Source organism: Streptopelia decaocto (genome assembly GCF_964273445.1).
Source record: "Streptopelia decaocto genome assembly, chromosome: 12".
Lineage (NCBI taxonomy): Eukaryota > Metazoa > Chordata > Aves > Columbiformes > Columbidae > Streptopelia > Streptopelia decaocto.
The window spans coordinates 12,423,089-12,495,177 of record NC_138667.1 but is presented as its reverse complement, the minus strand read 5'-3'; the positions used below and the strand labels follow the sequence as shown (position 1 = coordinate 12,495,177).

General features: G+C 36.9%; 1 protein-coding gene across 1 annotated transcript; it reads right to left on the bottom strand.

Annotated features, from left to right (window-relative positions):
- Positions 1-28,808: 28,808 nt before the first annotated feature.
- On the bottom strand, positions 28,809-67,954 carry GABRA1 (gamma-aminobutyric acid type A receptor subunit alpha1). Its single transcript, XM_082063425.1, has 10 exons — positions 67,926-67,954; positions 65,683-65,770; positions 61,863-61,975; positions 52,226-52,293; positions 46,303-46,523; positions 44,621-44,703; positions 39,833-39,976; positions 35,463-35,615; positions 32,744-32,946; positions 28,809-29,317 (listed from the first exon to the last, which is right to left on the bottom strand). Exons 2-10 carry the CDS (start codon positions 65,754-65,756, stop codon positions 29,009-29,011), a joined length of 1,368 nt encoding a protein of 455 aa, XP_081919551.1. The 5' UTR covers positions 65,757-65,770; positions 67,926-67,954; the 3' UTR covers positions 28,809-29,008.
- Between the last annotated feature and the right edge of the window lie 4,135 nt (positions 67,955-72,089).

Below are 72,089 nucleotides of genomic sequence, written 5' to 3'. Positions count from 1 at the left end.
CTGTACTTGGATACCTGGGAAAAAGTGTCCTAATGCTCTTGAAGTGTGTGCAAAAGCTGTTGCAATTTCCCTTAGAGTGGGTGTCTGAGTGGAAAGACATACTATGCTGACCACAAATGCATCCTCTTTCTGACTACATTAGCATGCAGTAATTGAAGTGCAAAGCTACACGTTTTGCAGAGTCAAATCTGTATGCAGTGACCATTTACACAATGAAAAGAAGGCTGGGCTAAATTCAATATTTAGCGTATAATAAAGTCTTCCAGATTGCAGTCCTATAGATCCAGTCCTGTTTCACCTCTTCAGCTGAATGCATGCCTCTACTCACTGGTCTGTGTAAGAATGACAAAACAGAATCTTAATCTAAGCTGACAAAATGTTCTCAACAAACAGATGAATGTGTTTTAATTTGAGCTGTCACCAATAAAATAATGGGTTGGCTGGGTACAGCAGCCTGTAGCAGGTTGATAGGGAGAGACTGTTAGGCTTGTATTCTATTTTTTGTTTTCTTTCTTTTTAATATAGAGCAAAATCACCTTGAAACAGATTTGAAATAATCACAGCTTGTTAAAATAAATAGTTATTGTAATCTAATGAATTATCATTTAGTGATTTCTACAAGCTGTGATTAAAGACTTTCATATTTTGTACAAAAGAATTATGGTAAGTTTTAGGGGGCGTTTGAATCAGTGGAACTACACTTGGCAAACAAACAGATGGTGGTTATGGCAAAAGCAGTTTTCTATCACAATGTTACTGCTGGGCACTTCAATCACAGGTGTAAATAAAAGCTCCCTGGGGACTGCTGTTTCCCATCCAGCTGTGAGCGTCTCTGAGGGGCTATTTTAACAGATGGACATCATCACAAAGCTGCTCATACTGATGTCTCTGTGCTGAAGGCTGTCAAAAAGTGTGTATGACTTTATATTGATATACTCCACGCCTTTTAGAATTCTGTGATGTATACTGTTATTTAGATAATCACTAACTAATATGCATAGTGAGAGCTGTGCAATGTAAAAAGCAGATTTAACACAAGCCAAATCTGTTCACTAACTTCTTTCATAGATGTTTTTAACTCCCTGGCCAAAATGTGTACATATGTTTAGTTCTTGCATATTCCAGAAGGGTGGCTGTGATAAATAAAAATGGCATATGTTGCTAACGTCAGAGTTTGAAGACAGCTGGTGATTTTCGGCTAAGACATGGCAGTCCCAATTCTATTTTCACTTTCTTTGAAATCCAGAGAGCTGAGTGAGTTACAGCAGTATACCAGCGCCCAGCTGGCTCCCTAATGGTCTGATATTTTAATAAGTAAATTGGAGGACAAGGTGAAGGAAGGACTAAATCCAGACAAGGCAGATTACGCTGTTCCATCAGCATGTGGCTTTTCAGCAACCACAACTCTGGGTCTTTGACAAGTACTGATAATAGATTCTTTGCTATCCGAGTCAGAAATGCAGTCAAGGATAGTCATGAAGTATAATTTTTTCTAGCATTGAACCAGGGTGTGGTACAACTAACATGCATTTCCTTAGTGTTTTTTCATAGCAAGTCTTAGGCTTTACAACTTACTAGATCTCTCAAAGAGGAAGGCTCTCTGTTCTTCAATCTCCATTCATGGAGGAAATGATTTACAGTAGAATTTATTTGATTTTAATCATCCTAATTTGAAAGGCACATAAGCTTCTTCTTGAGTCATTTTAGGAGAAGTCTACTTCCAACAGAATTAGGTTACATTTGTGTCATTCTCTCTACAGAGTCAATATGTCTAGGGTGTGTTTAGGTGATGAACTTAAACATTTACCTTTTATTCAGTGTAATTATGGTACATAAAGCATTAGTTAAATAATTTCTAATGAGCAAATTTATATAGCCTAGATGTAAGTTCAATTAATTCATCTATTAATTTAAAAGAAAGAATTAAACTAATATTTGCTACAATTAGTATGTCCAGTTCAAGTACTGAAATGGTCACTTCAACCAACTCTAGAATAAAGCAATAGATGAGTTTAATTTAAAAAACTAATATCGAGTGGACCTATTACTTACAAACTATCATTGGTACTTAATTACCATGTACCATTTGAAAGTTCATGCTACAGCAATCTTTGTATCTTCTACTGAGCAGCATGAAAAGGAATATTGTTTTATGATTACTTATTAGTGTAGTTTTCTTTGTGCTATTCTGTTCTCCATTTGGCCAAAGTCCTTTTTGTAGTCTGCACTTTTGACTTGATAGTCTGTCTTTCTTCTCCCTTTGTCACCTCTTCACCAAGCATCAGTTACTAATATTTCTCCTAATTTTCAAAGCACTTGTAGAACTGATTCTTAGAAGCTTGCAGCGTAGTTTTTGGGGAAAAAAGATTTATTTTCCACAGATGTCACTGCAGGCTTTGCGTTTAGAACTGTGCAATCACGAGAAAACATGGATGTTGATGACTGTTCCAACAACAGTTAACATTCTTTAAATAAAATATTATCTTTTCCATTGTACCCTGTAGGTAATGGTGTCTTTCCTCAACTAGCACCCTGACTGCAGACAGGCTGGCTCTAGGCTTTTCTGTTCTATAAAGAACAGAATTACATTGGAAAGGGGCTGAGACAAGCAAAATCTTCCAATTCCCACAAGCGGTGTCAGGACAACATATTTGCTGTATAATCACTTCCTGCGTGACAATAAACAACATTTAATGTCACTGCTGTATCATTTTATAAATAGTGGCTGGAATCAGGCTGGCCATTGTTTCAGTTTTCAATATAGTGGAAATAAAACTTTGACTCCAAGTATGTTAGACAAAATCTTTTGCCAAAATATTTTGTGCAGTGTGATTTCTACTGAACTTGTCTTCTTTCTCATTTAGTATGCTAGAAATGTGAGCAAGAGAAGGATGAGGTGGGCTTGGGTTGTAAAAGGCAGTACAATACACTGTTTTAAACATAGGAACACAGATCAAATGATCCAAGTGATTCTCAAAAAAAAAAAAAAAAAGCTGATAGAAGAAATTGCAAGTTTCATAACTATAGAAACAGTTTTACTTGAAATAATTGTACCATTAACTTGGTAAAAGCACTGAACCTTTTAAAGACTCCAAGTCTGTGTTAGCTCTTTTCACAAGTATGCAGCTTACCATTTACTCCTGTTGTGATTAGATTTGCACTTTTGTTTCATGTCATTTTTGTTCTACTTCTATCCATTTTGCAGATGACTCCCCCTTGTACCCCACTCCTCTTTAAAGGAGCCCTGAGTTACCCACAACCTCTGAATGTGAGCCGTGAGGACAGAAATTTTTTACATAACTGTCAGCTGATTATTTTGGTTTCTGCCATAGTGGATAGTGCCACAAAAAGAGGACTGAAAGCATACTGGAAAGTTGCTGAACTTGTTGCTTGAGTCAGCCTGTCAGACTTCTTGGTTTTATTGCTAGGTTTCGTCCGCAGTGTAAAAGACTATCTAGTTTGTAGAGCAGTGAATGAGGATGAAGGCACCATGCACTGAATACTTACATTTCGCTTGATCTGTTGAGACCTGTCCTAATCACTCAGTTTTCTGTTCATCTGTTCACACACTACCCTTTTCTTCCACTTATTTAGACAGTCTAAAGCTGGAACTCTTTAACTGTGTGTTGGCCTAGAAAGCAACACAACATCATTCTAGTTTGCCTTAGTTTTTAGGAGTTCATTTATTCTCTAAATATTTGTGGTGGACTTTCATGAGCATGCCTCGTCTTCATATTTCCAGATACATATACATCTACCAGTTATTCCACAGCACAACATCTTGTCAATCCTCAATTTTATAAGACTGATGTGTTTTAGTGGCAAAGTGTTTTTGCTAAGACTCTATTTAGGCAGAGCTCTAAGTGGGGGTCCCAAGATTTCATCTTTTGCAGTGAGCAACTTGGGATGACCAAAAAGGTGTGTAGGCTTCCAAACTGAGTTTTATCTGATTCCTAAACGAAACTTTTAGAAATGGAGAACTTGGAATGAGACAGAATACATATAAGGCATACACCCATCCAATACATCTTTGTCTTCCGACTCACATTCAGACTGCTAAGTCAGTGGCTTTCTCAGTTAAAGCAAGTTCTGTCAGTCTCCTCTTGAGCCCCCAGGGAAATTATAACCCTCTGAAGACAAACTGCATGTCTATTCTTCTCGTGGCACATTGTGGGCTTTTTGCTTGCTGACTGTCTTGAAAGCTCAAACGAGCATCAGGGAGTTGGCTGACAGAAAGCCAGTTCCGCACACATCCAGCAGCTTGGCTGGGAACAGAGAGCATGATGCTTCCAGTTTTTCATAAATGAAGCAGGAATTTGTGACTGAAGAACAAGTACAGCTGGTGTAACGCAAGATGTAGGCTACTCAGGCTGTGCACAAAGCTCAGGGCTAGGTCATACCAAGTTCTGTTCTATTTGTTTAGATGTTGGGAAGATTTTCTTTTAAATAAGTAGGAAGAAAAGCTATACATTGCAAAGCAAAGTTTTACATTAAGTATGATGGAACATTAGGTTAAAATATGAAATGTTGTCATTTTGAAATATGTCACACTTGTTTGTGTCTTGACCCTGTTCTTGGGCATTCCCAACAGCTCTGCATGGTGCCACTGGCCTGGGCAAACCTGTTTCTGATGCTGATGTCAGTTAGCAGCTCACATGTGATTTAGCAGATACTTCTGTTTGTATAATAAAAGCAGCTATTGTCAAATTATATTGATTTACCCCTTCTCAAACCAGCTTCCTTAGTTTTAGAAACAACAGGCTTACAAAAGAACGAGGCATACATAAACAAAAGTGTGTCTCAAAAAAGTCTTTCGCAAACTCTATCAATAGCTCCTTCTGGAGTGCTACACTGTAAAGTTCCTGGTTTAATCTGGGGGCTTTGGGGAATATGATGCAAAAAGACTGGTATTTTAGAAGCTCATCTGTTCTTTGGCAGTTTGTTACAATGCCAGAGAATATATGTATAATATATATATATATATTATTTTTATTTTTTCCCTGAAGTAAAAACTTCCTCTTCCTGCCAAATTTGGGGGTTTTTTGGTCAGATCCTGCTTCCATTTTGTTAAGCTAAAGGAGGTTAGCCAGTTTTATTTTAAAAATTAAGTTCAAGACTGCATTCGGCAAAACAAACATGGTTTTTGGCATTTCAAATATAATACTTTGAGCTGACAAATTAGGAGTACAGCAAGGGTGGTGTCCTAATGTCTGAAGACGGTGATAGTTACTAGTCCAATTGCAGTGGTGTTTTTGGGAGACTAGAAATTACTGAGGGGCAATTCTGCAACAAGCAGAGCTCAAGCCAGGAGGCAACCGTTCCACAGGCCCGCTCTGGCTGTGGGAGCAGGTGCCGTGTCTGTGCAGAGCGCTGAAACGCTCTCGTACAGCGGTGACTATCACATCAGCTAAAACCCACAAAATGAGGATTAGTCATTTTTTTTCAGCGCAGCTCACTCTTTTCTCAGTCCATGCGATGACAGCCCTTTTTATTTTTTTAGAGACAAGTCATGTTTCTGGTGGATGCCAGAGAAGATCGTGTTCTAAGAATAACTATTTTTCATCATGAACAACATGCCAGCATCTCTCTCTAAGTGGGGGAGATCCAGCTCAGATAACTTTCTGGTTTTATCGTGACCCTCAAAGTGAGGAAATATCACAGTCACTTGAAGCTGGAAGCTGAAAGATCAGTGGACTGATTGATATAAAAGAATCCTAAAGATATACTCAGTGTCATGAGTAGGCAGAAGCGTTTGGCATTGATTTGGTGCTAAGTGGAGTTAGACAGCTTATATTGAGCTAGAAAAAATACAGTCATGGTAACTAGGTTTATATCAGCTAGAAAAGGGTTTCTACCAAGAAGGATGGTTAAAAAAAAAATACAAGAGAAAAAATAGTGTTAATTTTTTTAACAAGTTAATTTTTTTGACAGGTAAACAACATACTGCCTCCTGAAAGATGCTTTCAGTATTTATTCTTCTTGTTAAATCATGTTCAACAAGCCTTTTTTTTCCTTTTTTTTTTTTTTTTTTTACAGTATGAAGCTCAATTAATCTAGTCAATAGATCTAGTATTTTTAGTGAGAGAATTAAAAGGAGTTAGGAAACCTATGCATCACTTCTGAAAGGAAAAGCTAGATGGAAATATTCATGGTAGAAACATTAAGCATATGTATAAAAATCTGAATACTAGGGGAGTAAGCCACCAGGACTGTAATATATGGAAAATGTAACTGCATAAATGTAGAATGAAAATCAGGGATAACATTTTAATAGGGCAGATAAGTTAACATTTAGGGACCTGACTTGGGAAGAAAAAGTGGTTCTCCATATCTTTCAATTTCTGGGCTTTTTAAAAATCACATGTCAATACCTGAAGATTCTGAAGAAAAATCACTGTTTCCAAACAAATTATTGTATGTTTGAGGCAAAAATAAGTCAGGCCCTCTGGCTTCCATTTTACATAAAGTCAGACTTGAAGGTTGCAGTGGTCCCATTGCACTCTGTGAAATAATCCAGCAGCATTCATTCATATAGCTTTTCTACAATTACAGTATGAAGGATTTTTAAGAGGAATAATTTGCTAACCACACATCATCATTTAAATTTGCTCGGTACATGGATCAACAGAAAGCAGCCACCAAACTGTGCAGTACTAAAATCCTTTTATCACACACACCTATGATGATGTCTAGAATTTTTTGAGTGGTCCAGGATGAGAATAGTAAACTGTATGCCTGACCCAAGCATCTCTGATTTCTGACATAATATATGACTGTGCCAAATAGGGTTGTTACTGTTGGTTGCTTTCTCCTTCCAAATGGCAATAATTTCCCATTACAAGCTGCAAAGCTTTGAAAAGTACACATATAAACTGAAGGCTGGATTTCTTTCTTGTTTTTAACACTAACAGCTGGCTGCTATTTGTTCGAGTGCTTGACCTGTTTCTTTAAAAATGTGATTTATTTGGAAGAGATTTTTCTGTGGCACTTTGTTTCCCCTCAGGCTATCTCTGAGTCCACAGCACTGGAGATGGTGGTTAATGAAGACAGATGACGTTCCCAGCCCCTAGGCTGCTGTTTTCATTTTTCAATACCAGCCTTTGCATCCAGGAGTGAAGAGCAGCAGAGACATTCTCTGCCAGCAGCAGGGACTTGATTTTGTTTCCCAAGGTCCTTTCTTAATGCTAATAGAAAAAATGTGTTTCTATAATTATATATCTTACAGGAACTTTAAAGGACAGTGTTGGTTGTAAATGCAATGTTGGAAACAGCCATGTTCAGCCTAACTAATGGATATTACTATGCCATTTTTCTCCTTTCTTATACTGGTCCCAGCACCATTTGATATGCAGAGGTGAAGTAGAGACTTGAGTGGGTAACTAAGTTCAACTTCTTTGAAAGTAGTGAAACTACACAAATGGATTTTTATTTTTTTTTCTCTTATATGAAGGTTGGTATTTTATAATTTTTTGAGAGAGGCAGAAAATATGTTTGTACAGCAAACATCATGAGGCACTGGGGCTTAAGTGAACGGCTGGAATTTGGCTTGTGGATTAATCTTTGATTTTTCAGGATCTTGCTGTTGTCCACTTAGCTGGGTCATTTGCGTCTCTCACAGAGTTTTATCTGAGCCCAATTGAAGTACTAGTGATAGAATTTATTTTAAAAGAAAAAATGACATAAGCATGCTAAAGTCACTTGAGCTCTCCTTACTTTCTAATCTAACTGATCTAACCCCAAATACTTAAATATAGATGTGCTTCTCTTTGGATTGGGGAAATACGAAGAATTTTTTAAAGAGATACTCATATATATGACTTTGTTTTCATGACCACATTTTAATTAATATTCTGTAATATTCGTATTGGCATTGCAGCTTCTGCATTTTTTCCCCTGTTACACTATTTATTGGAATATTCATGAAAAGCAAACCCAAAGTTGTAAGTTAATGAATTTAAAGTGTACATGTATATTCATTTATATTTGTTTGGCAATGTTAAATTATCTAGTTGTTTTATACAATGCAGGGTTTAAAAAAATCAAGACTGAAAGATGGAACTCTGTATTTAAAACATTTTGTAGCTTCCTATCAGCTTATTTTTTTTTTCTGAGTCTTCTGCTGCGTTCTAATTGCATATAATTAGTTTACTGCTATAAATAGAGCACTTCAAAAAAAATTTAGAATGGTTAACGTCTTGCAGAGATTCGTATTTGCTCCCTTGAATCTAGACACTTCAAAGTTAAGAATTCAAAGATATAAGAATCTTTGAAGAAGGACCATTGAGAAATGTGAAGATCAGTCTACCTGTTTATGCTTGCTTCCTGTTCCTACAGAGATACAGGAAATTCAGGAATAACATTACACATATATGCATATAGTATCTTTGAAGCACGAAATCCTCTCAAAGTCAATGAAAATTTATAGCGGACTTCAACAGAATCACAATTTTATCCACTTTATGAATTTTCTAGTTGAAATAAGTCTGTGAAATGGGGAGAGTAAGGAAAAGTCCACCTCAGTTCTTTGTGGGGTGAGTAAAAGTACTCACATTTTCTTCCTAAAGATACTGAATTATATAAGTAATAATTTAAATCCCAGAAATGAAACCAACATGGTTTAGAGTCTTGGTTGCTTTGGTCTTTTTGTCATATTGAGCTGTCAAATGATGAACTAGCTACATTTCTTCAAAATAACTAAGTCTAAAAAGCCATTTTGCTGGTGAATTTTATAAGCTGCTGAATTTCTTAGGATTGTCATGCTGAAATAGTGGATCTCTTCTCTAGTGTATAGCTGTTTAAGGACTGTAGCAGAGTGAACTAGGATTAATGAACAATGAGCTGCTTTCTGCTTTGTATCTGTAGTATCACAAGATAAAATCAATGCTGAAAAGACCTTCTTTGGAAAAGGCTATTATATGTTTGCACAGTGGTAAGAGCAGTAAAATCTACAGTCATGTCTTAAAGGATTTTTCTCTACTTCTGAGAGGGAGCTCAAATTTAACATGGTGACCTACTCAAATGGCTTATTAAACATTGGCAAACATATTTGTAAAATATTTTTTTTCCTTCCTTCTTACATACTCCATAATCACTCTTTCAAAATGTGGGAAGGAAACCATTTTGACAGCTAAAATCAGGAATCCAGTGAGAGTTTTGTCCTGTTCTTTCAGAGATCACTGATATTTGGAAAGGTTGTTTATAATTCAGAAAATTCTTTGCAAAGGAAATAGTTGGCAAATAGTAAACAGTTATACATCACAATCTTAGGTAAGTTGTCTTTAAGGAGACCTGCACAGATAAACTTACCATTTTATAAGATGTACTGTATTCTTTCTGAAAGTTCCTTACATAAACTTCTCACAGACTGTTTCCCCCTATGTTTTCCAGTTCATCTGCCCCCAACATGTGTTAAGTCTCTTCTCTTCCCCTATTCTTTTCATCAGAGGAGAGCATGGGGATAGTAATTGTGAAGTTTGACATGACCTTTGCAAGCCAGTGTGCTTGAGCAAGCTGGAAATGAGACACAATGAGGTCCCTCCATCCTGAATAGAGCTGACAGTAAATCGTGGTTCCAAAAATTCTCTTTCATTGAAAAATCAGAGTTCAGCTCCATTAGTTCAGGAGATAAGGTTGAGAAAGGTTGTCAAGTCAATGGAGTTTTCCCTGCATTGGATTTGAAATGAGCAAACCCAGTACCAGCAGAGAATAATAGCAGTTTTTAAAAGGGTCACTGATTGCTCAGCTTTGTCCAATGTATTCTACCTCAGGTGATAAATAGAAAAATTACACATTAAACTTGTGGAACTCTGAGCTCAATTACATATTTGGGGGCTTTTGGACAGGGGAAGATCAGGAGAGAGAGCTTTGCATATGTCACAAGGTTTTCCAAATACACTGAATTATTTTTTCTGCATTCTGATTTCCCTTCCTCCCCCAAAACAGAAGTACTGAAATAGCATATTTCTTTGGGATCCAAGCAATAAAAAAATACAGATATATTTAAGCCTATGCATATACAGTGCTGTCCTCACAAAAAATATGGCCAAGCTAATAGAGGTGTTAGAGTTCTTTATTTTTCTTCATTTTGTTTCCTGTGTAACTATTTCACACTCATATGGGTTTCACATATTGATCAAGGTTTCTTCCTTTTGGTCACTATGACTTTGACCCACTCAGCCTCAGACCTTTTAGTCTTCAGTTTCCACAGTGGAATTTCTAACCTTTTCAGTACAGTGTTGGCTCCTGGGCACACAGGCCTTAGTCAAGTGCAAACCAAAGCACTGCAGCTAAGTACAAGTGGAAGGAAAGCAATTCCTTTCCCAGAGAAAATAAACTGTCTAGAATAAAACCAAATCAGGTAAAAAAGGAAAAAGACCAGAAAGAATATCTAATAGCTTCGCCCAGAGGAGAGCTCTTTATATTACAGGAAAAGGGAAACTGAGGATACTCCTTGATGATGCTTCCAAATCCTCACCTTTTCACAGAGACTCACTGGTTCCAAATAGGAGGCTGGTGCTTTATGTCCTCTTCAGTCAATTGTGGTTTTGTTTGTTTTTTTTTTTTTTCCCCTCCCTTTCTCTCCTTACAGGGAAAATGATATTTTAAATTAGTTAAACTGTTCAGAAGTTGACTGCAGAGGAGACACAGGCTCTGGTTCATTCTTGTCTGGTATTTTCTGTAATCTTTTTCTGTAATCTTTGCATTCAGCTCGTATTGGTGTGACCAATGATTGTGGAGTGAAATTGAACTATAAATCAGACTCAGTGTCTACAAAAATAGTCACTTTAATGCATTGCTAACGCTCCAATTTCTTGTCTTTCTGGCTATGCCATATGCTGGAAGCCTTTTCCTCACTAACTGTTACAGTAGCCTGACCAGTTGTTTGTGTTGTGGGTTGTATTTTTTTCAGTTCTGTTTAAATCCTTTGAATTAAATTATTTTGACCAGAACTTTTGCATCTTTTATTTTCTTGTAAACGAAAGTAGCAGTCTTTTAAAATTGATAGCACTTAAGTTAAAATGCAGAAGGTAGGTAGGAATAAAAACAGTTGCAAAGAAGTCTGTGTATAAGGAGAATATAAACTGCTTTTAAGTTGTTGGATATTAATTTATTTATATATTGTAACAGCGAGGGGGAAAAGACAAGTCAAATGGAGTGCTGAATGACACCTTTCCAATCAAACATCCAAGGAAATTGGAAGTCAGTTGATATGTTTGCAAACATCTGTCAGATAAACAACCTCTTTCATATCATAATGCATTTTATCTTCTCCTAGAACCTGCATCACCTAGATCAGTAAGATAAAAAGATTGTGTTATAGAGAAAATGCAACTTAAAAATCTAGTGTGTTTTGCAGCAACCCTGGTCATGAATCTCAAAATAAGATTTGAACACGTGAACAGCCTAAGAAATAGTTGCTGAATTATGATTTCTATACTAAGTCAATAGATGCCCCCATATATAGACTGAAAATATCAGAGAAATCAGATTAATCGGTTTTAGTTCACTGACTTGTAAAATGGCACAACTGTGTAATTCTTTGCCCAATATTCAGCTACAGTATTTTGTGTTAACAAAAGGACCACAGTTAATTGTCGTTGCTCCTACAAAATTATCTGAAGATCGTCTTCTTTAGATGAAGGTTACAAAAGAGCATTAAGCATTTTATGATTAGTTTAGACACTTAGTAATACAAGATTGTCCCATTCTACAAGAATGGGGTACTGTGTCTGGGAATCTGGTAAATTACTAATTGAAAAGGGTAATGTAGCCAAAATCCAATATAGTCCCTTAAGGTATCTTCCCTATGGTAATGAGATTGTACTATACCTCTTTATTGGTCATTTGTGTTGGCAAATATGATGCCCTAGTAACAAAACAAGGTGTATGGGTATAAACACTGCGTTTTTCTGAGTAGCTGCAGTTAACTCTGAGAAAAGATTATTGAAGCTTTAGGGCAAAGAAGCAGCAGACAACTGTAAAATAATGGTTGTTGAAATGAAATTTCGTGGTAGGGGAGCCATAGCTCACCGTAAGATAAATGTTTTTGTCTTGCAGAAAAGGAATAATATATTTTTAGAAAAAATATTGTTGCAGTTGGATACAGCCAAATATTACTAGAATATGCTAACTGATTTAAGCTAAATAACTAATGACATGATTTATGTTTGCCTGTGGAAAGGAAGGTAGCGATGTGAAAACAGATTGGAGTCAATCGTTTGCCACTGTGGTGTTGACTGCTTGCCCAGTAGTTTGTCTAATGCAGACATGGCATGTCTGACATCCAGTTTTTTGCCGTCTCCTGAAAGAATCAAACATACTGACAACTTGGGTAATTGTTTTCAAGCACCTTGCACCTATATGTATCGACCAAAACAAACAAGGATGATTAAACCCAGAGAAGCATTAGAGACAAGGTATGAAAACATCGGAGAGAAGCAGCGTGTAGATGTTATGATCATTTAGATACTGAGGTTTCAGTTGAAAATGTGCAAGTCAAATGCATCTTCTATCTTTGCGCCAGTTGTGGCTAATGGTTTTTGACCATTTTTGTCACACCCAGTTGGTTGATTTGTTGTCAGCAACATGGAGTTTGAGGAAAAATATCAGAAGGGAAAGAATCTGAAGTTAAAAACCTAAAAATTAAAGAAAACACCTGGAGTAAAATTGCAGTCTTCCTGAATGTCAAAAGGTAGTAGACTTGTCCTTTCTACAATGGTTATTGTGGGTATTAAAAGGGTGGATAGTATTGCAGCTCCTCAAAATCTAATGGTACAAGGCACTGGGAACAGTGTGACCTTCCCCACCTTCCTGTCACGGGTAGACTGAAACCTGCGATCTATTTAGAGAGTGTATGCAAATTATGAGGTGTTCTAATTTACATGATCAATCATTATTTATGTACTTATTTTCCAAAATGACAGCTAACAGCTTGATTACAAATGTAAATGCTATCTCAGTAGCACAAAATGAGTTTTAGGAGGATACGAACTTGTGTTATTCGCTGGTTATAGACGTGCCTGCGCTGCCTGGTCCCTCCGGCTCTGTGGCAGGAGCAAAGTGGGAGCTGCTTAGGATGCTGATGCTTTTCCTGTTTGCTTTAAGTCCTGAAGTATGGTTGGAGCGTTGCTCAATGGCTCCAACTGTATAGCTACTAATGGAGTGGTATATGTATAGCTGCTAGTGGAGCCTCCTTCTCTGGAGACATTCAAGACCTGCCTGGACACATTCCTGTGCCATCTGCTCTAGGTGAACCTGTTTTAGCAGGTGGGTTGGACTAGGTGATCTCCAGAGGTCCCTTCCAACCCCAGCCAGTCTGTGATTCTGTAGTGATGTTATGAAGTAGGCCTTAAACTGTGGGTCTGTTTCAGTTCAAATGAAACCAAACTGAAAAATTCCCAATTTTTATTAACATCGTTTGGTGTTTGCCCCATGGCGCAATAGTTTCTGTATTCCAGCCATAGATATGTAGCTTAAAAACAAGCTGAATATGGGTGATCCACACAAAAGAGCTTTCATTCATCTGAAACATTGCATGAAACTTGAGACATAAAAATCCCAGCAAGAAAACCATAGAAAAAAACCCCAGAATTTATGCCAACGTTTTCTAGCTTTGTGATGGGATACTGAATGGTCATGCATAATGATATGGGAGTCTTACGAGTGTCTTTGAACAATTATGCAATCTGTATTAACTGTCCTTCTGTGATTGTATAGATATAGCCAGTTTATACTTATTTATCTTTTAAAAAAACCCTAACATAAGTAATGGAATAGATATAAACGACTATAATTTTGTCTTCTTATGGTTCTGAAAATAGTTGGGCCACTTCAGCTCAAATGTTTCTGAACTCAGAATAGAAAGCCTGCTTTTTATGTAAATACCATGAAAACTTACAGTATTTTTTGTACCCACTCATTTTCTATCTCCTCTTCTTGTATCTTGTATCTCCTCTCCTCTTGTATCTTCTCCTCTTTCTAAATGCCCTTAAATTTTGGTTTATAAACTAACATGCTGGAACTCAGGAATGCTGGAGAAAATGTACCCTACAGTGTCTTGATAACACAACCCATCTTACCTGATGCTATAAGTTAGATCTTAATTATAGAAAAATAAATTACTTATTTACTAATCCACACAGTGTATGCTAATCTGTTACGTTATCTCACTAAAAATAATTAAATTCCACCCACACATCCTATTGGTTAATCCTCCCTAGAAAATGAGCTCATTGAATATATGTGAGAAGGGTATTTTCTCTCAGAAATCCTTCTTCTGGTTGAATAAACAGAGCTTTATTTGTGTTGCTGAGTAGGAACATTTTTAATTTCTTGGTGACATTTTAATTATGACTATTGATGCTACAATTAGGAGCACGGTGAAATCAGCACAGTAAGACAAGGCCATTACCAACGGTGTCACCTTTCAGAATATTTATTTTTTTCTTTTTCTCCACACGAGAACGCATGGAAGGAGGTGGCTGACACAGAGATACTTTTTAAGCAAAGAAAGTGATAGTTAGGGCCATTGTTCTCAGCCCAGAATGAGGTGATCCCAACTGTACTTGTTACTCCATGACAGCTTTTCTCTTTCCTGTGAGGACTGAGCTGGTTGTTGGTGGCCAAATTCGGGGTACAGAATTTCTGAAGTACAGCAATTTAAACACTAACACCTGTTCTAGTGAACCAGGTGTTGCAGGCAGGAAATTAGAGACAGTGTGAAAGTGCATTTGGTTATTTGCAGCTGCACTGATGGTTACATGTATAGTGCTTTTTTGTTTCAAAACATCTGGCACTAGTTTTGAACTGTGGCTGGAAAACTCAGATCACACTCCTTCAGCTTGTGTTTGGGCAGTACCTGGCACAATGTGGCACGGGCTCTGGTTATGATATGAATAATAAAGGGAAGAAGAATGAATAATCTCAGGGATGATCTATGAGGTGTTCAGGAAGAACAGGTGGCAGTTCCTGCTAACTCCCCTTTATTTGAATACACATATAAAACATTGTGTTGTCAGAAGTCTGACAAAGTACAGTACTCTTAATTTAGAAATTAATTTCCAATATTAAGATACCTTTTTTTTTTTTGTAAAATTATAGTACACTTGTCTTTTAAGTATTTGTGTATGTTTGCTTTCTTTGCATATGCTGTTTTCAGTATTTCAAGCTATTTTACATATGCTTTCTGAAGTATGTAGTTCTGTTGGGTAAACTCATTTAATTTTTCATTCCCAGATGACGTCATGTATAGACTTCACTAGATGTCTCTGGTATGGAAAAGCTGATTACTTTGGATGTTTGTCTTAGAAATCAATGAAGAAACATATGCCACAAAAAAGTCTCAAAGAACTAACAGTAGCCTGATTACTTACCAAAACTCATTTTTCTATGGCTTTTTTATTCTTTAGTTTCTTTAAATATCACTTATACAGAATCCTGATGATGAACTGGTCTGACAGCTGTCAATCACAAACTAATTGGAGTGTGACTGTGCAAAGAACTTGGATTCTCTTATATGTTGAAGCAAATGCCTTAGAACTAACCTTGACTTCTGGTATATTGAAGTCAAAATTAGGAAAGAGAATCAAGAAATCAGTATTTTTTTATTTTAGATAGTATCTGGTTTTTAGGAGTGTCCCTGTTCTGTAAAAGAAATAAGATCTGGAGAAAGAAAAAGAGAAAAAGGAACTCCCTGAGGTACAGATTTTCCTTTTATGAATAAGTGTTAATAGAAATAACTACTTCAAGAAGTCTCTACTCTATAACAACACTGAAGCTGTTGTGGGTTAACATCATTTTCCAGGCCATTTATGATAATCCCTTTGTGATAGCAAGATTATCTAGTAGAGTGATGCAACAAGTGAGCTGAGATCACTTAAATCTATTTATAACAAGGGCTATAGCAATTTCATTATTATGGGGATTCAGGAGAGACTTTATTTTGTATTTCAGAGTGGTAAGGGACTGTTGGGGGCAGGAAGATTAATTTTATATAGAGGTTATATGCAATCCCTTTCAAATACTTGGATGATGGTTTCAGCAAATCTGGAAAGTGAGCTTCCAGTCTGGTGTCTGGCCATTTTCCAGTGTCTGAAAGGACAAGGGAAAAAGCAATGACTGGGACAGTGAGACAAGAAAAAAAGGAGAGCCTAACAGATAAATTTTCTATTCTGAGTATATATGTCTGATGGAGATACATAGAGGAGACACTGGGCAAAACTCAAGCAGCTTTGCCTTACTAATGGTAGTTTCCTCAAGACCTCTCATTTCTATAGTGTCTGTTTCAATTGAAGCCACAATGTTGTCTGGGGCTCTGGACTATCTGTTGTGCCAATTGAAACCTCTGTTTCACACAGGGCAGACCAAATAAACATTTATATCTAAATAAGCATTTACAAATACCTCTTTAAACTGGAATTCACTGGTTGACGATCAAGATGACATACAATGAGGACTCCCAGATCGGTTTGCTTGTATGCTTCTCAGCAGTCCGCAAAATGAACAACAATTAGCCCTTAGAGGTTTACACTTTGCATGTCAGCAGGATCTGGTGATGAAGCAGATTAATTTCCTCCATTTTGGATTAGAAATGTGGCTTTTCTTATAAACAATAATTCTACCTTTACAAAAAATATCCCAATACGCCAATTAATTTGAATTTGCTGCATAATATTAACTGGTCTAGTTAACTTGCTTGATTACTGTGTCATAATGAAACAGGTAATATATAATTTTATGTTTAGTTGTCTGAATAACTGCACAGATTTCCTTGTTCTTGCCACACATTAATCTTTCCTTTTCTATCAGAGACACTTTTAAATTCTTTTTTTACTTACTGTATTGTAAAAATGATTACTATTAATTAATGTGGTGTATTTAGTTATGCTACTCGATCGCTGCTGGGTAACCTCTTCTCATTCCTTGTCTCAGTTTTCTCATCCAGAGATGAACAGAATTTCTGTATTTACATCCTCAGGCTGTAGGTGAGACTAAAACAGACAACATCACCATTTATTTTTCTTATTTATATTCCATATCTGTTTCTTTGGAGCTTTGATTCTGATTTTGATTTTCCTCCTTCATGACAGCAGTGCGCTGGAGTGAAGTTTGTAAATTTCCAGCAGTAGCTCCCAAATCCATACCCTGCTCAGTGTGCAGCAGCATAAGCCTAGACATCGCGTCAGTAATTTTCTTGCTTGCTTTTCAGTTTTATCTTCCCAGTTTTGGCTTGTAGGTTTTCCTTTTATTCCTAAATAAAAGTATCCTACTTGGATGTGCACTCATCTGCTATTTCCATCATCTGAGCCCAGGAAGTAAAATGATACTCTAATCCACTACAAATCATATTATAACAATCCTCATTAATTGAGGCTTTGTCTTTAATCACCTCATAAGGTTATGCAGATAGTTTTAGCCTTAAAAACTGCCACCTAAGTTATGAATGTGGCCACTGAATCTCCCTCAAATCCCGTTTCTCTAGGGTTGAAAATGCTATGTCAGTAAAACCTTTTCACTTGTATTCCAGTCTAATTCCAGCATGCACTTTTTTCACACATGACTCGGCGTCATACTTGCAACCCGCAAGCTGTATCAAATTATTTAAATCTCCGTTCAGAGCTGAAGTGCAAAAAGCTGACAGCTATAACCCACGTAATTTCCAACTCTGAGTGCAGGTCCAAAATGGGAGGGTTTAAACTGATTTTCCTAATTAAGGATGCAGTTTCTTATCAGATCTTTTGACCAGGTAGGAGGTGATAGTGGCAATTACCTTGATTAAGGCGGAGGAATGTTTTTTGTGTTTGCTTTTTGTTGTTTTTTTCAGATGTCTTTCCTACAGATAAATCAGGAATTAAATCCAAGTTCAATTATATATATGTTGGCTCAATTACTGCAATAACAAAGGTTCTGTGAGGTAGCTGGAGAGGGCCCTGACTTCTTAGATGAAATCACTACTTGGATCTTAGTTTGTCAACACGAATCAAAAATGGAGCCGTACAAATACGGCTAAATAGTAAAGTCCTGGAATGTACATGAGCATCCTCAGATCTCTTTATTGGGGGATGGGAGTTTGTTCCCTGGCTGGATGCTTGTAGAAGGAGCAATACTTACAGAATGACTATCATCTGTTAAACCTGGGGTAATTTCCCAGTATAATCAAAGTTAAAGCCATGACCTTCCCATCCCTTCTCTTCCAAGTAAAATTTACCATATGAAGTAAAACTATCCTACTAAAAAAAAAAAAAAAAAAAAAAAAAAAAAGAAAAGGGGGGAGAAGAGTACTCATGGTATTCATGCCACAGATCCAGTTTGGTGACGCCACAACATCTTACAGAGAGTAACAAAACACTTTTGCTCTAGAAGTTATATTTTTTGTCAAATCCAAAGGCAGTGTTAGTTCAGGATAAGGTGCTTAAAATGAGCAGGAGGGCAGCAGCTACTTGGTTATTCCTTTTTATGTTTTACTGCCTCCTTTGACTTGATCAGAGATGACTAAATGGAGGTTTTTTTGGCATTTAGGCCATGTCTACTTGTTATAAGTCACAGCTCTGGGGCACTGCTGTCCCAGGACTATTGCTCTCTAATCCTGATGTAGGTTGCCTGCAGCCGTTAAATCTTTCCATGAATTCTTTGGTTTTTAATCCCATGGTCCCTTATGGCATGAAACAATCTGTCATCTCACTTTTGTCCTGAGACTCTTCCCTATATCTAGCCCTGACAAGTCATGGCAAAGAGTGAAACAAAAGCAGGTAATTGAAGGTTTAGCAAAATAAAGGGAATCTGCAAGGAAATTCTAGTTCACATGTTGTGCTAATATCACACAGAAATAATTTCCATTATTCATTATTTTAACAGGATACATTGAGAGTGAAAGATGAAAAATGCATTTCAGCCTATATGGTCCAAGACCCAAACTCATTTAGGCACCTGCACTTCAGCAGTTAAGCACAGTTAAGGAAGCATTATCTGGCCATCATGTGCCCAGTCATCAGCTTTGGCCACCTTAGTTTTCCTAGTTCAAGTGCTGACTCTGTCTATGTAAACACAGCTTGAAAAACAATTATGCCTATATAATAATACATTTACTTTGGTGAGAAAGGAGGAAGAAAAGATGGCAAATGAGTGTAACAGAGCAGAATGAAGAGCTCTACATGTAGCACAAGTTGAAATATCCATTAACAATCAGACTTCCAAGTTAGGTACATCATTGCCATTCACGCATTTGAATAGCTCACCATTTATCTGCATGGGAAATTGAAACAAAGTTTTGGAGGTCACTGAGATGTGCATCACTCATGGGGTGCTCACTCTGGCTTATTTAAAATTGTGCTTATCGCTCATGCGACAAATATAGAGACAGATACACCTCAGCTCTGCTGAAGCTCACAGCTTACTCAACCAAATGTGTTCACAGCAAATCTGAGGTGTGATCCAGATGAAATGGGGTTGGAAGGTACGTTGGTGACAATGGTTGTCATGCCTGTGTCTCAGCAGCACTGAGCAGTCATACACATGGGTTTTGCGTAGTGAAGATATTTAAATGTACTAAGCAAGAATAAACACCATATCAGAAGAAAATACTTCTAGAGGATCTTGTACTTTGTTATCAAAATGCTATTAATAATAATTACAGTGAGGCAAATAAGGGAGTTTTTCAAATTATGTCATCTGGTTCACCATTGAAGTCTATGAAAATAATTTAAGAAATCAAAACTCACCATCTTTGCAGATGGTGCAACCATTGAGTGGTGGGATATTGTACCTGAGCTTCTAATACACTTCACTGCTTAGAGAAAAAAGGTGAGTTTGAAGTGGGTGCCAAACTCAAAACTTTCCACTGATTTCCACAAAGTTTAGGAGAAATTACGGCACTGTTCACACTTCTCAGGAAATTACGTAACACTGCATCCTCTACACGAATTCTGTTGTGTTATTATGTGACTAGGTGAAAAAGTTTAAATGCAAATCAACACTGAAGCTATGGTAGAAAGAAGAACCACTTGAAGTTGGGGAGAAAATTCATATGTATATATATGTATAAATATGTCTCAGTTAAAAAAAAAATATATATATATGTATTAACAGCATTCTAATAATTTGATTAGAGGTTTAGGACTCTTTCTTTAGGGTTGAGAGACTTCCCCTTATTATCCCACAGTTTAAGCTCTATATATACATATTTAAGAGAGGGTTATTTTTCCCCAAGGACATTCTGCCCTTGGCAGAGTCCCGGAGCTGATGCAAATTTATCTAAGGGTCAGCAGGTTTTGCACTCTTCCTGTAATGTTAGCCATAGCAATATTTTAATGTGTTTTATACAGATATACACTCTACCAATCTTTCCCCCAAGCAAATAGTAATTAGGAGCAATGAAAAAAAATCTTGTTATTTCTGACTTGCCATAAGACCTTATTTCATATTTACTGAACAGCAGCCTCACAGTGTCCTCCTTGGAAGACTCAAGTGCCATAAGGCAACTGGTAGTATTTAGTAATCTTCTGCATCACTAGTTTTGCCTTTTGGGCTCCAAAATTGATTTTCCTCATCTTGGCATATCTTTACAGCTATGCCCCTTGACCTATTGCACCGCACTGGCCAGCGGTGGCATGAATGGCAGAAAAAATGTAAGTCAGACTGGTGATTTCTGGGACATCAGAAGTGACAGCTTCATGAACACAGAGAGTTGAGACTGTTCTTTGAAATATACAGCTGGGAATCAATCACCACATGAAGAAATCCCCTGAAAGACAGGGAATGTGTGTACCCTGTAAGTACACAACCTAAGGTTGTTTTGAACATATTTTAGACTTCTGCTAAGAATTTAATATACTGTGTGAGAACTAATTATCTTAAAAATCTTAGATGCTGGTGGTTGTTGTTGTTGTTGTTATAAACATGCTGGGATGAAAAGTGTCTCCGTAAAATGTATTCTTGTTTTATTTAAAATTCTCTTACAACTGCCTTAGGCACAATACAGATGCACATGATGGTCACTGCTAGCTGGCTTCTCCTAGCCTGTGTTAAGCTGCTTCACCTCTGACTTCACAGCCTTCTTGCCTTCATTTCCTTCTGGTGTTGTATAGGCAAAGCTCCCTTGTGTCCATCTTTTTCTCCATGTACACTGATGAGAACAGTGTGTTCATTCTAGCTGTGCAAAGTGCTGGCACTCCATGTAATGGCTCAAGTGGCAGAGTTGAAACCTCAGGCGAGTTGTTCTCTGTTGCTACAGGGAAACTAGTAATAGTAGAAATAAGATATATTTTTGACCTGGGATTGGTGCATTACAATTCAGTTTCTGCTGGGTTGGTCTCTGCTCAAGATCCTTCTCTATGCTGACCTTGAAGCCAGTTCACTGATGTGCACTGGCCAGCCACAGTTATGATGTGAAGAGAAATGGATGATTATTTGCCATTTGGCCAGACAATATCTTCCCATGTCATTAGTCTTCTTATCTTTTAAACATGCATTCCCAGCTATTAAATACTAGATATAATAAAACTAAATAATAGGTAATAACCTCTATAGGTTGCTTGCAATACAGAGGTGTAATAGCTTGTCTGACATTTTTTAGAGCCAATATTATCTTTATCACTGGTAAATGCCTCCTGAGACTCATTATTCATGTAATTCCCATTAAGAAGCAGTAGTAAAACAGTCTGTTGTCTTACAACTCTTGTTGTTAAGTACACTGTGTTTAGTAATAAATATATCAGCTTGTGCCACACCAGAGAATTATTATTATTTCTTATCTCTAGACATTTATAAATAAATGGATCATGTTTATTTACAGATTCTTTTCCATTTACTTCTTGCAGTAACTAGATAAATCTGCTTTTCTTTATGTATACAGTTATATTTCTTGAAGCTTGCTTATTCCCTTTGAACCTGAGGCTGTAACAAAATTAATATTCTTGCTTTTTATATCTTTACAATTAACCAAGGATGATATTTAGGAAAATAAAAAGTTAAATTATGTCAGTTCTAGAATAATGTGATAGAAATACTTCACAGAATCGAGTTACTTGAACTTGTTTTTTTCTACTGCCATTGCATGGCTTGATACAGGATGATAATAATTAACTTGTCTCTAATTTGTCTGAAAAATGGTTCCATGCAGATCTATGAGAACCTTCAATATAAATTTCAAGTTCTGTTATATAATTAAGAAAATATTTTGCAGCGGTATGGATATAACCAGGAACTCTTTTTCTCTTTCAAAGCCTTGAAGCTCATGCTTGTGTGACTTACCACTTAAGTATTTATGGCACTGGTCATGTGTCTGCAAGCGTAAGATTTTTAGCCTCATGTTCTGGCAAAATCCAGCCTCAAAAAATTTTGTTAGCAGAACTTGCTGCAAAATCTAATGATATTTTTCTTGCTTTCTGTTATACTGGTGATGCTAAAAAAATAATTATACTTTTTAAAGTCATTCTATACCTGGTTTGAAATATTGGGTGAGATTTTCAAAAGCATTAAGCACTCATTTAATTCTGCCGGTATCCACCTGAAAGGGTTTTTGCTGTTTGTTGAGTCATTTGCTAGGAGGAGGCCAATGCTGTCTCGGGCGGGGAGGTGAATGACGGATGTCATTAATCATCAGGACTAAGCTATGGTAAGCATCTGAAAGTAAACTTTCCAGTTTACCAGTTCTCCATATTATCCTTAGTGGTCTTTCTCTTCTGTCTCAGTGTTCCTAAACCTAATTTTTGCATTTTTTGTACTTTTTGGGAGTTGCAGGCAAAAAAATCTTTCTATTCATAAACTGTTAAATGGAAGCAGACATTTTCAGCCCTGCCACCTTCGTTGGAAAACAAGGCGTAGGTTAAAGTCACTTACAAATTAATATAACCTTTGAGTTATATAGTAACTCAATGACCAGAATATAACTCCTGTGCATTCTTGGAAAGCTGCTAGTGAAATCATGGCTGAGTTCTCTGGAAGTATCATGTGGAACTGCAAAAAGATTCGCCTTCTCTGGGAATCCGAATATCATTTTGGGGAGGAGATGGATGTAAAAGAAGTGCATTCAGGTATGAAAATTCTGTATTTGCAGCCAGCTTAACTTTTTATCAGCACATATATTGTTCTCATAATACTGTGTCCTTTTAAACTGGTGAAATGGGATGTGTTGGTCTAGTTACTTCATTTGTGTTTTCTTCATCTTCCCATAGACAATATAGTTAGGAGAGAGGGTAGTCACAAACAAGAGGGTAAAGGCCCTAATGACCCAAGGTCCCATTTTGCTTGGTCTAAATTAGCCCAATTCCTTATGAATCAGGCTTTGGTGAGGCAAGCTAGGGAGGAGATGACAGAAATGTGCAGAAATCAGCAAGACTGGCAATAGGTACTTTCTTCCGAATAGCTGTGTGTAGCAGTTTTCTTTCAAGTTTGACTTAGCTGTGTCACATAAATGAAGAAACAAAATCCTATCAAGCCCACAAAATTTTACATTACACTGCATATTATTTTGTCATGTCCATGAGGCTTAACTGAGCATTATGTTTAGTTACAAAAATATTGTACATCGCCATATTAAAACTAAAGTTTGATCTAAGGCTCCCACACAGTAGTTTCCTGAGATACGCACTATCACCTTTGAGGAGTGTGCCCCTCACCTCTTCATGCCTGCACAGCTCTCAGACAAGAGGAAGATGAAAACTGAAGTTGAATTTCATGAGTTTTTGTAGGAAAACAAAATCAAAGCAAAACCCTGTCTGAAATGTCTCCTGGAGCTATAGAAATCAACAATTTAGTCCAAAAAGGAGATGACCTCTTAATTTAGTTGATTGTTTAAATTGAAAAAATGTTATTTTTCTTCCTTAAATTTATGTCCTTCGGGTCCTAACAATTGGCAGAGATTTTTACTGTGTTCTCTATGGGCTTTTTCCTTTATTCAAAGAGTGCATTCATTTAAAGGATTCTTGGCTGAAATCCACTTTTCTGCTTTTGTAAGGTATTTAATAAAAAAGGAATTTAAGAGAAAAATATCTTTCTATTGTAGCGTCACTAGGTTTTATTTTTGGTTTCAGATGACCATAAAAGGTTTTCTTGTGTTTATTTTTTCTGGAATTTTTCAGATCCTTGTGGTATATATGTTGCATCAATAAACACCACTACAACAGAGAGCAAGCCTAGAAGCTTACAAACCACTTGTTCAGAAGTGCGGTTCTGCTGCTATGGGCAGTAATGAAATAGGAGCTCTAAGTATGTAGGGTTTTTTAAAGAAATTTGCATTAATCCCATAGCAGCTAAATTATTTTCTCCTGTGAGTCGCTTTAGTCAGCTAGTATTAAGCACGTGATGCATACATGTAGAACTACTATGTAGCAAAGATGCACACTCTGGGCAGCCATTAATAGGACACTTCTAAACAAATTTAGCATCTTAGACTTGGTTCAGATCCTTGGGCATGTACAACTTCAGGCTAATTAAATACTTCATACATGAGGACATTTGGAAATAAATTAATAATACCCGTTTGCATTCAAATGTCCTTGACTGGAGGAAGAGTACAGCAAATACATCTTTCCTCCTTTGACAACACATTCAGAAAAGCGGTGCCTGTTGTTGGTTGATTTGTCTGTCTGCAGGTTTTTGAGGGGAAATGTCTCCAGTCTTTGGGTGAAAGGCGTGTAACAGCTGCGCTGCAAGTGCAAAATCTACTCAGAGCATTTTCAAACGCCCTGAAGGAGTTTAATCAAATAAGTTTATCAGCAGCTGTGAAGTCACCCTGCCCATTTGGATGGGCCTACAGCCAGAGAGAATGAGCCTATAGAAACTTGTCGTTTCAAAGCTTTTACCTCTCCTGTTGTATTTTGCGTAGTTTGTAATCAGATGTAACATGACAGCAACAGCTTGACAAGCTGATAATATACTTCACTTCCAAAATTCGTGTGCTAAGACTGCAAACACATTTTTAAGCTGTGTCATGTTTATGCGGAACAGAAGGATTTTTTTTCTACTTTTCTGAATCTGCTATAGAAAGTCTGAGAAGATTTTGAGTTTTTGTCTTTTAAATTAAGACTGATATTTTTGCAGCCTCTAAGAGAAAGTTTTACTTTCCCTGGTCACAGTAATTTATTGGGACAGGTATTCAGATACAAAGCACAGGCTAAAAGAAGTTCTCTTATTATTTGCTTCCTGAAGCGTGTGTGCCCCATTTTCTAGCCATTAGGTTGTTTCATAAGCTTTTATTATTTATTTTATTGGTGAAAAATAGAAGAGGATAGAGAAGGAAATCAGTCTTTTTCAAGTCTCACATAGTCTAAGTGAAAGAATATAATTAATAAAGTTGCTGATGTTGTAAAAAAAGTTCTTGGTCATTAAGAAAATCCTACAGTAACTTCTAGGGATGATCCAAGAAAAACATGAGAAGCTTCCCCTGCTGATGGAACATCAGAGCGAACACAGAGATGTGTGTTCTGCCCAGATTTCTGCCTAAGAATGTTGGAGCAGTAGCAAAGGAGATGTGAGAATCCCCATGTATGCTCTGCATCTGGTATGGGAACATAGGAGGTGGGTGTTCAAACAGTGTCACTCGCCACTTTCTTTATCATATTCCTCCAGAAAATGCTGTGGGTTTCCATAGGGATTTCATCTCTGTGGAGTTAGTAGTAGGAGGCAAGGAACAGGGTTTGAGACTGCACTATTCTCATTCAAAATAGAGGAATAGAATCTGAGTCTGTTTTAACACAATCTTTCCTTCCATTTTGAAGAATCCTTCTTTAGGACTCATGCTTAAGAACGCTATGAATGTTGTTAGAGATGTACATACATTTATATCGGCCTCTCCTGCTTTGGATCCTCCAAAACTGTATGTCTGCAATTGGTGGTTTCCCCCTGTATAAGAGCATGAGCCTTGGTTTCCAGGAACTTTTCCAAAACACTCTGTGGGCTGGATGCACTGGAATGACTTTCCCTCTCTGTGTTTTTCTATGTGGTGAAAAATGAAGAGTTGAGAATTAAAATTTTCAAGCTATACATCTGTTTGTTTGAATGCTATCCTCATGATTCATTAAGTGAATTAATATTATTTTATACAGCCAGAGGTTCTCTTCTATCAGTCTTTCTTAGATATCAGTCTTTCTTAGATCTGTGCATTTATTTAATCAGTGAAATCTATAACGTAAATACACACATATTTACTCGCTTGTTTATCTGCCATTTTATCGGGGATACAGTGTATTTTATTCTCTTCCTACCCTGTGTCATATTCATTGTTGTGGAACTAGAACTTAACAATTTTTCATCTGATTCAATTAATAGCTTTACTGGATATACATTCTACAGACGGAACTATCTTTTTTGAATGTCAAATCAGATTTTGGAAGCATTCCTGTTGTATTTGCCCCTGGAAAACACTGGACAGAAAATTACATCTATTAAAACTGCATTCATTACCAAATCCTCAGCAACTGAGTTTTTGAATGAATAGCAGTTTATTGAAATATGTATAATAGAAGGCAGTAACTAAAGAAAACCAAAGTAAAACATTCACTTTCATTATTGAACATTTTTAGCTTTATTATTATAATAGAATTACAGTCTGACATAAAATAAAGAGCTTTTGCTAAACTCTGTAAAGCAATACATGCTTCTGCCATAAACAACCTCTATTAGATTTAGGTTTTATTGCCACATCACTGCACTGAAGTGCAATAAACATTCAATGTCATCTTTTTAAAATTATCCCAGGAGTAAACGGAAACTGTCCTCTATAAGAGTGTATCATTATTTTCAAGGAAGACTTACTATTATTACATGGTTTAGCAAAGCATTGTAAAAAAGCTACATAGAGAATACCTTGTCTTTGATAAACTGTGCAATCAAGTTTATACAGTATAATACTATTGGCATAGACTAACTAAGAGGTGGTATAATGCAATCATTGCATAGCAAAAAGCAGACTAGTTAAGTAATTCACATCTAATGTGCAAAATGCAGACCAAAAGGTAGCTATGAAGTGCTAGAAAGAGAAAATGCCCTAAATTAACACACTAGTTTAACGCCAAAAATAACAAGATAAACAAGTACACAGAAGTTAAAGAGCCATAGTTTATTTTTTTTCTATACATATATCTACACATGATACCAGAAGATGGAACATCCCCTTTTAAATAAAATCCAATCAGATAACTTATCAAGTTTAGACAGGACTAAATGTTAGACAATGAAGCATTATTTAAAAAAAATAAGTCTCTAAATAAAACATTAACTATTCCCTTTTGTAGATAATGTCAACTTTTTGTTTTATTTGAGAAAGTTTAGAAAACATTAGCTATGATATTTGACTCTCAGAAGCTCTTTCTCTAGAGGCTCGAGTAGGATCATTTTGAAATTCAGTGCCATTTACTATGTTTTTTTAATTGTTGCTTGCAAATATCCACAATTCTTCCCATCTCTTTGAAAAATCTTTATTTGAAATTTTATTTCTAAGAATCAGCAGTAATGATACTGACTAGGATTTTTTTTAAAGGGATCACAATACCTGCAAAATGGACATCTCGTATTTAAAGCCCTTACATATTGTTCCTACAAATATATTGCTACAGTAAAAATGAAATGTAGTAAGTTTACTCAATAAAATCTATTTTCCTGTACATTCTTTTATGTATGACTTTTTTTGTATTTAATGCTACATATATTACATCACTTATTGTAACAGTTATGTATCAGCAAATATAGCAGTAATATACAGATGAACTTCTGTCTTCACAAATATTTCACCATTTTTACCTACCAAATATAATCCCATACTTTAGTATTTATGCATGACCTGAGCAGACCAGTCATTAATCTAATAGTATACATTGGATGACATTGTCAGATTGCAAGCTGCTGTACACTTATCCACTTTACAAATGGAAGTAATTACAAGTACTTTGTGTGTATTTACTTTTTTAGGCTTTCCAGTACCACTGTTTTTGTTTGTTTTTTTTATTCAGGCTCTAAATATGTTTTATTGAGCATTTAACAACATATTAAGAGCTAAGAGGTGAATCCTACACAATGTTTTAAGAACACAACTTTAAAAAAGTAAAAAAATGTACAATCTCATGCTGCATATTTACATATATTATTTAAATACTATATTTTATCTTTCTGCTATCCATAAATCTCAGTCTAAAGCTTCTTTTTAATGTATCATTTTATAAAAGAATACATTCAACGTATCTAGAGCTTGCAAAAATTGTTGGTTTGTTGTGGTTTCGGTCTTTCTGTTTGTTTTTGTTTTATTAATTATTTAAAACATAATGATGAGTAACGGCTCTCTGTAAAAGCATCCAGGAATCGTTTGGATTACACAGCTGATAGAGAGAACTTGGAATCTGCACTTGATTGTGCAACTGCTTTTGAATCTATTCTAGTGACAACTTAATGCTCAGAATGAGAGTGCAGTAAAACAGCAGATTAAAGCATTTGTTACTATTACATCTTATGTGCTCTACAGTGACACTGTACCTAGAGTGAGTAGGTTTCCTTTTTCTGTAAAGATGATTTAATATTATAAGTCAGGTGGTTTGGAATATAGAAGAGAAAAGGGATTAGTAAAATAGTATATCTTATGGCATTCAGCAAATGGAAAGCTTTACATCCTTGAAAATATTATAACAGTGGTTGAATAAATGGTATGGTGTAGTATGTGCATCAGGAACATCATAAAGAATATTTTCCCACTCCCCGCAATTCTTTGAATAAAAATATCTTTTTCACTTACATATACAATGCCTTTTAGGGACATTCAGTACTAAGCTATCTACAAATGGTTTCCCTTTCCCTTTTAATTACTCTACAACTCTTTCTTTCCCATTTTCAGAACGACTTTTCCAAAGTATATAGCTTTTTCACACAGCTTTTTAAAATATACAGTTATATTTTAACTTTTGTTAAATAAAGAAACCAGTGTTTTCTTTAAGACAGAGGCAATGAAGCAAATGGGAATTACTGTATGTGAAAACGGGAAGCAATTCCCAGAGCAAAAGACAAAACAGAACTACATGAATAAATGAAGTTATTGATGTGGGGTTGGAGCTTTTAACTGGGGCTCCCGGTTTAAATAGGTAGCCCAGTAGACTAAGTTAAAGATTCCAAAAAGCAAAGGGAAGGCTATTCTTGATAGTCGATCAATTTTACTGACGCTGTTAAAAGTTTTCTTGGGTTCTGCAGGTTTTGTTTCTGGCTTAACTTCTTTGGGCTCAATTGTTGCACTTTTAGCAATGGTTGCCAGCCCAGGGTCCCTTGCAATATTAGGGGTATAGCTCGTAGCAGCAGCTGTGTACGTGTTGTTTTTCTTAATGAGAGGATCCTTTATTTTCTTTGGCTGAAGAAAGAAGAAAATGTTTTATTTGCACTACCATCTCAACAGATAAGGTTATGAAAAAACACTATAAAACTTTGCAATTAATCCAATTTATGCCACAAATTGTAATAAGCTGTAAGAAAGATGTTAGTGTCAGGTTACGTACCTCATGCAAAATATTTGGGTGAAGACAAAAAAAATCATCCATCTACATTTCTTGTAGTAGTCGAACCAAATTAGATGATGGATAAACTGTAATGAGGACTTATACTGATAGGTAGTCTCACAGATCAACAAAGTTGTCTTTAATGGTAATCAACATTGACAAACCAATCAACTGTGCTTCTTGACCAGGATAAAACCTTCAGAAGACACTGAATTTCTTAATGTAGCTTTCCAATATTAAGACAAATAATGCTGTAGGATGCATTCTAAGATCCTTCATACATAAAAACACACAATTAAAAAATCATGTGATCATGCACTAAGAGAGTAGATTATTTAATAAAATGCAAAGCTGCCAGTATGCTGTTCACTAATGGTTTACACCAAATGTATATGCTTTTTATGGAATAGAAATTTCATGTTAATTGGATCAATAATGGCTGAAATGTCATTGCACATACTTCAATAGCTGTATGATTTTTGCATCCACCTGCCTATATTGCTGAAGCAAGGATGGACTGAAAATCTTTCAGTGAAGAAGAATTTATTGATCTGAAAGAATATCTAGATTTTTCCTGTAGGTTCTTATGTTTTCTAGTATCCTACTTCTGCAATCTACGTGTAGGAAAAAATTTGATCTTAGACATCTGAAATTACGAGTTGGAATTCAACAGTCCCTGTTGCAGGCAGTCTGAACCCTTCCTCCAGCCACTGCACTAGGGTTAACATAAAAGAGAGATGATGTGCGTCATTGGGGAGGCATAAAGAAAAGCAGCTCTTTGCTCCAAGTTCCTCTGATTACAAGAAAAAAAAAAAAAAAAAACGGATAACAAAAAAATCCCAAGAGCTTAGAAAATCTTTAGGCAGTACTTGCCACAAAAAGAATAGAAAAATGTTATCTGTTTCATCCTCTTAGATGGGGGAAAAAATGGCTAAAACAAAAATATCAGCAAAATGTGATCTGTTCTGTCATTTCCCAAGATAGCAAATAGAATTCTCTGTTTTCAAGAAGCAGCTGTCCCACAGAGGCAATATTTTTTTTAAGTAGTCGTGGTACTTTTTGTGGCAGATCAACTACAGATCAATAGCTATATAGACCACCCAGTGGGCAGGGTTTGGTATAAACTTGCTCAAGAGGTGAGTGTTTCAGGGAGCAGAGAGGCTGCTGCGGGACCCTGGGGAATGTGAATGGAATCTGCAAAAGCATCAGTGCACCTGGGGGGAGGCTTGTGGAAGGATGGCTTGGAGCCCCATGCAGCAAGGAAATGGCGGCCGAAATGTTACATTTCTGCTGCTTAGTAAGAAAAGGGAATCACGTAATGATCATGATGTAGATGTTCTTGATTTCATTACAATATTCAGCTTAGCTTGAAGATGAGAAAAAGCTTCAAATTGTCTTAGGATATTTCTGTTCAACAGGAAAAACAAACAGGTTGAAAAAAAAAAAACAAAACCTTTTTTTTTTAAGTTGTCTGTCTGCTCTTTTCCTCCTGAGCTGGAAGGCTGTTACATGCTTGCTGAGTATGAAACCAGATACTTTAGGGAGCAGCAATAAATCTGGCAGGCAAAGAACTGCTGCACAGAAGTCTTGGAGGAGACCCTTTCTATAGATTTAAATGTCATGAGGAATCTGATCCACAGAAAGTCCTGACATCAGTCACGGTCCTAATGTTTCATATGTCAAATTCAACTTTATGAAGAAGTAATATGACAGCTAATTAGAGTTCTAAATTTTATTATGGTGCGATGCTCTGTTTGCCATTACTTTGCCTTGCCTGCCTTCCCTTATGTCTGCAGATAATGCCGCTCTTCCAGGGGCCAGAATGTCCTTTCTGGCTTATGTCAAATGATGCATAAAGACCCTTACCTGTTGAGGAATGCAAAGCCATAAATCTTCCAGTGTTTTAAGCAGTGTTTAAATATTGTGTTGATAATGTTGTGGGGTTTGTTTTTTTTCTCTGAAAATATAATTTTATTTGAAACAAATGAAATGGCTTATTATAGTAACTATATTACAAGGTAGGTTATATTAACAAGGCAATATTTAACATTTAAGGATTTTGTTCCACTAATACAGCCTATTTTTTGCAATAGATTTCATGAAGATAGGAGCACACCGAAGAATCAAATTATTTTCAATGAAAGTATCGTCAGTAACTGAAAACTCAATATTCACCAGCAGCCAAGCAGCTCATTACTGCTTTGCTTTGCTGCTTCATTCATTTGTTCTACAATACTTTCATTGTAGTTGTCATTGTGTATATGTCCTAAATTTATTTCTGTTTTCTTACTGACTTATGCAACTAAAATAGAAAAAAAAATATATATATATATATGTATATATAGGCGCACACTTTGGAATTAAATACACATATTCACATACCAATGAGTAACATCTGCTCCTCCAAATATTTGTTCTGCTGAATCTCTAGTCTGTGAATGTTCATAATGACCAATTAGGCAAGTTAAAACTCTTTTACAAGATCTCTCTTTCAAAAAAAAAAAAAAAGAAAAAAGCTTCTTTACAGAAGCAGCTGACATGATAACTCATAGGGAATGGAAAGCTTTCTCTTTCATGCCCTAAACATTCTCAACATTTTTGTGATGCACCTGCGATTTACAGACCAGGTCTGATCCCAGAGCAAAGGGACTCAGTGTGATGTCTCTGTTGCACTCAGGGAGGTGTGGGTCAGGACTGCACACTCCCAACGCAACTGTCAGTACTTCCCCCAAACAAATCCATTTCTCCTGTTGACTAAGAAGTAAAAATAATATTTTTATTTTTAAAAATAGAGAAATAGTTGGAGGCAAAGAGAAGGAAAGAAAAAGTCCTGTGGTGCTATATTTGGTCATGATCATAGAGCAATCCTGCTGAAGTTCCTGTTGGGGAGCGATATCCTTCGAAGACTATCAGATACAGTAGCCACAAGATTTTTTTCCTATGTTTATACTGGGGTATCCACACTTTCTTTTCCTCAAACACTAGAAAATTAATTTATTGTCTTTCTACTCAGATGCACAAGTCAAAATCTCAGTAAAATTTTTGATTATTAATAACATTAAATATCATCAGGTATGTCAGAAGTAGTATTTAGGTACTCTGTGTCTAAGTAATTACTGTTTATGTGTAGAAATGCTGTGTGTAAACACATGAGGAAACACTATTGGAGTAGGTACTTACTATTCTAAATAACAAGAATTTCTAATGGGCTAAAAAAACGCTACATAGTGACCAAGCATGGCATAGTATGACCTGCTTGAATAGATATTAAACGACGTTACCTTTTCAGGAACTACGCTTTTGCCATCCCATGCGTAGCCTCTCTTTGTGAAGTAATTCACTGTTGCAAACTCGATGAGCGCAGAAAACACAAAGGCGTAGCACACAGCTATAAACCAATCCATGGCAGTGGCGTAGGCAACCTTGGGGAGCGAATTCCTTGCACTGATGCTCAGAGTGGTCATTGTCAGGACAGTTGTCACTCCTGGAAAGCAAACAGTTTGTGTGTCTTTGGATTAGTGGCTGTATTTTGTGTTTCGCTTCTCAACTGTTAAAATAGATGAGAAAGTCTTCCCCCCTAATTCTTACAAACTTCCCCAACTAAGATCAGTTTCTAATTGAGTATAGCAGATTTCAAGTTCTATGGAAGTTGCAGATCTTAAAAACATCTTTTATACCTTTATTCATTGACATTTCTGTAGTAGAATATGTTTAAAGGTGAAATGAAATAATATTTTGAGTTGTGGACTAGATGTTACTTTAAGCTTCCTGGCATTTGGAGAACCGTTGCTGCTGTTCCTTGTTCATGCCCTGCAAATTGTCCTACAGATGTAACAATTTAACTTTTTCAGTTCTTTCTTGCAGCAGTTCTAAGGTGTTTAGCAGAAAACAAAAGGGCTTGTTTTCATTCAGCTTATTTGGTATGTGCTCCTTCAAATTTGTACTCAAATGCACTAAGCTTTATGTGATATTGCATTTATTTGAAATGATGGTCCTGTCTGTCCCTTTATTCACTGATGCCCTGAAAATAGCAAATAATTTATGCAAGAGCAAAGATAATGTAATTTGCATTTGTGATATTAGAGCTTCTCACTGCTGATGAACCTTTTCCCTCAACTGGCCATAAAGAGCAAGCAGGATTGTACTGAACTCACACTGCTTGCAGCTGTTTGAAAAAAATAAATCTGCAAGTGCAGGACATTTACATCAAATCACATGTCCACAAGTTACCTTGACAACTGCAATGTCATGTATTGAATGTATCTTGCGAGTTCGTCTTTGCTGTGCTGAGTGTTAGTGAAAATGTGCAGTGGTCTAAAATAGGCCAAAAAATGAACAATTTATTTACGTGCTGGTGTGAAGTGCCTAATGATGAAGCAATTTCTCTTCCCTGAGAGGCAACCTAATTTTGTCTTTGACTCGTTACTAGTGGGTTTGTTTCTCTTGTGTAGTAGCAAAACAGGATTTCTGATTTTTATTATCTGTGGTACTGAATGGTCTAAAAGATGTAAGTTGTGCTTCTGTATGTATATACATTCACGCAAAATTTTCTGAAACATTGCCATGAAGCAATGAAAAATCTATTTTGATACATAATCAGTAAACAACTACTGTTTACTGAGTAACTGTGTTCTGAAAGGAAATGTGTGGGGTTTTGAGCCTGTGAAGATAGCAGCTTGAACATCATGCAGTAATTATATATATTATTCATTATGAGACTAGGAAATTTTGTTCTCCACCTAGGGAAAATGAGTACCATTTCAAACTGATCATCTGATATTTCTTTTTAAATGGCATGTTCACAAAGATGTAAACCATCTAAAATTTCAATAGCTTTGACTACAGCAGCTCATAACAGGCCCAGGTTAATTCTCAGTGAAGTTGATAAAAATTCAGAACTAATTTTAGATCTTAATGTAAACAATATTATGTAAATCTAATTTACTTATACTGCGGTTTAAACCTTTCTCCTGTAAATGCACATTCGTATATCAACAGAAAGCCTCTACTTGGTTCATGAGGTCTAAGGCTATGCAAGCTGTGATTGATTTCCAGAGGCACTGGGAAACTAAAACACAGCTGTGAAGAATGCCAGAAAAGGTCAATAAAAATAGCTCTTGTTCAACAAGAGCTTTAGAGTCTGTGTTTCTCAACATCAGGATTTGTGGCTCTGTGGCTTTGCTATGTCCAGTGCAAATGGGTAAATTCTTTTTGGCAAAGCAGGATGGCCCATGGTGTCCTGCCCCAGCTGTGCCCTGAACAGGGGGAACTAGCGTGAAAGTCAACGGGGCTGTGTGTTCTTCTGCCTGAACATCACAAAAAAGCAGGTCACATAGCAGAAATCTAATGTTCTGTTTTCCCTAACTGAAGATTTGGTTTTTGGTTTTACCTGACTTGGATTAATATCTCCAAAGAATATACTAGTTGTTTGTTTCTAATTTTAAGATAGGCATTTGCAAGCAGTGCTTAAAACACTAGGGACCAACTGTATAAACAGATTGCCTTCTTATTGCATTTGTTGAGTGCATCTATATTCACCATTGTAAGCACAATAAATTGTCAGTGATTTCAACAGGACATCTTTAGCATCAGCCTGCAAAAAATGATGAAAAAGATTTTTAAAACAAAAACTTTCAAAGGACCTAAGGATGTCAAATGACCAACACCCATCGATTAAAACCTTTTGGACAATTACAACCATGAACGTCATTGCCATTGTCAGAAATGTTTTATTCCTATACTTACTGTTTTGGAAAAGTCAAACTGTAATAGATTGCTTAAGATTTTTTCAGGTCTCTTTTTATGAACACTTTAAAAACTTTGGACCTTAAATCAGTTTCTGCTACATGTTTGCAATGAAACATGTTAACTGGTGTGTACTGCACAATGTCCAGGCTCATGCTATTCTCCAATGTTGTGTTACGCATGACTAGTTTTACTATAAAATTTCTTAAATCTATTTGGCTTATGATTGCTGAGTAGGTTATTGGTGTTGCTTACCAAATACAGTTCTTGCTGGAACAGATTCTCTGTTAAGCCAGAAGGACACCTGTGACAGTATCACTGTCATGATGCATGGCAGATAGGTCTGGATGACAAAGTAACCAATCTTTCTCTTCAAATGAAAATGTGTAGTCATAACAACATATTCCCCTAAAACGAAGAAAAACAGGAACATTAAAGCTTTTATAAATTACAAATTAGAGGGCTTTCTAGGGAGGTTTTTTTTAAAAAAATTATATTTACCTCTGTTGTAAAAAAAAAATAAGTCCTCAGATCAACTTGGGTCAGCTCTAAGGGAAACATTCAATAGCACAGATTCTGAAGTTCCACTAATAATACAAAACTAGACAGTTCTGGGAAATTCTATTTAAATCTACATCTTCTCATCTATGCTGACTAGTGAGTGAAAGTTTGCATTGACTGGTGGCTCTTGTGAAAGGTCTTATTCCATTAGAAGATAGAAACCCACCATAATATACACATGTAAACATCATATAAAACTAAATCAAGACAGGCATTCAGAAGTGTTTCAGTCAGGCCAGGCTTAAGATGTAATTGTTGATGTGATTGTGTCTGCATTACCACTGTCTGTGCTTTATGTGCTCTGAAGATTAAGTGTCCCTGTTCTGCTAATTTAGGACTTTACTAAATTATTGTTCTCTCCTGAAGCAAATGGACAATGCAAGAATAACACAGAATATTTTCACTGGTGCTCACTTTTTACGTGCTACAAGAGCATATGAGCTGGGTATTCTAATTGCAATTGAAAGGAATCTTAAATGTTTATATAACTCTATAAATCTTACCTGTCAGAGCACAGCAAATAATGCCTTGTTTTCAGATCATTATTTACAGCATTGAAAAAGGATTTTGAAAAACAGTATACTATCAAAAGATTGAAAAAACCTATTGTTGTGACTTTTTTTTTTGAGTAGATTGATTTTTCTTATTATGCAATAAACATTATCTTAGGAAAGAGACAAGTAGACATGTAACTGGATGGAAACCTCTGTCTAGATGAGAGATGACATGTGAAATTACTGTTATTCTATTTTAAAATGTAGGCAGTTGGAAAGAGAAATTTGCTTTTGTTCAGGAAAACTTAAATTGGATTGAAAAACCATGTCTAGACATTGACTGCTTATGCACCAAGCATGTCAAATGCCCTTTTCTTTAATTCAGAGTCTAGAAGAACATTCATTTGAACAATCTAGTTCAATGTATAACCCTGAGGAAAGCTTATAAATAAAATGTGACAATATTCCTGGTATGTTTTGATATAAAAGACAGTAGCAAAGTGGGAAAAGAGAATCAATTATAAATTGAGAGGTAAAGCAAAGGATATACAAGGAAAGTTTTATTTCAAAAATAGGACTGGCAGAAGTACTGTAGTGGGCATTATTGCTTGAATTTTGCCCACCTTTCTTTAACCTTCCCTGAAACAACCTTCTTTTCATCTGTACCAGAGACTATTATCTCATGAAGGGTGCCAGCCTTGGCTAGAAGAGCCAATAATTTAATTTTATCTACTAAAATATCACGTGGGAAGCTATTTTAATGCAATCAGATACAGAATGCTCACAACGGTATGTCAGAATTAATTCAGTGATTGTAGATGGCAAGCTAAGAATATAGAGTGAACATGCCACTGTAGTCTGAAGCTTTATTTAGCTGCTTAAATTATCAAAGTATTTTTAACCTCTGGAAAATGAGAACAAGATTCAAAGCATAAAGGCAATTAAAAAGACAGGGATTACTCTCATCTGTTGAGCATTGCAGCAGGCCCAAGCTAGAAGTCAGCTAAAGGTAATGCCATGAGGAGTAAACCAGGCAAAGCATAGGCCTAGGAGAAAGCCTGCAGTTCAGTTACAAGACAAAACATGTTTTTAGGTCTGTAAAGTACCAGTGGACTGCAATCATTTAGAAGATAGTAGATATCTGAGATATATTTATATAAATGCAGTACTTGAAAGTACTCCATTATCTACTGTATCTTTAGCTTCCCACATTTTATGGCTTTTAGTTGAAAAGCATAACCACATTTGTGGCAGCTGCTGACCACTGTCTAACTTCCCAGCAATTATGCTGTAATTTTGTTTTCAAAGGTTTGTAATTCCACAGCGTATCAGAATCATTGGGTCAGATGTTCAGGTGGTGTAAACTAACTTGTGTTCTTAGAAGACAACAGCTGATAATTCAGTAAAGTCACATCAAACCTATTACTCAGTGTTGCATGAACTATTTGTAAGAAACACAGCTTATTAGGTAAGCACCTAAAATTAATGTGCATCACATCAGACACAAGGTTTGAGGTAGGGACTATACTTTTTGTATCACTATAGGGAGGAATTAAGGTATTCCTTGCCATCAATTTAAGACAAAGTATTTGTCATTTACTACTTATGTCATGTAACCCAATAGAAAAACCCTTACAAACAGCATCCTCTCAGTAGATTTACAGATCATCAGGAAAAAAAAATTAAAAATGTACCATTGTGAGTATAAATCCTGATGATTTTTCAGTGTAAAGCAATGTTTTCAAGGTGGCAAAATAATTCTATGGAAATAGAATCTTATATGAGCTCTTTAAGCATCTATTAAGGTGCTTACAAAAAAGATAATTTTAATCTCTTTCTGTGTCAATATGAGTTAGTAGTTGGAGAGTGACAGGAATCTTTCATAGAAGTAAAAAGTGGATGACGCTCTGCTTAAGCAAAGCAGCAGCAAGAATAATTATTATTTGTTTACTGAATACTATTTTTAAGCCTTTAGTACCTGCACATTGCATTGCCAGCATAGATGAATAACTGCAAGCACATGTTGACTAGGGATTCACCAAGTCATTTAATAGATTCGAGATATAGATATGAAGAACTTTTACACTTAAGTTTGCCTTCAGTTCTGTTTAAAAATGTATAATCTGCCTTTCTTAACAATTTATAGGTTGCTTTTCACATTACTGTCTAATTACCCTGAACTATATCTGGTGTTATGTATTTGGTTTAGCTATGCTCCCAGGCTTGTGAGTCTCTTCTGATTATCCTGCTGCCCTTATAACGCAATGAGAGAATTGCTGCCGAGTGCCAGGCTGCCGAGGTCCCTCTGAGTGAGTAGCTTCAGAACAGAAAGAGCAAAGAGCTCGAGATCCTTGCAGTTCCTCACAAATCCTATTGACTTTTCAGCAAAGGGCAGCTGGGGTGAATTACGGGCTCCACGAAAGTCAATGGCGACATTTCTAGCTGTGGCCAGGCCAAGAGTTCTCCGCTTTTCTTTTGTCTGATGCGTGTGCCTGTGCTCAATAACGGAAGCAGTGAATCTATAGGAGCAGTTGTGTTGATACTGTTCTTATACAAAGTCCTTATTACTACCATTCTACTTACTTTTATGATTACATCAACTGAACAGAATCTTCCAAGAAGTAACCTGGAAATTTTCAGGGGCTTAATAGAGCATATGAATATATTTTGGTAAGCTAAATAAAAAAATTAGTCACAAATTAGGGTTTGCCTTGACTTACTTTTCTGTAAATATTCATTGACTTTATGAAAGACACACTAGAAAGTTTGGTTTATGCAGGTGTAAGTGTACTTCTCTAGTTCGGTCACAACATTGGGTGCGTTCAAAGCAATACAACTTCTAACGCTGTGCTTCTTTCAGTCCCTTGAACAGTGTAGTCAACCCTTTCAGTGCTTGTTCATGCCTAATGCTCAGTTTATTACTGTATTTAGGTCTTTGTGCCCCTTCCAAATTAATTGAAAAATAAAATCTTGAAACAAACACTGCAAAGTGAAAAATAAAACTTTAACAAGCTTCAAGGTTACAGGTATATAATACTATAAATGTCGGCTATATTTCTGTGTCCTGTTAACAGTTTTGAAGCTGATGCTAACATTAAGACACCTAAATCCTGTTTGGATATTCCAGATGGCTTTTCATTTGATGACAACATTTTTTTCACTCTCTGAATACACCCTTGAGAAACTATATGCTTGCTTTTAGCAACTTCACTGCTTCCAGGAATACGATCTCTGAGGATTCATATTATACTATTTTTTTAAGCTTATATAATAAGCAGATAATACAATAAAGAAGTGAGGAGTGCTTCTTTACAATGTAAATTACTGTTTTTCTCTGGCTAGATCTGTCACTATAGGGGGCTTTTTAATTATTCAAATATTTTAACCAGCAGTTGTAGTAAGAAAGTAATCCCAGGATGTGTTACCTTTTCAGAGTCATGTTTTCCTAATCTGAAGCTCATATATTACAATATACCTTTCTCACTCTTTGGTCTTTATATTTTTCCTCCTGCTCTAAATTACATTTTGGCAGTTAAATATGACCCTTCCCCAAAAGCCTCTTTCACAGACCTGTGCTGGACTGTACAATTCCAGAGTCCACAGTTTGTCCAAGCAGATCGTATTGGTTCAATCGAGAGCCGTCTTCAGCCACAACCACTGACCTTGCTGGTTCCCGTGTCCATTCATACACGACCTCTGCTCTGGTATAAGCATCTAATTTAAAAGAAATACATTTCATTTCAGCTTTGCACCTTCTGTTGCTATATAGCTTTATCAGAAAAATATTTTCAACAGTAATTTGAACATTAAATTCTCTTTAATTACCTGTAGAAACCCACAACTAGCTTACTGGAACTTTTTAATCTATGGGAAATATAACTGATTTTATAGGTGTATCGATGCAATGATTAGCTAAATATCTACTATAGGGCTGGATTAAGGTTGATCCTTAATGGCATGAAAATCTCTCTCTCCCTTACATCACTCCTACCTATGTAAAATCTGAGTAACTGGAAGCGAGAGTGAGATGTGGAGATCATGGACATGAAAGGACTCCAACTCTTTTTCTAACTGTTATCAAGAAAGATGAGCCCCACTATTTTCAATTTGTCATAGTGTGATGTTGTCTGGGCCACTGTAAGAAAATAAGTCCTTCTCAGAGTGGCTTCAGTGATCTTGGCTAGAGCTTTCCATTTGGTTATCTCCCCCTTGCACTGTCTTTGCTGTGTAACAGGCATAGCAGACATTTCTGAGGCTCGAGTGAGTTTGAATCAAAATCTGGTGGTTTTGCTTTGATTACTTCTGGGCAGTGCTCACACTCAAGTTCATATTTGAGTCTTGAACAAAGCAAAAGAAAGACACTAGGGGCTCTTAAACCCAAGGAGTCTAGTATGTTATACAGATAATTCAGTAGCATAATACATATGCCATCCAGGTAGTTTGTGCTGTTATTAAAATGTTATTTATGTTATTTCAGAAATCAAATTATATATTGGTTTAGTCTCAGTCCTGTTGTAAAGTCCTTCTGTCATTTTGCGTAGTCTGGAGTCTGACAGCTCTCGCTCTGAGCAGGTAAGGTGGGAGTCAGTTGTCTGCATAGAAACATCTAGTGTCATTCTTCATATCTAAGAGTATCCAAGACACGTATGGGACTGAACCTGTGATCAGAACCTACAAAAACTTTGCACCCACCAAAGACAGCTGGAAGCCAGATGGGACATCTTAGGGCATCTAAAAATGACAGTAGACTCCCACCTACAGGATGACATCTTCCCTTTTTTCCGGACTGGCAAGCAGGAAAGGACAAGGAGGAATCTAGATCCCTTGACCTCATTTATGAGTTAGTAACTTTCTTAGCAATGTATGAGATAACAGTAATTGAAGAGGTGGTGTTGGATGGAGTGCACTGGTAAATTAATTGCATGGCATTTGATCCTGCTTTATTGAAGCGTAAGGCTGCTTTTACCCTCAGACTTCATATTCCCAAAGCACTGTAACATATACGTACGTGGCTTCTCTGAATCAATGGGAAATGCAAATCTATATCTTAAAAATTCTGATGTTCAAAACAAAGGCCACAGTAAGTACAAGAATTGGCTTGCCAATCTAGTCACATAGAAAAGGGCTGACAATAATAATATTAATTTTGAAGCATTTTACTTGTTCTGGAGCATGAGAGTAGTTTGGAAGAGAGAGACTGATTTCCTGCGCTGCTGCAAACCGCTGCATTGGGTTGGGGGAAGGGAGTCCACTCATAAGCGCTGGAAATGAGCTCACCCTGCTCTGTAAATGCCAGATTCGGTATTCTGTTTAGCTTCCATCCTCAGCTTTTTGTTCCTATTGCTGCTGCTTTCCAGAGTGGCCTCAGTTTGAAACTGACAATCAGATTTTTGTGGTCAGAGTTGAGGAGAGCATCTGCCGTTCTGGTTTTGTTTTGCCAACATATGGCTTTTTGTTGTTTCAGAATCTCTTCAGCATTTGTCATATTGAATTTGCATTGAATAACCTCTAGCTTAAGCTCTTATTTTGGCAAATCAGTTTAGTCTTGGAGTTGGGTCAAACATTCGCTGGCCTCTACAGAACAGACAGAGTCCACAGGTGATGTGCAACTCCCTCCATATGAGGCTTTTCTGGATCCAGCTCCAACAAGTGATGAGTAACAGTGGAAGGCATGGAAAAACTCTTATCTAGTTTTATTCATAACAAACAGAGCTGGGCAAACATTACTTTGGGGAGCTACTAAATGTAATATTACAGTCTGCACTTAAAGCATGGCTTTCATGACAATTAGAGGTATTTTTCAGTTGGTTTTTTTTGATCCATTAAGATGATGATGATTAATTGCTTTAGTTGATTGACAAATGTTGATCACACTTGGTCACAAATGTATTTAAATATGATTTCTAATGAAAAAGTGGCAATTAAAAACTCTATGGGTTGCTGTTGGGGGTTATTTCTTGTTTGGTTTTGTGGTTTGGGGATTTTTGTTTGTTGTGTGTGGTTTTTGTTTTGTTTTCTTTTGTTTTTCTCAAGTGTACAACGGTGAGTCCTGTTTTCATATGTTGCTTGGGTCCAGCCATTTGTCCCGTAGGAGATATTTCTGTTTATATGAATAACAAAATATTGAGACAAATGTTCTATAACCTGATAATTATGACATATAATCTGATGACAAGGAGGGGAGAGGTCCAGCTTTAAGACCCTATTCTGAACAGTTAATTCCCCATGCAGTATTTGCGGTAAAGCAATGTTACAGAAGGAACACCTTCTCATGAGGATCTCAGACTAGAAGCTCACCTGAATTCAGCAGGGAAATGCAAAGTTTCCCTGAAAACTCCTTGATTTTGTCTTATGGCCCTTCCCAGCATTTGGAGTCACTTGTTTTGCTGGGTACTGCTTAGGATACCTGGCGTGACAGCCAGTTAGTGTTCAAAGCAAAACATGAAAATAGCCTGTAAAGCATAGCAGATCATACCTGTGCTCTGAGCTTGAAATGCCAGTATGGCCTCTGACTTGAATGTAAGGAATAGTATTTCAATCAGAAATATCACTGAATATTTTGTTCGCATAAGAAAATCATGTATATTATGATAAAAAATATTTGCACGATAAAAAGGAAATCAGTTTAGATATGCAAAAGATATGCAGATAGACTTGCACATCTTTTTGCTATCTTGTTTTTACTTTGTGGTGTGGTTCTGCAGCTGTATTCAAATCCTTATCCCTTTTCATTCATAATTTCTGCGTCTCTTAGTGATTTAGTCAAGGCAAGATCCTTAGAAATCTTGAAAGCCATGCACCATGTGAACCAACAACAGAGTAGTCTGCGACACACTGGGCCAGAAATAATTCCATGTAGGAAAAAGATGGGAACTACTTCTCAGACTAGGGAGTGTCTGGTGTTCAGGCTGTGGCTCGGGGATGCTCCGATGTGGTGTCTTACCAAGTCTATAAACATTCAGACTAGTAGTTCACATTTGTTGAAAAACTGTTGATGGTTTAATTTTTCATTAACAGATTTTATGTATGATTAGCCATCTTCCCACCTCCCAGAAGCAGCAGGCAGTCTGCAGAAACACTTTAGTGTGCATTTCCAAAGAAATTCAGTCTTGCAATCGCTCCTGACCTGACTGGAATCTCAGGTGCCCAGATCCCACGTTATTAATCAAGAACCCATTGCACCCATTGCTCTGTTTTTAGCTGGAGCCAGGCTTTACGCCCAGCCCCTTCTGGTTCCCAGGAGATTTGGAAATATTTACTGGAAGCGCAGTAAGAAAGCGTAACATTCAAGAAGTAAACTATTATTGTCAGTTATGCTCCGGGTTTGTATGAGCTTTTTGTTCTCTAAGTCTAGTAGCTCTTTAAAGACAAAACATCGGTCCTTTCTCATGGTAAACACAGAGCTATTCAGCCCAAAGTAAATTATCACCCTGCCTGGTAACATGTGAAGAATGAATTGAGTGTTCTATTTGTTGACTTCTAAAATAGATCAAGTCACTAAGTACCCATTATCAGTGAAACGACCCATTTCTACTAGAAAAAAGTAGCCATTGAGGAAACATCTTGTACACTATTACGTCTTTCACACATTTTTGTCTTCCTTGTTTGTTGAATCAACCAGAGTAAAACAGCTCTTCTTTTTTTTTTTTTTTTTTCTTACTTAAAGAGTTGGGGGGGTGATATATTTAATTTTAAAACAATACTATGTTTAGCTATGTTAAAAGTATCAGTGTCAGGTTGGTTGTTATTCAAATGAAAGTTTTGGGGAGCATTCTCAGCTTACAGAAAGCTTTGTCAGTTATTACACTGATTTAAATTACATTACATTTCATCCAGTATGTTCCCTAATCGAAGGTTACAAATGCTGCAAGTGTAGGACTCCATTTGGAGATTTGTCAGATTTTCCACTTCCAGAAATGTTGCATGACTGTAATATGAATATTTTATAATCTTAGGCAAAATTTTGTTCTAAACGGGCCAAAACTATGGTAGGGAAATTGTTTTTGACTAAATCAATTCATTGATCTATGGTCTAACATTGATTTTGGCTTTTGACAAAATAAAGCAACTATAAGATTGACAGCATTTTCTGTGTGACAAACTACTTTTCTAGGTGTTTGGAGCACTGTAATTTTTCTCTTTTGTGAATGTCCAGGCATGATATCGAAGGATATTAAGACACATCGAAAGAGGTCCATTATATTAAGTATAAATATATATATATTTCTGAATAAAAATACAAGCCTGCAATAAAAAGTGAAAAATACACAAGATTAAAACCTTGAGGTTTTCTCAGTTGCAAAATACTCTTATAAAGTAGCCTAAAAAGGGAGAAACCTCTATTTGAAATAAACTTACAGCTTCCAAATTTCAAGGGGCAAGCATGCGCATCCATAGGAAAGTCTTCTAAATGCATTGGGCATTCTGCTCTCACAGTCAATCTATAATGGATTAACGAGCAAAAGGACACATTTATTCTGGTTTCAAAGAAATAGTGAATAGACTTCTACTAAGACACATAGAATAAGCATAGTATAATATCTGTTATATGATTAATTAGCAGCTAGAATGGGACCTGCATTGTTGGGCTGGGGGTGCTGGCGGGCCCGTATACACACAGCAGGGAGACCAGCTCAGCCCCTCTGCCACGTACAGCAGGAACACGCTCAGACTTCTGACTTGGCATGAGGATTAAAATCTTTTAGAAGCTGGAATTGCTTCCTTGCTGCCGTCATTAAATTGGCCCATTCTGGATGCTCAGACATTTGCTGAAATAATTTTTTTGCTATCAGCTTGAGTGCAAACATGTTTCTCAATAAAAGAGATTAAATAAACTAGAAACAGTCACATACCAGACATCAGCAAGGAATGAACAATAATACTTGAATACTAGGCAGAAGATTCCATTAAGGAGCTTGCAAAGGTGAGCAAATAGAAATGGTTATGGTCAAAAAAGGAGATATAAGTGAACAATGTGCTGCCAAGATAGTGTTCTTGTGGATTAAATCCCTAACAGCCAAGCATTTAGGAAGACAAGAAAAAATTGAGTGGACTTGTATAACTACCAGCCAAGCAGATTCTACCCCAGCCTAGGCAGTCTTGAAAGATGTTGCAGAATAATCTGAACACATTTGTCAGACTACCTAAAGCCTCAAGACTTTGTTTTCTCTCAATTCTTGTACTGCTTTTAAAAACATCTTCAAATTGTTAAAGAAAACTCAGTGTTCACCTACATGCTAACATATCCATCTTGACTTTGAGTCAACAGAATCACTTTATACCTTGTTTGATTCCATGGGAGATATAAATAGGGGACGTGTAGCTCTGTAAAGAAAACATACCTTTTTTTTTTTTCCCACTGTTTAATTTACATTCTTTTACTCCAGCACATTTCCATGACCCTGTGTCATCATTATTTCAAAAGGTTTTATCTAACTCCTCTGCTGACAACAGAAGAGCATAACATATTTCCAGTAAAAGTGGTGCCAGCACAAAAGTAATTTTTTCTCCTAACTTTCCAAATGCTTTAGTTAATTGTTTTTGTTGTTATTAATGAAATAAGAAATATTTATCTTTAGACTGTCATGCTCTGTTTTTCCAAGCACAAGAAATGTGAAGAATAGGCAATGAATTCTGTGTGCATCTGCTAGTTCTTAGAATCTGCTTTCTATAGGATCCAGAGATCTTGTAATCTAGTAGTCTAGATTGTATTTAACTTTCAGGCTTTTTTATACTTTGCTGATGGAATCCTTGAAAGCAAATCCAAATTAAGGATTGCTAATACTATAAATCTATTTTTAAAATCAAGCATTAAGATGCATCCAGGGAGCGTAAAGGTAGGAAACAGCAGGAGGGAAAACAAAACAAAACAAACACTGCAAATGTCTCAGTTTGTCCATCACTCCATAGCCTGTTGTGAAAATAATTACTAAGCAGGAATCAAATTATTCTCAAAAAGGAAACTGTTTCCATTTGGAAAATTATGCTGTAACAGGTTAAACTGGCAAACTAAATGAAGGATATAGTATTTTAGGGCTCACCTCATTGTATATAGTAATGTCCCATCCTCTGTAATTCGTAATAGTTTATTTGGCATCGTCATGTTATGAGCCACTGACTTCTTTCCATTGTGGAAAAAGGTATCAGGTGTCCAAATTTTGCTGGCCATTAAATTATTTAACCGGAGAACAGTCATAGGTCCTTTGAATTTTAATCTCTCATCTTTCCAGCTTTGACGGAAAAACACGTCTATAGTGTATTCCTACATCAATTCAGAAAAAAAGATAAACACTTATGATGCCATATGTTGAAAAATGAGAAACTGAAAAGTGTATTCTTACTGTTCCCTAGAAGCAAGATGAATAATAGTAAAATTAGTAATTATCATAATGTTCATTCTGTGTATTACTTACAATGTACCTGAAGCTGGTTATTTAACAGTTACAATACCATTACTGTGTTCAACAGAATAAATGTTAGAGAGAGTAGTATATCAAAAGTTGACAAGAATTTGACATAAAATATAGTGGAAACAAAATAATTCATCCTTTTTTCAGTTTTCTTTCACCTTCCGTAAAACTGTACTTTGAAGCTGTGGGTATATGTGAGTAGTATGTCCAGCATAGGAAGAACATGTTTTTTAGAAGAAAACAAACCTGCTAAGACTGTGTCTTGCTAGAGCCTTTCATTACAAGGGTTTCATTAGGATAAACATGTAGTCAACCTGTGAAAAGGTCAAAGGTCACTAAAATTATGTGGTCTGGTTTATGAGGCATGAAATGGCTTGTTGGTCCAAATAATTGGACTACAGAGAACCCAAGCCAAGGACAGCTTTGGACCAAGGATTATAGTTCAGTTTTGCAAGGACTGTGCCAAAGGGGAAGAGGTGCAGTGGCTGACTCGCTGTACATGGGGAGAACCAAAATAACCAACACTCACTACAAAATGAAAGAATTATTTGTTTTAAAGCAATAGCAACAAATTTAAGAGGGAGAGGGTGAGATTAGGGAAAACATGGTGAAGTATTATCTGTAAAATATCAATGTATGTGGGGTGAAAATGTGAAAAACTCTTGTGGATGCAGTATAGTCTGGTATTTTCCCAGGAAAGATTCCACTCTGACATAAAAGTTCAATATGGGATTATGCTGCCCCTGCCATCATTCATGGCTATGATATTGTGAGAAATGTCAAAAGCAGATACCCAAACACTGTTCAGAAATACCCTGAATGATAATCTTTTGGCTGAGAAACTGAACCGTTGCTGAGATCTCTTGCCAGTGGAGATGGCAAATCCTAAAATAAAGAAAATTCCTGTGTGTGAAGGCACACACAGCTATAAGGGAAAGAGCTGCCTCAAGGAATATGTTAGTAAAGAGAAACATTCTGGAACAAGTAAGCAAAATCTCTCTGTGGCACGCTCCTTTAGACTTGTGATTTTTCTGTTGATGAATGGCAATGCTCCGTGCAACGTAAGCAATAGTGGGGTGTTTATTTCTTGTGCAACTATGCAGAATGGTGATTCTTATTGGTGGTGTGTTCTTCCTGATTTTAGGGCATGAAATGCCTAAATAAATTTCTTGTGGACATAGAAATGTTGTAAATCCATAGGGTGGTCTTTGGGTTTTTTTGAGTTTTGATTTTTTTTTATTTCTAATTTTATTTACATCCTAGACCTGAGAATAATTTTGGTGCATACTTAATTGTATTTCCAGTTTTCTAATCATGTGTTTAGTGAGCTGCTGAAGCCTGGATTCGGCTCTAGTGACAGCAGTTGTATACTTATAGCCAACTGCTTGCTTCAGAATTTTGCTGCGCTGGGGCCTCAGGTTGAACTGCATGCAAGATGTTGTCCTGAGTGTGCAGCAGTGTAGGAGAGAAGGAGGTTTAAAATGCAGTAGATGGCATTAAAATATTGGATTTCCTCCATGTTTTACTAGCTCCAAAGAAAACTTCCTCCTACACACACGGGGAAGGTAAAAGACATGCTCGGAAAGTGACATCATTCTGTGTGCATGTAAGCCAGTCCCTTTTTATCTCTTTCAACTGCAAAGAAGGAGGCGAGTGTGAAGGTGGTACAGGTTGCGAGAAGACAGTCTGGTTCTTCACTTTGTATCAACACAAGGTTCTTATGCTGGAAAAGAACAAGGAGTCTGAGAGATTTGATAAGGGGCTTGACAGCATAAGACAAAATTCAATTAAAAAGCAGCTGACAGGTCGTGCCTGGCACAGACTGAATCTTCCTGTATCCCAGGCTGTTGGACCATATAGGATGAATTCATTTTGGCTGAGATTTCTTAAGTCCTTAGCTTTCACTACCCACTTTAACATGTACAATAATTCTCCTCAAATGAATCCTGAACAGACAGCTGATCTTCAAGATCAAGTCATCAGATACTCTGATTAGGGCTTTCTTCTACAGGAGGATGCTGTGCAGAACAGAAGGATTTTCTCCAAACCATGTACTATAGAGGTGGTTTGCGTGCAAACATATGAGCAAGGTGAAGTTTGGAATAAATTCTCCACAGAGGAGACTCTTCATTCCTTAGTGTGCTGGAAAGGAAAGAAGATTCTTACCTGCACCTTCGCAATAAGTTATATGGTGTTGAATATTTATAATATGTTGACTTAAAAGCTTTCAAATTTACTCATCTGATATCTCTCCCCAGAGGCTGTTTATTCACAGGGTAGAGCACACTCTAGTCTACATCAGACAAGGTGCTGTACAGGAAGGCAGTAAAATAGAAATTTGTTCCTGAAGAGCTTGTAGTGCAGAAGAATTGGGAACAAAGATTTAGTAGGAAAAAAAAAATAAAAAAAAAAATCTGTCTTTGGAAAAAAGGATAATTTTAAAATTCTACTTATTCCAGATAAAATACACCAAAAATTTCACAAAAGTGAGAGTCATGTGAGAGCAGCCTGTTGATTAGTTGATCTGTTCATTAGCTCAATCCACCATCTGAGAGACCACGTCTGAAAACCTGCAAAATTCTTCCAAAACCAGAAGATTTTCTTTTAAAAAAAGTGTGGGTTTTTTTCCTGTTTAACTTTATTCACAAGTTTAAGAGCAAACCAAGACACTCTAGTTATAGAATAACAGGTTATGTCTATACTGTTCTTAAAAGAGTGTATGAGAGAGTGGGTAGGAACACCATGTACTCCCTGATATATCAGCCTACTATCTATATAACTGCATCTCTGGATTCCTGCAAACAGATGGCCTAGGTATGCGGATGTCTCACTGGGGCTGCAGTTTCATAACATATGGCGTCAGCTGGAGCAGCTCATTGCCAGTTCTCAGCCCTCAGTCCTGGGCTCAGGCAGCAGCGCGTGGTTCCCTCGGTGGGTCGGTGCAGCTGCCAGGGGGGCCTCCCTGTCACCAAGTCCCACAGGCCAGTCCTACACTTACTGTAAATCTGCTCACTGGAGCAAATTTGGGGTAGCCCTCAAAGGATGGTTGCTACAACCAACCTGTAGTATGCATAGAGGACTTTGCACTAAATGTACATTGAAATTAATGTAAACTTTATATTCTGGTACAGTTTTTACTTTATCTTTCTCTCTCTGATTTTCACACTTATTTCCTAAGCAAAAGAGTTAGGTGTGAGTAGGCTGCACACACATTACTTTTTAGGAGAGGTGAGTAGGAGTTTTGCATTAAATACTTTTCTGTAATTCCTTAGTTTTCAAAACATATGAACACCTGCCTGTGTGTTCTTTGGTCATATACTCAAATACGAGACTGATGAATTCTTTCTCCTGTTTAAGTGAAAATCAGGAGCCAGTGTGGTAGGGTTTTTAATTATTTTTGAGACTTTTTTTTTTTTTTTTTTTTGGTAGGTAGTGATCACTCATGCTGTAGTAATTCAGCTATACTGAACCTGAAGTCAATAACTTTTTTTTCAAGCATGCCTCTTCCTAATTATGAAAGAAGATTATTTGTGGCTGCCAAACTAGCTTTACCTTCTACTTAATAATTAAGTCACCTGAAACTACAAAGTATGAGTAGATGCTGAAGACCAAACATTTTATAGTCCCAGGTAGTTCAGCAAGCCTGTCAGTTACTCTAAACTTAGGTCTACATGTAGGAAAGCGTTCACATCCATTTGTTTTTTAGACTGTCATTCACAATCGGAGTTTTCTAGTAAATCTGACTCAACAGAGCAAATGATAACTTAGCCAGGTGACTTATAGAAAACTCTAATAAATATTAATGCAAAGCATACATTAACCTGCATATATCTATTCTTTTTTTGTTCACCTCCCACAAACATCTACGTCCATACTTTAAACTATGTTAATTTTCAGGAAATTAGCAAGAGGACAGGACTGTGCAAAAATGCAGCAACCTCCAATCACTTTCAAACTGCAGCTGCTACAGTTTTAATTCAAAGACTATTGAATTAAAAATATGTATATTTTAGCCACATGACTGTTTGAAGTTTTTGGTTTCTCCAGTGGTAATTGGTTATCTATTTTGAGACAGAAATGGGGAAGCAACATGAAGTATTTTGCTGAACCGATTAACAAGAACACAAATAGTGGATGTCAGTAGTTTCTGCCAATCTTTAATCCAAGGAATTTTCCCTCTTTTAATGTATTATATAATTTAGACTACTAAGTAGACATTGTAACTTCACAAGTTTATCACAGAACAAAAAAGCAGAAGTCATTAGATGACTATATGTGCTGAGGAGACAAATCACCAGTCTAGCTATTTCCCTGGATTACTCTTCTGTTGCAGGTCTCCTCAGCAGAATGACTGGTCAAAACGGCTGTGCTGGCCAAGCTATTCTTTCTCATTTAAATATCATGGCATCAGTTGCAATTATGTATTTGACTGTGGCTTTATAGTTGCTATTTTCCAAGCAATTGGGAAAATTGTGTCTTTATATAAAGTTAATTTAGTAAAATAAACTACATTGCAAAAGTTACTTTTCTGTTATTCCATCCTTTAACATTGTTTTGAGTAGTCAGAAACTTGTAATAACCTGGTATTTCAGGCCTGTCTACGGTTTTAATTCAAATTAAACCACCGACAATTTTGTGGTAAGAAATGGAACTTGTTTCCTTTCCTGTGATAATTTTTCTCTCTTCCCTCCCCTCCCCCGCCCCCATATTTCTTTTGGTGAATGTCTTTAGCTAAATGTAGCCAGCCACAAGGTTGAACTGTTTTCTTCATTTAAATTAATGAGGATGTTTCCAGCATTCATCCTAACAGAAGATGTAGCAGATACCAGTAGCTGCAGACCAGGCTTTCCCTGTTAATAACAACCTACTTGTGAAGATGTCATTTATATGCAAAATTTGAAGTACCTTATCCATATTTTTACACAATTTTTAATCTCTCTCAAGACCAGGGCTCATAGCATCTTCATTCAGTTTTCTGAACTTTTCCATCCCCTGCAGTTATCTAGCAATTTGATTTTAATATTAATTCCATGGAGAAGTGACACTAATTCTCTCATTAATCTTCTCTTTCAGCAGCCAAGATCTGGGAAAGTCACTTCCCATTGATCAGTAGCTTTTAATATAAAAATACAGGTTAGACTGTACAGATGTCACACTGTAGGCATAAGTGTTAATTGCATTTTAAGATGATGATCTTTCTCGTCAAATTGGATCAGTGATGTGCCAGCAAGGACCTGAGCAATCATTCTCAGAAGAATACAGATCCAAACCCTAATGCATTTCATAACGTATTATGTAGCAAATATAAGGTCTGTTAAAACACATCATTAAAGTCACTGAGGCTGCTAATTTCAGGGCACTTAAATGCAGTCACAGCTAGCAGGAATGGTTGCACATAAAAGCTGACAGCATTTTGGAATCAAGGGTTTAAAAACAACAACAACAACAAAAGCAACCTTAAAAGGACTAAATAAGTTATTGCATGGATCTTTCAGCCTCCAAATTAAAAAGACAAGAGAAAATGAATGCAGTAGAAATACAGGCCATCACTTACCATATCATGATCTGAAACAGGCCCGAAACTGGTGACGAAGATGTCAGTCTTCACTTCAGTTACACGCTCTGATGAAGCAGGAAATTAGGACAGTGAGTGTCTATCAACAGTCTTCATTGCATCTAACCACTACTAATTCTCACAATAAATAGAAAAATTGTTGGTCTTGATTAGCCATTCTAAAATCGGTCTACGATATGATAATTTATTGCTTCTAGATTTCATTTCACAGTCAATATTGTCAGCAACACTTTTTTTATCAGAGCGTTTCCACAGAACTTCTTTGAGACATGGCTTGTGATGCCACAGTGCAGCAGCCGTAATTCCACTGTTGTGTAAATCTTTTCACTCTCTGATAAATCTTCTTGCCTGACAATATAAATAGCGCTCTGTATTTTACACAATACTCAGAAGTCTCATTGGGTACTCAGTGTTTCTGGACAAGCTGAATGAAGGTCTCTAATAATTAACCTTGGGCTTATGAATTATGTATTTTGCATTGAGACACAGAAACGTGGAATAAAAAAAGAGAGAGAATACACTTCAGTGTATAGAAACATAAAGATATTTTATTGGTATGAGTTAGAAATAGCTGTATTACCCTTAACTGCAATAAACAAAAAGCAGATAATTTTTTTTCCAAGTAAATATCAGCTAAACTTCTCCGCTACAATTTTTAACTTAGGTATAAATGTTCAAGTTAGTAAATGGTTTAGATTTCTTTTTAAATTGACACGTGCACTAACATTAGTTTTCCCTTAAACTACCAAATTTGTTTTATAGGCCTCAGTGATAGATTAGTACGAAGAATAATGCAGAAATCTATAAGATGTGCCTAGCACAGATTATATGTATATGCTGTACCATAAAGGTAAACTTCTCTGTGATTTCAAGGATGTCCATTTGTTCCACGGCACAATGCCCTTTGCCACTTCAGAAGAATCTCATTATTTTAGTGGTCACAAATGCTGAGTCTGAGATACCTAAAATGGTGCTGATCTCCAGAAAGAGCCAAACATCTGAATTCTGCAGATCTGCTAAAAGTCACATTGAGAAATGCACAAGTTTAACCTCCCTCTTCCTCTCCTCCCCCTCTACACACATAGACACACACGGAGTATCAGTCACTTGTGAACATATTGGTATTTTCTAAGCCACACATCGCAAAAATATTCACCCAGGATGGCATATATCAAAATAACTCAATTTAAATATAGCTGCAGGGAGTAACACCACCTGGAGGCATGAATCCAAACACTGCTGAGTGGCGCTAACCCCACCAGCTTTCGGAATTTATGCTGGTGTAAATCTGAATACATTTACTATAGTGCTATACAGGCCAATGTGGGGGTTTTGGTAAAAATGTCAAATGTGGAAGGTGTGATACATTTCTCAAATAAATTTAAAAAAAATTGAGAAATTTTGGATATTAAAAGTAATTCTAAAGAGACTAAACAAAATGTACATATATAGTATGTAAAAGTCACGCAGCAGGCAAAAATTTTCGTAAGACTAAGAAATGTATGTATGTAGCTATCTGTTATTTAAATATTAGAAAATAATTAAAATAGAAAAGTAATTTAATACAACCCTCTAATTTCAATCGACTTTAGACTGCTTAAGAATGATTTGTTCCATCTTACAAGAATGTTCTAACAGAAGTGAAATATGGAATCAAGGTTAAGCAGCCAGTAACATAAATTTCTGTTTTTGATGCATAATTTCTGAGAATGCATATACAGGTTTTTCACTTCCATTTAAAAAGTCTACAACTTCTAAATATATATAAATGTAATTGGTTTTATTATAAACGTTTGATATATATACAATAAAATATGTCCTTTTGTGAGACAGCGATAATCCGGATGTTATATTAGGTCTGATCCTACTGCCGTTCCAGTAATGCAGTGAGTGACGCTTGTATTCTGTTACCAAGTTAATGCAAAAATCAGGTGGTACTTGGCTGTGAAATTAATGTGTGACCTTATTATTGCTTACAAGCTTTTCACCTGGCTTAAAGTAATTTAAGTATTCTCTTTACATCTAATTGGCTCTGGACTTAAAGAAGTTAAAATCTAGTGAAAATAGTCTTCTGTTACTGGAAGAATCATATGATTGTCCAGAAATTACTTGGCTTGGAAAAAGAAATCTTCTGTCCTTCAGCCTGTCACTTTCACAGAAGTTCAAGAGGCTGTGATCTGGATGAAAGAGCTGGCAGAACAAGTAGATGAAGATTTCACAAGAGCCAGTAGAACATTGCTGAATGGATTCTTTAAATTCCAGCTACTTACTCGCCATTTCTTAAGACTGAGAAACTAATATAGTCGTAAAACCTATTAGTGTTTTTCATATTGAAAAGTAAAATTCAAATTACTCTCTTAAAGATCTTTCATTCTGACTCCACATCTCTCCATCTCCTTTCCATTGAGGCACATCCACTGGTGTCATTAGGGGACAGAAGATGCTAGAAGCTCTTCAGGTGCAATGCATTCATCCCTACTGGTGTAAACTCGGAGTCCCAGCTCTGAGTGAGCTTCTGTTTAATATAATATAGCTAATGGATTTACCTTGCTCAAACACAGAATATACTCTTTGAATTAGCAGCATATCATGTAGTGGTATCTTGAATCTAGTTTTGGGAGACATGTGGTCATAGTGGAGAGGTTGAGGCTTAAGGAAATCACTTGAGAACACAGAAATGGAAACTAAAGGCTTTGGTAGTAAGATGGAAGATTTCCAAGGTAGTGGAAAAGTGAGTAATCCCAGGTCTCTTCAAATTCAAATAAAACCACTGTACACACCACCAAATGATTTATTTTTTCTTTGATATGTACCTCATTTTCAAGAGCAATGAAAAAAAGTGTAATTGAACACACAGAAAAAGCTTAGTCCCTCCAAAGCCATATGGAAGTTTTGAGATTTTGTTTACTGTTTTACTAATTAGATGATTCAACTGTGCTTTGTTAAGAGCTTCAGAAGTTGTGAGTCACTCCTGCATAGGACATGTGTTTACTCATACAGTTGGGATATATATTTAGAATCAAGGTTAACCATGTTCAGTTTGCAGCTTGATTGCCATGGGAAAGCTTAAACTGTGCTTCAAATGCTCAGAATGCATTTTTCAGGAACTCCAAATCCTGAGCTATATTCAAAACCTCCACAATGTCTCTAAGAACTACAGAAAATTCTAAGTTATTGAACAAAACAAGCTCAGGTTAAGGAGCTGATCAGACTGCTGAGGATAAATCCATCAGTTGTAAAGACATGCTAACCATGTCTCTTGGCTGTAACATCTATCTCACGAAGTAATATAGGGATATCTGTAAAATATAGAACAATTCCAGTAAACACAAAACAAACCCAAGGATATTATTAATGACTTACTAGTTTTACTGTAAGGCACCCATAGAGCCCAAGTAGTTACTGATCAGCAAAATAGCAACTGAGTAGCACACCTGGACACTCTGGAGCACAGCCTCAGGCAATCGATCCACATCAGGCTGTGAAAGCACCAGTCAATGACAACTACTGTAATTTTGCTGTTTACAACTACTGTGTTTTGCTAATGATGCTAGGCTAACCTAAACTCTCAAAATTAATAACAATAAATATTTTGATTTAAACTCCCAGGGAGCTCATTATTGCTAGAATTGTGATTGGATTACAAATTGAGAACCAAATAAGAAATACAGAAACAGATTTATTTAAACAGCAGGAAATAAGCCTATTTATTATAGGAAACTGTATGTTAACTGTTTCCCTTTCTGACCTGCTGGTATTTGAGCACAAGGCTTATTTGAAGTGCATATTTTGGTGGTTTAAATTAGTTTTATCTTTTTTTTTTTTTGGTAATGCACTTGCTCCTCCTGCATGTCTTGTGTCAGTATGTGCTGTAATTATTAAAATGGAGACGACTTTTCCTATAGTTTTGAATGAAAGAATTTAGATGCCTGTATAGCTTACACTAGTATTACTAAAAAAAAGTAATACAGTCTAATCACTCCGCATCCTATAAAGTATTTTGATTGAAGAAGCACAACAAATACACTCATAAGAATGTTATGCTGTTGTTTTTGTAAAAGTAGGGACCAAAAGGGTGAAAAGCGACCCGTCCTGTGATTACCCGTCTGTATGTGCTGCCAGGAAGGGTTTCCGGAGAGCTACGCGGTGTCGTGGCAGCTCTCTCCATGCCAATTAACAGCTCAATGCTGCTCATATCCTCCCTACCTCCCTACTGTTGTATAAAATCAATTTTCTTAGGGGCTTCTATGGCTTTTTACAGTTGCCTTTGCATCAATGTGTTGCCTACTGTGTGGAAAAAAAGACCAAACTCAGCCCTTTCAGTTTGTAGAGATTTAAGTATAGCATCTAGTCCTTCTTTACTTACAGAATTCTGTGTAGGGATCTGGTATAGGACTGTCTTCATTTAGAGTAGAAATGTTTAGGTTTAACTCAATTTTTATGACACACACAGACCAAAACCATATTTTCTCTAAGCTTTCAAGTTAACTCTGATATGGATTCAAATACAACAATTTCCACTGGGACCTCAGTCACCAAGAGGTATGTTCATCACATATTTATACATAATATTATCATAAAACTGAATTTTAGAACCTAATTAACATAATACTGTCAGGTTTATTTTCCATCACTTTAAATATAATCATCCTGCAGAAGTAATGAATGGCGTGAAATAGACTGACATTTCCCTTAAGGACATTCACACTCAATTTTAACAAACATCACACAGGAGAGATCAACAAATAGCTTTTACTGATAACATAAACCAAGCATAAGTCTGTTCAATAGTGAAGTAATGTTAATCTTTTTCTTGGGATGATCTAATGGACCCATCTATAAAGGCAGATTTTGTTTAGGAACATTCTGGTCTTCATCATCAAATCCACTCTTGTCCTTCTTAGTTCTGTATTAAAAAAAACCCTTTCTACTACAAAATCTCTTTCAAAGGGATAAACCACATATACAATTATTCTAAGTTAAAAGGTCACAGACTACGTGATATCCTTTAGTTTTAGAGCGGGGATGTGTGCACTGCAAAGGTGATAGTCTTAAAAAATCTGTATCTGCCACCTGATGTCATGTTAACGAATCTCTGCACCAGGTCCAGCCAGGCTGCCCTGTGCAAGCTGCCCTCTCTGCGCCGTGGCAGCATCCCAGGGCTCTCCTCTGTCCCCCACATGATGACAACCCAGGAAAAAAGGCAATGGCAAAGTCATTTATCTGAGGAACTTATTTTTTCCACCATTTTTCATTGCTTTTCAATTCTTTTAAAGTCTTGCTCTGGATATAGTGGTGTACTAGGAGATGTCACCAAACTTTGAGGTGAATTTTCCTCCTTATTTGACTCCTTCCCAGCACTATCTGATCCTTTATTTTGTTCAGGATTGTGTATTTGAAAAAAGAACAGGATCTTTATTATTTAGCCTATTTCTGATCACTGCTAGTTCTAGGATCCAGATAGTTCCCACAGAAAATTATGCTGTTACCTAAATGACTTCAGTGTTTATATTTTTGCTTAATGTTTAACATGATTTTCTCTTTTTCAGCTTCAATGTGTTACTCTCTGCAATCCTTCTTCCTTGCTTTTTGTAAATTATCCACTAGTAGATTTAATAGGTCTCCTCTACTGTGATTCAGAATGGTTTTACGTTCATTTTGAAAGTTCAATTTTCCAGGTATAAATAACAGTAAATGTAGTTATTTGTCCATGTTTATGGATGAGTACAACAGATGCTGTTTCCTAGCATGTCTGACTAAGTGACTATGCCCACATATGAAGGAGGCAAACATTTAAAAACATAATTTGTATCCATAATTCTTGATAAGAAGTGCAAATGCACCAATGCATAACATAGTGCTGTGTTTGTCTTTTAGAAAAAACTCTGATAAATTTTAGCCATAATGCTATTTTTAAAATAATGAGCATATTCAATCACCATAATTTTTCTCTTTGGGTCACCTACTCCATTTTTTTTTTTAATATATATTCTTGTTGATGAGAACTATTTCCTTCCTCATTTAATGGCAAAATGCTCAGAGCTGCTCACTTCATTTCAGATATGGCGTTACTGGATAATCTGATGAATAGTAATTTTCATTCTCATACTCGTTATGGAGGATATGTGTCTTTTAGCTTTCCTTTTGAAGTGATACCTCAAAAGGAGATCCAAAAAAAGGCAAGGGTGGACTTAACATTAATCTAGTAGTGATTCCATGCATTTTCAAAGAGCAATTCAAAATTCAAGACCTCTAAATTTTGTTTTATCTCAATTCTCCACCTTTTAACCTGGCTTTCCAATGAATATATAGTATAGCTCCAACAATGTATCCTTGTAATGAGATCTCTCCAGGTGCTTGTTCTTGGCTTCATGGCACCTCATCTGCCTCACTAGGATGTTTCTACTAAATAATGAAACAGTTCGCCACACTTATTACAAACTTGGGAAAGAGAAATGTCATTATGTTTATTTCAAAAAGGAGGAAATGACTCCTATAAGCGAACAGATCAAGATCAAAATCCGTTTCACAATTCGTTACAATTTTTCAGTAAACATACCTTTTTTGTCACTGAATTCTTCATGCATATACATAAACACAATGAAGGAGAAACAAACTGGCTGAATAAACTCTATCAGCTGCCTTTTCTTCCATGGGCGAGAAATAGAGAAATTGGTTCTCTTTTGTGTTTCTGCTCATGCATAGAGTTCTGTTTTCTGCAGGTGTATATCTTTGAAAAACTGCACCACAGAAGGAGAGGTCGTCCAGGGCTAAGCAGAGAGTTTTCTGCAATATGCCCATTTCTGTAGCAGAAATTGACTGTACCATGCAAAGTTGTACTTCGTCTACTGTTTCTCAGAAGGCATAGAAAGAACAGGATAGATGGGTTTGGATAATTGGAAGGGTGCTTTAGTGTAATCAGTGGTACACACATTTACATCATGCCTAACAGCATGAAATGTGTCAGCATAACATAGATGTATGAGGGTTTCCAGTCTCCTAAATTCTCTGATAGATACCTCACCGCTAATATGGAATGAATGTTTTAGACCTAATTATATGTATTTTAAAATGCTATTATATTGCAGCTTTCCTAACTTTCTTTTTAAACTAGATAAAAATTGTGTTCTGATTGAAATGTTTAATAAGAAGCTATCACTGATGTTGGGAAGAAAAATCAAACTACTGCTCTGTCATATACATTTTAAAATTTCCAGCAACAAATCATGCTATAATGGAAAGCTATTGAACTTCCAGCTCCAAAAATCATGCTGTATTTGACATATTGATTTAGATTCCTCACTGGATATTTTTACATATGGAATATTTCAGAATACATTGCCCCATTATACAAAGTATCTATATCAAATGTGTCAAAATTCAGTCTTCTTGAGGTTCTTAGCTCATATTTAAATAGCTCAGCAAGAAGGATTTCCAGAGGTGAGTTTCAAAATTCCTAAGCAAACCATTTATTATAAATTGGTATCAGAACTGAAAACAATGACCTAGATATTTGTGCCTAGTTTCTGAAATCTATAATTTATGTCTTCTGAATAAAGCATTATTCAACAGTTAAGAGGTTAAACCTACTTCTTAATGTATTTGATTTTAAACATTAGGTTACTGCCCACAATTTCAGCAGATGTGGAATGTTTTAAAATTCCTAGTACTCTTAGTTATAGTATTCAAAGCTGATGAATATAACAGATAAATTCACTTGAACTGACACTGTGAAATTATAACATACTGAGCAACAGGGAAAGTGTGATACTCAGGGTTCTTGTCTACAGGTAGGAACATGCAACATAATTCAAAAAAGGAGGGATGCAAAGATTATTTAAACTTCTCTAAGCCTTGGTTAGAGAAACTACTCCAATCCTGCCTTCTCTCCACCCCGTATTTCCCATGCTCCACTTGTTTTTGCTTTTAACTGGTAGTGATGCAAATGGCTATAAAAGTTTGTGGAGAGAGTAATTTCCTCCTATAAGAGCAGTTACATTGAACAATCTTTCTGTCAGGAGTAAATCTGAACTGGCCTGGATGATCCTTTCATGAGGTATGCAGACCTGTTCTCCCACTACACTGTTCAAGTCTGGCTCCAGAACCATGTATAAACACATATACAGAGTGCTCTGTGCTGATGCGCTTAGTTCTCTAAATTGCAATCCAAAGAATGAGAGAAAAGCCTTCCCTTTGTTTGGTCTCCTAGTAACTGTTAAACAAATCATAAGAGCTACAAAGCTCATATAAGAAATCATCATATGCTCAGATATTTCTTGTAGACATGTACCAGACTCTACACAGTTTACAGTTTCATTTATTTATTGCCTTATCTGCTATGTTTATTTACTGTGATATAGTAGCTAACTGAAATGTACAGGTTCATTAATCAAAGATTAAGGAATATTTATTTTTACACTAGTCCAATGGTTTACAAATAAGCAGGCAATGGCACCAGTAGGTAAAAGTAGAAAGCAATTCTTATTTTGTTGTGTATTATCTGCAATTGCACACAAAAATTTATAGACCAACCCTTTTTAAGCATGTTAATTAACACTTTGTAAACAGAATTTTATCTTTAGCCATTCCTTGAAGTCAGGGAAGTCAAACTATTGAAGAAGTTGGCTCACAATTCAAGAACTGTTGCAAGAGCATAGCCTCAAACCACAGAAGAAGCTTACTCTTAATTACCTTCCATTTCATCTGCAGGATATTGTATAAGAATTCTTAATGTAATACCCTATTCTTATAATGCGGTTCTTTTAAGAGCTATTATATGAAAATGGTTTGGAACTATACCTTGTGAGGTGGGTTGCTTTTTTCTTTTATTTTACCTGAAGAGTCAAAAAGAAATCTGAAATAAGTAAATCCAGCCTTTCCATGCGCTGGAAAGAACAAGTTTCTGCTTGTATGTTTAGAACGTCTACAACTTTCATGCTTGTGAACAACAAGGTTTTAAGACCCATTTTTGAGATTGTGTCACAGCAAAACAACTCGAAGAGTGAATGTAGGGATGCTGAGAAAGGCTGGACTTTGTAATAACATGTTTATAAAGATCTAATTGCTATGTGGTTTTATACCTTTTCATGGATTCAGCACCAAGGACAGAAGAATAAAAGACATTTTTTCAAGCTGTGAAGAACAAATGTGACAGAAACAAATCCTGACATACCGAAGTAGAAAAAAAGTCTTATAAACTTCTCTGAGACTTTTATGACTAAAGTTGATTGATGCTTTCACTTTTAAAACCAAATCCTCTTATGAAGATAGTCATAGATGTGCTGTTTAGGCCTGAGTCATAAACTTGTCATTTGTCAGGTCATAGATCGTATTTTATTTTCTTTTGTTCTCCATACATTTAAAGTTTTAATGTGTATGCAGAGGTCTTCTTGAATTGTGAACCATCTTCTTCTTCCTTTGGGTATAAGTGTGAGAAGACTGAGTATGTGAAAGACAGAGATGGCATGGCATTGTTGAAAAAAAGAGGCTATTGCTTATCAGCGTTATTTTATGTGTATATATAAATGGAATGAAATCAAGTATATCATGGAAAAATAACAGCCTTTTAAATTATTTTTATCTAACATGTAACCTTGAAAATTATAATGCAACACACCTCCTAGTCCTGGTCTCAGGCGATTATCATAACCATCCAGCAGACGATCCAATATTCTGGTAAATACTGTGGTGTTGTCTTTAAGTTCATCTTGTGATGAGGTTTGTCCATAGCTGAAATACAGAACAGTTAACACTGAAAAACAGTAATCCACTAATAACCTTACAAAACAGTAATTCCAAAATCTGTTTAATCTTGCTTATACTGGTTTGTGGTCACAAAATCTCCTCCATAAAACGAGATAGTAGTGCTTTATAGGGTCCTTTCACTTAAACATTTTCTTCTGAAATTGTACATTTTTATAATTTCATAGAAAATCAGTGCCTCTCTATAAACAGTGAGCAAATAGAATGTTCATTCCTTAATGTTGATCTCATTATTTGTTAATGGTTATGATGTTCTAATATGTGTGTTCCTCAGTAAAGGGCTCATTTGTCAGCAAAAGATAATGTGTTTAATTCATAATAAAGGGTTTGCACACAATGAAAGATACAATAATTTATAACACTGACACTTAAGTACTGAAAATAAATGCTAAAACAAAGATAAAATATACAGAGATGTCTTCTTTATGAATACAGACGTAAATCAAGTGCGTGTGCATTTTCATAGATAAATATATAATTTTGCCTAATTTTATTTCCCATTTTCCTTTAGCAATTAGATTTGGAAGAATACCTCCAACTTTTCCTTACAAATATGTAATGAAACCATCTGTTGATGTGGAAATCTTTCATGTCTATAAAGCTTCACTTACAGATCCCTAATGCATATCTCTAACTCGGCCAAAGATCCTGAAATTTTGCTTGGACAAGGATGAAATTAAGCTCTTTGAACTCAGCTACCAAACTCTTACTTTCATCAGTACAAATGAGAATGAAAACCTTGGGCTTAGTGGTTTCTTTCTGCTGCAGGTGACATCAGAATCAACATTTATCTTAAACCTGAAATCTTTATCAAATACCCCATCAAAGATGATTCCCTTAATCAGTATAGTTTTTTCATTCATTTCTGGGAAGACTTCCATTATAAACACGTGTAGTCATCATGACTAAAAGCGAAAATGCTGCTTTCCAAAACATTTTGTCACACACATTGCTACTGAACTGGGTAAACAGTGCAGTGCCAAAAACCTTCCCTTAGGCTCAGGTCTAGTCACAAATGTGATTCTTCCATTGGGTAGCTTGTTATCTATACAGCTCTGCCAGTTCCTGCTCTAACCAGCAAAGACCATCTTATGAGGAATATTGAGTTACATAAAATGATCTGGTTCTGTTAAAATACCTAAGAAATTATTTTCTGTAAGCCGCATCAGTCAGACATCTTTTGTGTACCCCACTAGTATCAGATAAAGAGAGAAGGAGGAAAGATACCCTGAGTATAGGTACTCTGGAAATGCTACCAAGTTATTTTGCAGTACAGGTTGGAATGCATAACACTACAAATTTAAATGTGTTTCAGAACTGGCACTCATAGAAGTTTTTCTAACTTTTGTTTAATTTCAATAGGATGTGAATTTGTAGAAAACAATTTTCAGGGTTTCTTTAATGCATATAAATCCTTCTAATGAAAAAGACAAAATTTCTAACAGTTTTTAAAAATACTATTAATAGCATCTAGCTATACCCTTCATTAAATTAGACAAAAAAGGTTGATTTATATTTCTTTCTCATACCTGCAGTTGAATGTCAAGTCACAGACATTAATATTTTTTTCTTTTTTTGCTTCCTATATGTTACCAAATAACAAGTTCTCCTGCTGCCTTCATTGAGCATTATCTTTCAAAGGATCATTGCTTATACGCCTTATGTACAATTGCAATACAGGACTTTTCACTGGATTAAATTTTATATTAACACTCATTGTCAGTAAACAAGCTGCTGTACATACATATCTCAAGGATAGTAGAAGGTCATCGGCATTAAGGTGACAGGATATAAAAATACTTCAGAAATTTTAGTGGTAAACAAATGAGTATATTTGCAGATGAGGCACCAGAAAGATGGAGCAGTGGCAGTGCAGGGGGAAAGGATGCAACACAATTCACCACTTCCATTCTGGATGTCGCATTTGTCAGCACCCTTACCTATTCTTCCCACCATTTTATCGGAGGTAAAAAGCACCGTTAGGGCTGGTTTTAACTGACATATGGTCACAACAGGAAGAATCTGAACATTTGTGTACATATGAAGTATACTGTAACTCCAGAGCAGTTGTGATTTTTCATTCAAAACATTCATATTAAAATAGTATTAGTACTGTTTTTTTATGACAAGAAGAATGGTATGGAAAGACTGTGCCTTTCTGTATCACAAACACTTTATCTAATTCATAAATTGTTTTTTATCATAGATGATTAACAGCACTCCAAAAGAAAAGGTAGGGGAAGTTACTATGTCAAAGTGGCCTTAGAAACAGATATATTTCATGTAAGGTGTGTACATTTTGAGGAAAAAGTCACTGTATGCGACTGTGTTTTCATATTAAACCACAGTATAATAAAAAACTGTGCACTAACTCCATCTACAGGTCATTATAATAGTGACACACCATATAATTTTTAAACACTAGTCAAATGCGTTTTAATTCTCACTTTAAGAACACGCATGCATAAATTATAGGTGTAACAAATATATGTACATATACATATATATGTACACATATCCATATAATAAACAGTTTTTCACAAAATTCTTTAGCTAGGCCAGATAAGTTGCTTAATGAATACTTCAAATCTCACCTTTCTTAATATATTATCAAAATAAAGTATTGCTTCTAAAACGTCATGTTTATTCAATACAGCAGCTGTTACTTTCATCACCTGCTTTAATTCTTCTTTCTTTTTTTTTTTTTTTTGAGAGAAAATGCTTTTGCAGATGAACCTTTGCCCAAAGTAACCAGAAGATAAGTTTATCTAGAGCTGCGAATGCATAAGGAGACACTATGGAGATCAAGGCACAAATAACATGTTTTAGGGATCACTATTGACAATACAAAATCTCTACTGCTTTTTGGTCATTAGGTAGTATTACTGGCAGGACATCAATATTTTTAAAATACAGAAATACATCTGTGAGTCTTCTTAAACACCTTTACTGAATTTTGAATTGCAGAGAGTACTTAAGTATGCTCCAAACTGCTTCGTAGTCTTTAGTTAACCTACTAGTTGTTAGATGAGGTATTGTATGACTAGAAATTGTTCTTAATACTAATGCTTTTTTAAAATTTTGATTTCAACATATATTCCATAAACATTCAGTGCAGTGTGGTCATTCAAACATAAACTATTACGCGGTCTGAGCTTACAAATTCTCCTTCATCCAAGCAGAGCCCCTTCACCAGGAAGGTCTACTTCAGATTTGGAAAAACATCTACTAAGTTAGGATACAATCCCAGCCAACCAGGAAGTGTAGTTTTTGCCTTTGCTTGCAGGGACAATAAAGTTACTAAATAGCACTTAAATGAGATTTTAAAAAACTTAATTACACTTTTTTCTTGTAAAGAAACTTGTAATTCTGAGCAGTCATTATATAAGTCTAGAAAGGATTGCACAGGTGTTTAAGAGATAGGTGAGTTTCAATTTGTTTCAGGAAGCTTTGGCTTTTTTTTTCTTGACAATATTGAAAAAAGGTGTTATGCAAACAAACTGTGGTTTTCTTTCAGTTTTCCCTTAGTTAGATTTAGCGGGGATTTGGACAGGGATTAACTTCCCTCAATACACTTATAGTAGTAGTGCAGTCTATGCAGTATTTGTCTTACACTGCTATATTAAATTAAACGTTCCTAAAATGGTTGGTGCATTAAAAGAATATCTCCCCACCTTCTTTCAGTCAATGCATTGAGAAGGAGGCTCCAGGCCCAGAGGCAGTCACAAAGCACCAGGAGTCTCTTCATGGTGGGCTCTGAAACTGGAAGAAAAAGAATCTTTAACATCCCCTACATTAAAACAGGTACTGTGGAAAAAAATGTCTGATTTTTGAAACTTTTGCAGAACAACTTGATGTCAGGCAATGACCTTACAATAATATAGCTCATGTCAATCCGAATAAGGGAGCATAGCCTTGGCTGTTCTTCTGTTTAACTTCTAGACATAGAGGCTTAAAGTGGGATTCATTTTGTGGTAAGGGTGTATTCTTTTTTGCATTATTCTGGAACTTTAACTATGACTTGAAGCTGCTGTCCCCAAACTCTGTGGCAATTCTTACTGAGTTTCCTCCTGTGCTGAAAATGTGACAAGGCACCTCCGTAACATTTCCAGGTAACTGAGTGTAATTGTTTTTTGTTTGACTTAAACCTTCCCAAGTCCTTCCAAACCTCTTGAAAGGTGCCGGCGTGTGGTAGTGTGACTGAGAAGAGTGGTGCTTCCCTCACAGCCCCTGCTTTGCTTTGATGTGGTGGAAGCAACTTTCTTCTGCAGATACTACTATTCTCCTCTTCCCTGAAATATTAGCATCAGAGAAGGAGTAAAATGATCAGATTCTGATGGTGATCTGCTGCTACATATGTACACTAATATTTTTATTGGGCTAAAGTGCACAATGCATGATCAAACCATGTGCTGACAACCTACATACCATCTCCTAAATCTCTACCAGTCTCTGCTGCTAGGAAATGTTTTTTGCATTAGCATCCTTCTCCTCTCCAGACTTCACCGAGTTACTCTCAGTTTACTTTTGAGTAAAAAGCAGCACAACTCAGAAGGTTTCTTTCGCTTTCTAATAAACCATAAAATACAAAGTTAGCTGATATTTGTGGAATCGGTAAGCCCAGGAGATGCTGCAGGTCCATTTACATATCTGTAGACTGTGTGCTGGAATACAGTCATTTTTTAGTATTATCACATTAAAGAAGGGCAACAAAATACGAAGTCTATATTTCCCCCCAATAGTGAATTGGAGTTATTTTAAATGCCTAAGAAAATGAAGCACTGTAGATGGAGATGTTGTTGTACCCCAATTTACTGAACACTCTCGGGGACAATTTGAATTAGTAAAATAGCATTACAAAGCGGTATGTAAGCCATGAGATATAATTAATGCGTTTATAGCCAAATGATCAGTAGATAAGCACTGAGTGGGGCTGAGCTAATCTAACTGGATAGGAAGGAGCTGCATGTGGCAGGAAAAGCGTGGATAAAGATCTTCAGGGACGAGACGGCATCTTAACTTGCCCTGTGATCAGCCCCCTTACAAAGGGAAAGCAACCTCTGTGGCTTCAAAAATCACCTTCTCCCGGCCCTGCCAACTTCTGCCTTTGCAAAAGGCTCCTCGGGATAAAGAACGAAAGTGAATTGTTCTGAACTATCTTGATCTGTTGAGCTCCACGCCCGCCCCCCTCTCAATACCACCCCCCGCTTCAGTAAACCCGTACAGGCACTATAAATCCTGGAGAAGGAAAGTTTCTTGCAGCTGGAAAAAGCAGATGTTAACAAAGACTTTCAAGGAACGTTAAACCCCAGCAGCCCCCAGACCCTGGCCTCCCCCAGCCCGCACCGCCTGTCAGAAAGCAGCTCTGGTTTTCCCATTCAAAATGGGAGAAAGAGCCACACTTGTGGGAGAATTTCAGCAGCGCCCACTGGAAGACAAAAAAAAAAAAAAAAAGGAGAGGGGAAGAAAGGGGGCATTCTGATGCATTTCTGACCCCGGTGAGAGATTTGCCCATCTCCGAGGCGCAAATCGAGACTTGTTTTCCTCCCGGCATTTCAACTTTGTATTTCCCCCTCACCCTGAGAAAGCCACCCCTCCCATCGCATCGCCTCCCTCAGAAAGGAAAAAAAGAAAAAGCCCCCAAACAAAAAAACCTTTTCGAAGCGACCGGTAGAAATCAGTCCACGCTAAAAAATAAATAAATAAGATGAATTAAATGCCCATCGATCGCTGCGGATTTTCAAGCTGGAGAAATAGGAAAAAATCAGCCCGACCCGGCGGTACCTGCGGAGCGAGGGGAGAGGAGCCGCCTGCGAGCCTGGACGCGGTGCCCGCAGCCGGGAGCGCCCGGAAGGGTGCGGGGTGTGCGCGGGTGTGCGGGGTGTGCGCGGGTGTGCGAGCGAGCAGCCGCCCTTACCGGGAGCCCCTCGGGCGCGGGTCCGCGGCGCCGCTGCCGCCTCTGCCGGTGCTGCCCGCCCGCCCGCGCGGAGGCTGCGCGGCTCCGGCTCCGCCGCTCACTCCGCCTCGGCCATCGCCGGTGCCGCCGCTGCTCCGCTCCTCCGGGTTTAGCACCCAAATTTCTCCTCCCAATATTCTGACCGCAGCTATACAACAAAAGCTTTCTCTTTACCAAGACAGTAGTAATACGTCCCAGGGTAAACCGGATGTGAAATAGGCTGTGACTTCATGCCAGAGAGATTTTATTTTAGAAAGGAAGGTGGTACCAAGCTCTCATCTAGAGACCAATCCGCCCATTTTTTATATGCAGCACAATTTAACTTCCAGTGCTCTCGCCCTAATCCCTTTCTCTTTGGCTGCAGACTCAAATCCTTCTACAATCTGCAGCGTTATTATTTGGGGGGGAGGCTGCACGGCTGGGGGGGGACGCTGCACTGAAAATCTTTAGACACCTGCAGTTTACAAAACAGTCTATTTGAAGGGTCGTACATTAAAAATATAACCGATGTACGTTATCGTTCAACCTTTGATCAAATATTTAACCAAGGCATAAATATGAATGAAGGCTACCTAGAAATGTAGAGGATGCAGCACTACGCCTGTGTGCCTGCAGGCGGTATATACCTATAGAGACCAGGCGATAGCCCATGGATGTAACCAGATGGGGACAGTGATGCTGTGCAATCGTAATTAAAATTAAACTCAGGTAACATGCATTTTGGTCGAGACCCTTAGGAAGCCCGCTCCGGGACCCGGTGCCTCGGTAGGTGCCACGTTTGCCCGGACCGGGCCCAGGACTGTGCTGAGGGCTGTGTTCGGGGGCTGTGTTCGGCAGCTCCAGCCGCTGGTCCTGCCGCACTGCTCTCCCACCTGGCCGCGGGGGATCAGCGGCCGCACAGCCCCCGGCCCCTCGGAGCCCCGCAGGGGACCAGAGCCGGGACAGCCCCCGCGCCCCGCCGGAGCCCGCGGCGGGAGAGACGCTCTCGGCCGCCCCCCGGGCCTGGCCCACCTGTGGTCGCCGAGAGGTTCTGCGTGAAGTTAACGTCAGTGTAAGCCCCCCCTCCCCACTGACCGTCCTCAGGTGTGAGCAAGAGGCGAGCTCGGCATGTGCTGATACTTCTGCAGAGGAACAGGAGAAAGTTATATGCATCAGGTCTGGAGAGGTGTCGGGTGTGTCAGGAGAGCATCACGCAGCCACTTACCTGCCCACCACAGGTTATCGTGGCTTTAGCTCAAGGCACCTTTCATCAGCTCCAAGCCTTCTGCAGAAATGTCATAGACTGCTAATTGCCATGAACACAACATGGTCAGCTGTCTTAGCTCTGTTTAAAGCTAAAATGAACTGCTCAGTCAACAGTACCTGCTACTTATAAAGCACTACCAGCATCCATAGGGTGCAAAACATCCTTATATGCACCTGATGCATTTCAAATACTGTCTCCTTTCCCTCTTCCCTTCTCAGTGCCATCGCCAATCCAATTTTTCTTCCCTCCTATGACGCTGCTCCAAGGGATGTCAAAATCCATATATTCATATTTTGTCACAGATAACCTGAATTGGTATCCTGTGTTACAGATAAACTCTCTGTTGTGAGCTTTATCCAGATTTTCAAATCAAGTATTGCACGTTCTACCCATCTTCATGAAATACATTATGTGTTTGTCTTTGTAACAGCCTGAGAAGGATTTGAGGTGACCCAACAAACCAATGACATTCATAGCTAAGGCTGGCAGTAACTTCCAAGGTGGCAGTTATTTTGGATAAGTGCCTGACTTACAACAGTCTAAATGCTGCAATGATTTCCCTAAGCACAAGGGAAATAGAAATTTTGTTTATCGAAGTCCCCTAGTGCACCAAGTTCATCCAGTCATTATTATCACCACTAAATAGCCACAGGTTGTTTTCAAGACTTGTGATGGGCTTTTTGCTTAGTTTCTTGACATTTCCAGTGTAGTTCATCTCATTTTGAGTCAAGGTTGTCAGCAGTGTACAGGAAAGTAAGCAACAGAGAAACCTACTGACTTGCCAAGGGAATTTTAAGTAGTGATTTTTCAAATCACTAGTGCATAGATACACTCTTAGAGGCTAGAGGGATTTTCCAGATAGGGAGTGTTTCCACCTGCATTTGCTCTTAGCTAACATATTTTACTGGTTTTATTCTTGCATTGAAGCATGAGAGAGTTTTGCTTAAGCAACAAGTAAGCTGAGGTCCTTAGCTGAGTTTACAAAAACAGCACAAGGGATTTTTATTAAAGTACATGGACATTGTGAGGCTGTAAAACCACTGAGATTCCTTGCCCTGTCACTAGGGCATTAATTGTATTACCTACAATGACCGTAAACTGTTTTTTCTAGATGAATAATAGAGGTTTGCAAAAATAAATAAATGTTCAACATAGCTCCAGTATTTTATTTTCCCCTTAATTTTTCATGAACAAATAGATTATAAGTACATTTGCTATATTTGTGTGTCTGTGATGGGTAGCTAGACAGACAGATGGGCTGAAAAGTGCATGATTGAATGTCTACAGGTTCATGTACCTCTGTTCTCTAAAATCCAAGCAAGCAGGCAGCTGAAGTAGTCTCAGAACCCATGAGACATAACCTTGCATCCTATAGTATTCTTCTTGACTTACTTATTTTAATTAGTACATAAACAATGACAATAGTTTTTATTTTAGTGAAGTGTCAAGGGTTATACAGGGTGGTCTTTGCCTCCATGGACACAACTGCCATGTGCCTAAGGTTGATATATTTTTCTGAGTTCTCCCTGGGTGAAAATATTGACCTAAAATTGGAAGCTGCTCATTCTCTCTCTAATTCTCATCTACTCAGAAAGTAGGACAAAACTATTTTTCCTCCATGACTGAGATTTCTGTCCATCAGTGCTCACACGTAACCCAGATTTTCCCTTTTCTTTTCAAAGGCTGTTATCACAGTTATCATATCGTTCCATAGTAAATGCTAAAAATATTTGGATGTAGTCAAACAAATAGGCTGTTTTATGATGGATTGTGGTAACAAAATAACTGTTTTTTTCAGGAAAAAAAGAAACCCTATAAAAGAAAATATAATTTGTTGTTACCAACAGGAATGCTCTTTTGAAGAACGAGTGCTAAGTGGGGGATACATGTCTTGCAATTCTTACTTTTTTCCTTTCTCAGCCAAATTCCACTCACCTAATCCAAACACCACTTACGGTAAAGCATTTATCAAATAAGTCCATCTGTGGGTTTCAGGCACCTAACTTAAGAGGGTGACTTTGAGAACCTTAAGCTACAGATAGGAACGTGTATATTACCAGGAAGTCTTAGGGTCATTTGATTCCATTATTGAATTAATTGTTCAAATGAGAAAGGAAAGATGCACTTGAACTTGGCGTTTCCAGGTAACTCAATATTAGCTGATATGCATCTCACTGCATGTTTTTTCAAGCCAGCTTTATGCCTCCATAAAGTTTTCAAAAACAGGCTATGTCATTCAAGTTGCAAGGTAGCGTAGCGCTAAATCCTCTGAAAACAATGTTATTAAATCTAAATGGTCAGCCAAGACAAACTTGGCACAGCTACTACGTGCAATGCTTTGAACCTCGATGTTAGTGCCAGTGATTAGTAGCAATGAACTTAAACCGATTGAATCCTATCTTGGTAAAATATATTTATTAAATGATGTATTAAAATTGACACAAAGAAAGATTTTCAAACTAGTTAGACCTATTTTTGCTTTTGAATTTCTAGTAAGCACTTTCTGAAGTCTGGTCTATTCCTTAGCTGCCTACATCATTTCTCAGTATATATATATACACATAACACACAGAGTATTTAAATAGGTCACCAGGGAAGAATGTTTTTTTTTTTTTCAGTGTTGTGTTTCTTATCATTTTGTTCTTTGTGTGTACAAAATATACATTTGATTTTAGCTTAGGAGCATATATAAAACAACTGAAATTCCACAGCAGAATGCTTTGACACAATGTGTCCTGAATACTCAAGGGATTTGAATAAAGCAAATGAAACTCAGAGATTTACTGGCATACAGCAGATCAGATAAAGAATTAAAACAGAAAGACCATCTGCTCCAAAGCTTTGCACTCCGTTATTTACAAGTCCTGCTTGTGTGATTA

Bases quoted from the DNA above. Each gene is read 5' to 3' on its own strand.
- GABRA1 (XM_082063425.1), bottom strand. From the start codon at position 65,756: ATGAAGAGACTCCTGGTGCTTTGTGACTGCCTCTGGGCCTGGAGCCTC. The intron at 32,947-35,462 runs GTAAGCAACACC...TTTGCTTTCCAG, and splicing joins TCCAGCAAGAACTGTATTTG to GAGTGACAACTGTCCTGACA. The intron at 29,318-32,743 runs GTAACGTCGTTT...TTCTTTCTTCAG, and splicing joins AAAGCGTAGTTCCTGAAAAG to CCAAAGAAAATAAAGGATCC.